General features: G+C 40.8%; 1 protein-coding gene across 2 annotated transcripts; it reads right to left on the reverse strand.

The window, feature by feature from the left end:
• Window positions 1–2,340: 2,340 nt before the first annotated feature.
• Window positions 2,341–37,229, reverse strand: LOC309556375 (lecithin retinol acyltransferase-like; the record flags this gene model as incomplete). 2 transcript variants are annotated; one of them, XM_082258836.1, is made up of 2 exons in its annotated part: window positions 2,341–3,072; window positions 36,686–37,229. In XM_082258836.1, 2 exons carry the CDS (start codon window positions 37,214–37,216, stop codon window positions 2,920–2,922), a joined length of 684 nt encoding a protein of 227 aa, XP_082114962.1. In that variant the 3' UTR covers window positions 2,341–2,919. The 2 variants fall into 2 exon arrangements, with proteins under 2 accessions (XP_082114962.1, XP_082114961.1); XM_082258835.1 differs by lacking the exon at window positions 36,686–37,229 and adding an exon at window positions 5,885–6,469.
• Between the last annotated feature and the right edge of the window lie 28,929 nt (window positions 37,230–66,158).

Below are 66,158 nucleotides of genomic sequence, written 5' to 3' on the forward strand. Positions count from 1 at the left end.
CCTTTACAACCACTTTATAAGGTCCAAATAAAGTAACACAAAACCTGGAGTTAGGCTTTACTAATAAAGTCAGCAGTGACAGCTCTGATATTTATACCCTTACAGGTTCTCTTTAATATCTCTACATTAAAAGTGCTATTAGCATGCCAGTCTGTTTTATCATCCATATCCATATTTCTTAGGAAAGTGAGCAGCAATGGAAATATGAAACAGTATATCTTTTTGACTGAGAGGCTTCTTTAAAAAGATTGCTAATTTCAACTGATTTATGAGCTAAATAACATCCTTTGCTGCAAATGCAATGTAGGGATTAGAAGTCTGATTTACTAAAACCCAAAATTCAGGCTGGGTCCATTTCATAGCATTTGTAGTGCCTGTAATGAAAATGTAACCCTTTTCTCAGCTGCAGTGTCATCACAGGCTGTGCTTTGTGCATAGCAAAGCATAGAGAAGATATGGAGGCAAATCATCAGAACTGGTGTCTGCTACAGCAGCCTGGATAATGTCAACAACTGGCTGGAAGTACAGCTCATGCTGTTCCATATGGGGAAACTGAGAGGAGGGTTTTTCCTAACTTTCAACATAACAGCCAAAGTGAGGCAATACAAAAATAATAAAATGGGTCATGCTTTGGTTGCCCTTTAAGACCTTTGTGATCTAAATGGGCAACCACACTCACACTATGTTGCTGTCACAATTACTTTTGTATTATAAAAAGGTACAGACTGCTACCTAATGTCAATGCAATTTAGCTAGGTTCTCATAGTTGCCATCCTTTAAAATGTGGACTGGTATACTGGGTAATTACAGCCCTTCCATTCTGGGTCCAAACACCTAGGACAGAACTAGCAAAGTAGTGGGACAGCTTGTCTTACTCTGGAAGCTATTTCTTTATGTGTATGGACCAAGAGTGATCTAGCTGTCTTTTTCCATCTATCTACCAGCAGCCTTAACAGGACTAAGTGGCTATGACATCTGTTCTTTCTGCATGTTGTGCTACACTAAGGGTCTATGTCAGTGGTCTCCAAATTGTGGCCCGTGGGCCGGACACAGCCCTTTGCTTATCTTTTTCTGGACCTTGGGGGACTGTTCCTCCCATTGATACAAGGCACTATTCCTCCCACTGACACCAACGATAAGGCATGAATCATTGGGACAAAAGTTTAGAGATCCCTGGTCTAATCATAAAAAATCCCATGGACCTATTGCATCGATAACACAGCTAAATTAAAAAAAAATAACACAGAACATGTATAAAGCACAGAGACGTGCTTTGCAAACGTGTGTCACACTTTGCTTGCTTAGAGAACTATGACATACAGCAGTCTCCACTCTGCGGCCTAAAAAATGATCAATGGCCTAAAAAATGTAGGTGCTGAGTAACCTTGCAGTTTATAGCTAGGGCATGTATTTATATAAATAAACCCTTTATTCTAACAATGGACGAAAGAAGCAGTGCTGCTCTAGGTAGGTTCACTAAGTTCAACACTCTGCACTCGTTCAGCGTATGTGCCAGCCTAGTTTGCACACCTGTGCAATGATAAAGGGAAGTCCAGATGGCCGCACAAAGTCCACTTTATTCATCTTGAATCAAACAACATAAAAACACCATGCAGTTCTCCAAAGGGTAATGATTTAACGCTGAGGTTCGTACGGAATGCGTGAACCTTTTTCCCCCACTGAAGTACTGTATGGTGCTTTTATGTTGCTTAATTCAAGATTAATAAAGTGGACTTTGTGTTTCAGTGCAGCCATCTGGACTTTTCTTTTATCACCTTTAGTTTAGCAAGTGGACTGGGGTAAGAGGGTTGCACCGCATGACTGTTGGCGTAATGGGAAAAAAGTATAAATTTATCCCTGTAGCCCAGCTTGTGTTGACTTTACATTTTGAATCAGTCTCAGTGCGGTAAAAACGAAACTTGAAAGAGTCACTAAAATAAACTCAGGCTAGGCTGAAAATTCGTTCTTTCGTAAACCAGTTTTCTAATCCTTACCCCACATTTGCAGTAGAGGATATAGGAATTTTTTATTACATTTATGATTGCTTCCAACATTTTTTGTACATTTTTTGCAAATGCTTTTTCAAACAACGTCACAATGCCTTTAAATCTTGTCCCAGTACTTGCTCCGGAAGAAAGAATGCATTAAACTGAATGAGCTAATGTTAATGGCCACAGTATGCAGAGTGACTTCCTTACTGATACACAGACCAGGTCTGACAAGTTCATAACACAAAGGCCAGTCATGCAGCAACACCTGGAGCCTGTGCATGTGAAATCTTAAAGTATTTTGTTGTTAATATAGAGCATGGGTTGACTCGGGCAGCTTAAAATGTGGCTAATCCTCTCCGCATCGTGCATTAGAAGTCTTGGAACTAACATTCAGAGTACTGAGAGCCCCAGAAATAAAGAGTTCTATTAATGATTTGCTAAAGGGAATACTGCTTTCTCCAAGTTAAGTGTATCCACCTACATGGCTTAGTTGGTTGAAGAGAAATGCCACTTTGTACTGAAGCCTGTGAAGCACATTGCTTTGTCGCTTTAATAAATAGACACTGAAATGCAGTAACACAATGTAGAAATGCAAGTCCAACAGATGGTGTTCAATTAGAATGCATTTGCTGAAGTTAAATGTTATTGAAGAAAACATTTTTTTTTTAGTACAGTAATTGCACACCCCACTACTGAACAATCAAAACACTAAGGTTAACAGATCTTCTTTTAGTAAGTCTTTATGATTGACATGACTTATTTAAATACATTATATCTGGTGTTATTGAATGTTCCCACTACTGGCGACTCTAGCGAGTACAACACCAATGCAATTCAAGCAGGTTGTCTGTTAGGTGTCATGCTGCGTTATTTCTATTGTCAGTAGCTTCATCCCTCCAGTTCATTTCTTTGCCACAATTTTCCATATTCAGCTTGCCATCCAGAGTGTAAACGTAAAAAGAAAACATGGAAGGGTAGTGGAAGATCCTATACCCATAGACAACGTTAATGCCAACCCTAAAGCAGCAGAAATCAGTACACTTCTCTGGTCTCGAATAATCTTCTTCACAATTTCACAGAACTGAAAAATAAAAGTGAAACATATGAATCAGCCAGCAGAAATGTCATGTTTGTATATGCAAAAAAAAAAAAAAAAACGATATTAAAAAAAAAAAAACTAAAATCAGATTAAACATTAAAGTGCCCATAGAAGATAAGGTGATGGCTGGGAAAATATAGAATGTCTAATTATTATCAAGAATGATGCATATATATACACAGTAGAATGGACCAATTGTGTGTTTTTAGAAAACCTTGGAGCTAGTACAATCTTGGGAAAACAATAGTAATTGGCAGTGAAGATACAACCTGAATAATCAATACTGCTTCTTATATTAAATGACCAGGTTTTAGAATGTCCATAGATATGGTTATACAGTTGTCTTCACATCTAATCATAATTGGCTATTGTCTAATTGCACCTAAGTTTAATTAATTTACATGTATTTTAAAACAGCTGTAATCATTAAAAAGCAATTTTATTTTTCAGGAAAAGACCAGAGCAGTAGCTTATGTTCTGTTTCTCACCTCAGTGAACCTAAGAAATATCAGTCATCATTAATAATTAAATCTGGCATGAATTATTACCTAATTATACTCATAGCAACAAACTCCAGCTTTCTGAAATGTAAAAATACTTTATGGAATTTATAATTTTATGCCAGTTTTCAAAGTGGTTGCCACATTTTGTTAGCAGCATATTAGCATTATATGTGCCACAATTTTATTGACCAAAATTTTACCCATACAAGCATTAGTGGAAACATACAAAATTGGGGTTGATTTACTAAAACTGGAAAGTGCAGAATCTAGTGCAGAAACCAATAAAGTTCCAGGTTTTTGGGGGTTTTTTAAGCTTAATTGAACAAGCTGAAGTTAGAAGCTGATTGGCTACCATGCACAGCTACAGCAGATTTTGCACTCTCCAGTTATAGAATCAACCCCTATGTGTAAAAAAAATGTGATGTTTAGTCTCAATATTATTGGACTACAACTCTCCAATAGAAATTAAAAATAAAACTCAGTACAGTAAACCCCCGCTCCATTGTGGTTCAGTTTTTGCGATCCCGGTATATTGCGTTTTTTTTTTTGTAATGTTATTTTACTATATAGATCATTAAAAATGAAATATTTTTGTGTTTTCCATAGCTCTTGCTATGTCTCTCAGTATCTTTTATGTGTTTAAATGAGCTTCAATTGTTTTAAAAGTGTGTTTAAAGACCTTAAAATGCTTTTACACGTACAGTGACAGTAAAAAAAAAACATGCCTACAGTGTATTTTAATAGGGTTTTTCTATTTCGCGGATTTTCACTTTTCGCGGCTGGGTCCAGAACGTAACCCCCGCAATGGAGGGGGGTTTACTGTAATTACGATACTTTTCTTTAATTCCTTATTTAAAGGCTTTTCATACAGAAAATTAGACAGCCATGCCAAAACATACAAAATACAGGGACATGTAAAAAAAAATATCCACAGGTACTTCAAAAGATAGATACATTGGGCAATGAAGGACATGAATCCTATCCATGGTAGGTTAAACATGCAAGAAGGCAAGGCACTGACATGATTCCACTCCAGTCCTAACTTTTAAGAAAGGGAGAAAAAAAATGGTAGTGGAAAAGAGGCAGAGCAAAAAAAGAGAAGAAGACCAAGAAAAGAAGGAGGTAAAGTGAAGCGTAGAAATTGTCCCTGCAATTCATTTGTTGTCAGGATAAGGACAAATAATACTTTTGGACCAGAGATCTAATCTTCGATTGCCCAAATTGTTTAATATTGGTAATTACAATACTTAATTAATGGCAACCTAGTGCAATGTACTATGTGTAAAACAAAATGAACCAGCTTTCCTAGATTTAATTAAAATAGATTTTTTCTGAATCTGTGTTTATCACATGGAGTCATCCAATTTAAATGATCACATTAATTGCTTGTGCTAAGTAGCAAGATTAAAATATTTACAAGATTAAATATAATTTTTTTTTTTTTTAGAAAATCTTTAACAACTAGCTATAGAATTAGATATACAGTAATTAAAAAAAAAATCTTCAGATACTTGTAATTATCATCTATATTCACACACAGTTTAATTATTAATTTCCCTAACCTCTGAACAGCTGAGAAGTGCTTACTTTCATCTGCCAGTATTACAACTGAAAACATAGACGTAATAAAAAGGAGTGGAGGAATGCATATGTAAAAATTTATTGCATGGATCAAGGAAGTAACACTTTCATAGACTTTTAAAAGACAGTCCAGACACAACTTCATGTCTCCTGTTACTACAGGAACTGTTTAATTAATAGGAGGGTTAAAGGTTATTAGCAATAAACCTGAATTGTTCCAGAGGAAGCTGTAATACCTTACCCATTTACAATAGGTCACTTTGTAGTCTGCACCTCCACACATTTTATGTGTAAATAAAGGGGAGTAATTGCTGTGTGTTACATTTATATTACTCAGCCACAGACAAAAAAAAAATCCCTACCAGAAACCAGACACAGTTAGGACAAATACATTTTAGTGCAGGCTTGCTGAGAATGACATTGAATTTCTGATAAGCTGTTGTCTTACTATTTATTAGGCTAAATATCTTGCTTGCTTGTAACTTCTGATTTTATAGGTGTGAAGTCACAGGTTAAATACCTACAGGTTGACCTATACTTGCCAATTACATTTAGAAAACCTATTATAACAAAATGTCATTCCTTCATCTTATCTTTTAGTATCTTATAACTATGTCTAGTATTTAGTATTGCTATAAACCTGGGTTCAACAGAACAAGAAAGTACTCCAGGCACAAGAACAGTTATAATAACTATGATGCGCAGTTTACCTTATCGGTCTGAAAGCTCACAGGCAATCCATATCTGCAATAGGTCACAAAGTGCTCGCAGTTATCCCACAGCAGGCTGTATGGCGTGGCCCCCAGTAACTTTTCAGCCCTTTGGGCCACTTCCTCATTACAGAGGGGTTTTGTCTTGAAGCTGCTGTCCATGTGATTAACTATTATGGTTCCACCATAGGCAAAGTCCTGCACAGTGTCCACCCTGATACTGGCCACCTTAGCCAGGACACCCAGGATCAGCCTTTTGTTAGTCACCACCTTGTCAATCAGACACTTGTCGCCTGAAAGGGCAGGAAGGATATCTGGCATCAGATGGGCAACCTTGTTATTCCCCAAATAAATCCCAAAGTGTACAAACAGCGTCCTGGGAACTTCTAATAAGTCTCCTCTCTTCAGTTCACAAACAGGAGAACATCTTCCTTTACTCTTCTTCTTAGCCAGGCTAAACTTCTTTAAGTTGGCAAAGATAAAGAATTTCTCAAAAAAGAGGACCATCAATCCTACCAGTAGAGACCTCATGATGATCACCTTGAGGATTCCAAGACAAGGCTTAACTGCAGTGATTTGCCTCATGCTAATGTGTGTTTTTTGTTAAACACGTGGGAGAGAATCATCAAAGTTTAAAGTCAGCAAGCATTGGCTGAACGTGATGTGGGAGTCCTCTGGGAGACCCTCTTCATTCCATTGTAATAGAACCTTTATATACAGGATAGAGCACTTAGTGCAGTTATTTAGCACTATTCAGTTTACAAGTTATTTCTAAAAATGATTCCACATTCTTAAACAAAAAAAAAAATATATATATATATTTATTTATTTATTTCAGGTACTTATATAGCGCTGTAAATTTTTAGCACTTTACATATACGTTGCACATTCACATCATATATATATTAATTGTGAGATGATATTGATGTGTTTAACTTCAAAATTAAGTTTTAGATTGAGAAGAGTCGCTTTTTACATTGCATATTCGTGGTAATTTACTTGATCCCCTTATGTGTGTGTTATCATAGCGAGGTAAAAGAAAGACAAAACATTAAAATATTTCATTAACTGGAATTACATAAAATGTTATGTTGAAAATTACTTTGTGCATCAGGTTAATATTACAATTGTGGAAATATCATGTAGGTAACAAACTGTATAAATGTATTTATTCGTTGCAAGTCATTTTTTTAGTTTCTTTTTATGAATTTATGTTTTCATGGACGTATTTACTAAATAAATTAAACAATTTAATGAATGTGACTAGTGAATTATTTCTACAGTGAATGCATGTCTAAAGATATTCAGAGTCGCAGGCAAAATATAATTATTTGTAGTCTGTTGAAGGTATAGTTTCATTTTCTTAGTTCTGTCCAGCTAGTCCATATCTACTACATGAATTGTGCACAGCTCCTATTGTTAGATAACATCTATCCTGAAAATCTGTCAAACCAGTTGTTTTTATGTTGGTATTTATATCGATTGCATTACACAGGGGTTGATTTAGTAAAACTAGAGAATGCAAAACCTGGTGCAGCTGTGCATGGTAGTCGATCAGTTTTTGACTTCAGCTTGTTCAATGAAGCTTTGATAGAAAAAAAAAAATGATTGGTTTCTTTGCAGACCTGCACCACATTTTGCACTCTCCAGTTTTAGTAAATCCACCCCAAAGTAGTATACTGCAATACTCATAGGCGTGCGCAGGGAGTGTGCCAGGTGTGCCTGGGCACACCCTAATCACTCTGTGCGGTGCAGACTCCCCCTACTGCCTGGGCTCCCCCCCCCCCTTGTGCCCCCCTCCACAGTGCTGCTGGCTTCCCTTCTCTTCTCTCCTCTCCCCTGTGGGGCATGTTTTAGAATGGAGAGCGGGAGAAAAGGCTAGTCAATATGTAATTTTTCGGCCCCTTCCTATTCTAAATGAACACTCTCACTCACTGTGTTCATTCACAAACTGAAGCATAGTAAACACAGTTTACTATGCTTCAGTGTGTTTGAGATTTGAGGTGCACACCCTAATGCAGCGCACACCTATGGCAAAACTTTTGACAAAACTTTTGACAATTAGTTCCTCCAGTACAGCTCAAGCTGTTCAATTTACTTTGGAGACACTATCCTAATATTACAGTAACACATTTTCATTTTAACTAGGAAAAGATTTGTTTCTAAATATCTATAGCCAGAAGCTTGGCTTGTGTATTGTGCAGTGTGAATGCTTGCTCGGAATACTGTGTTGTAATTGAATCTGAATATCAGTTGTACTGGAGATGGACTATTGTGTACTGTGTATGTTTTCTTTGTTGTATGCTTTTATTCTCAATAAATGTACTATGATTTAATATATATATATATATATATATATATATACATGCATATATATATATATATATATATACACATATATATATATATGTATGTATATATATATATATATATATATATATATATATATATATATAATATATATATATATATATACATATATATATATATATATATATTTCTTTTTTTTTTAGCCAGAAAATTATGACTATCCTGCTCTTGACTAGCATCTGATCTCAAAAGAAAGAGGAGCATATTTATAAATCATTAATGTGACATTGACCAAACACTTACATGTGATTTAGAAACATGCGCACCAAGAAAATTTGTCTGTGATTATTTGGCGAATGTCACATTCACTGCTTTATACATATGCCACTTAATTAATAGTCAAGGACAGGCACAGTTTTCTATGATTGCTGGTTGGTGCTTTGTTACATAGATTTAAATATTCAGCATTGTTTATTTCACCAGTAAATTGCTGAACTTTAAATGCTACCATAGAACTTTAGGAGGAGGATGTAAAATCAAAGTATTGCAGCAATGCAGCAATCTACCTATTTATACAGATATCGCTGAGTAATCGCCAGTGGAAAATCTATTTTTTTTCCCTGTAGTCATTCTATAGAAGCTATATATCCATTTTGATACTGTTCTGTGTCTGAATGCTACCAGGGTTTATTCAACAGGACATCACCCAGGCTAAATGTACCCAAATGTACCTAAATGTGCCCAGGCTGAATTACCTTCTTGGTAAATTTTCTTCAAACTTGGCTAAAACGTTGCTTATCTAGTCAATAAGTGAATGCTAGTGCAAGCATTCTTTTACAGAGGACAGAATGTTTTGTAGCAAACCTGTACTGTTAATAAAGATACTAATTTCTTATCTGGATGTGAAATTTTTTCCTAGAAAATCAAAATTGACCAAATGTACTGTTAAGCCCCATACACACGATAATATTAGCGGACGAATGTTTGTCCATTTTTTTTTTTTTTTTGCATGCTAGTCATGTATCGAAACCCAATAGGTTACTAATGCAATTACCAACTTCAGCAAGGAATTAGGTACTTTTGTTCTACACTCCGCACCTCACTATTGGTTAGTGAGGCCACCAAATATAGTAAGGGGCCAATAGCAAGGTAAAGGGAGGCAGATGTAGACAAAACCCTATTGCCTAGCTTAAGTCTATATACTGTATACCAAATAGAATGCCCTCCATTTTCAGGTACCTTCTTACTGGCACTAGACCTGAAATCTCTATACAGTCAGTATCTGCTGACACCATTCTACACCTGGACACATCGGAATCAAAACTGCCACATTTAGGGGCACATTAACACCAAATGTGTTACACTGTGTTGGGTAGCATTGCCCAATGTAATAATGTAGCCCCAGCACATAGACAAGGAAATTTACCTTAAGCGGAGCTCCAGCCCCCCCACAGAAAACGTAAAAGTCACATACTGCAGCTGCTGACTTCTAATATTAGGACACTTACCTGTCCTGGAATCCAGCAATGTTGGCACCCCAGATGATGTTTCCATTGGCTCTGGGGTGCTGCCGCCGCCAAAGACCTGTAAGGGATACCGACAGTGAAGCCTCGCGGCTTCACAGCCAATTCCCTACTGCGCATGCGTGCAGTGTATTGTGCTTTCTGAATGGCCCAGCAGCCGGGAAGGAGGACGGGGGCCAAAATTCTGATGGACCTCACCGTTGTGAAGTTCGATGGGAGTATGGACGGGTACCTTTTAAAAGTAGGTACCTGCCCCCCTCCCCCCTGAAAGGTGCCAAATGTGGCACCGGAGGGGGGGGTGGGGGCAGACAGATACATGGAGCTTCCACTTTTGGGTGGATCTCCGCTTTATGTTCTATTGTTTCAGTTCCTACCAATGTGCTGCATCGATGTGCACTGAAACAGCACTTTAAGCCTGGGTTCACACTACTGCGATGCAGGAACCAGCGTGATTCTAGTGCGGGTTCCCGCATCGAATCTCCTCCACAGACCGTTCACACTGCCCTTTAATAAAACCCCTAGATCGGTTCGCAGATCGCAGTGCGAACTGTGAATTTGGACAGGAATTGGAACGCATGGGTGTGAACACCCATGCGAGCTGAAACCAGTGCAGGGAAAAAAAGGTTCCTGCTCTTTTTTTCATCCAATGCGAGTTCAGCCATACAGCTGTATGGCTGAATTTGCATTGCACAGACATCGCATGTGATCTGCACAGCAAAGCAGTGCGAATCACATGCGATATCTGTGTTCGCAATAGTTTGAACCCAGGCTTACACAAGGAATTATGTTACGACATACCACATCGCATTGTACTGCAATGCACAAAGTTGAACAAAATGTAGTTTTAAAGTTTAACAAAAATTAAAAAAAAAAAACTATGTGATGCATTGTAACAAAGCATCCCATTGCCCCTTCATATCGCACAACAGTGAGCATGCTTCATAAAGAGCTTAATGGGCCCACTGGTGTGAATGGGCCCTAATGACTGTAAAATAAATACTGGGTTGTAACATTTGCACATAAAGTAAAATATGCTACTTATTCTAGTGATTTGCTACAAACTACTTTATAGGTAAACTTCGGAATATTTAAGTGCACTGGTCACACTATACTTTAATAGTTTGTCACTTATGAAGACACATGATGGCAACAGCTTATTGCAGACCTGAAAACTTTAGAGAATTTGCACAAAACCTGTTTAGTAACTTTACTCAGCAGAAAAGTTAGATCTGATTTTAAAAGAAGAGAAAACATTTAATGTATGCCTTGTATATTTCACTGATACAACTAGTTGTTCATTTCCAAGTATGTTTGTTGACTCTATAGTTAAATAGTTTGTCCCTTATGAAGACACATAATGACAACAGCCTATTGTAGACCTACAAACTGTATAGAACTTGCACAAAACCGGTTTAGTAACTTTACTCAGCAGAAAAGTTAGATCTGATTTTAAAAGAAGAGAAAACATTTCATTTACGCCTTGTATATTTCATTGATACGACTAGTTGTTCATTTCCAATTATGTTTGAAGATTACACATCTTTAAATCTGTCAAAAAAAGTAACCCATTAAAAATGTAGCAATCCATTTAAGTGCATTTGATACAGGCTAATCCATTATGTAAATGAATAAACCCCAGGAACAAAGCTCACAAAAGGGCAGCTCTGTCTTGTCAACAAAGCGCCTTATTCGGTAGCTAATAGCATCAGCATCCAAGCAAATGCACAACTAACCCACAGGGCTTCAACTTCCCAGACAGCTTACAAGTAATGATAGATGGGAAGACACATTCATCTTACCTGAAAAATGACTGAGCTATTGAGATTCGGAGAAAAGGAAAACTTGACCCTTTATCTAGCTGTATACAGACAGCTTTTCCTTTAGAGCCTGCCAGTGCACTGTCATCAGCCATTAGCCGGGCTTTTTTGTCCTAACTTAACAAGTCACCACAAAAGATTATCTTATAGCGCCTACTTGGCAAGAATCCATCCTCAGCCAATAAAAATGTAGAGTAGAAAATGCGTACACCTTTTACATGGACCTGTGCTTTGTGAAGTGACATATTTATGGCCCCATTTCCTGACGTTCCACCTCATTCCTTGCTGGCATCTGTCATCTCCATTGCTTTGCAAAGAAAACTTTCTGCCAGCAGATTTCCTTTCAATATTCCTATCATACAGATACAAATGCTACAATAATAAAACTAATTAGTTGTGTTTTAGATTTCTAATCCATCTGCCAAAACCCTTTATGACAACCCTGGAAGAGATTTTATGAACACATCAATGTGGGGTGTTTAGCCCCAGTGCATGAGAATCTGACATTTAGGTGTAGGTGGAAGGTACAGGCACACTGATCCGCTGGCAGCCTGTCAAACTCCAAGAGAGACTGACAGTTGCTGCACATGTACGGGGCTGGATGGTGCACCAAACAGTACTTACATTTAGTGCAGTATGTGCCCACCAACAAATGCTAGGAAGGCTACCCTGGGCACATACTGCAACAAACCCAAGTGTGGCATCTCTAGACCAGAATCACTAAGGTCACAGTGGTAAAAAATAAACACCATTGATTCCAACACGATTCAAAAGGCATGAGACCATTACTCATGGATCAGCTTCTGCTCTCATGCTGAATATGAGTCTGGGGCAAACCCACTTTGAAACATTCACAGTCCTGTAAAATGTTGAACTAATGCATCTGTTCCACCCGCTGTAACAACCAATTACCATTTTTTTTTTTTATTTTTTTTTTTTTAAGCCCGTGGTGTGTGAACACACTCAAAAGACTTACACCCGGTGCATAAAAAGTGCACATACGCAAACGTGAAGAACACAAAAACTGCACAGGGTGTGCGAAATGGTCTGGCCTCCGAAGAGGTTGGACCTTGACCTTGATCCCCCGGGGCGCAAGACTCCTGACAGGGACTGAGGTACTTCCAAATGGTCTACCTGGCCGAAACCAGGCAAACCCCGTTCTCTAGGGGGACTGCCAAAACAGCCCACCCCCCACCCCCCCTATGCACTTCCTGGCCTTTGAACTTTGGTCAGGTGGCTTGGAAGGGCCCCTATTAGGACCTTCTAAGCCAGGGTTCCAGAACCATTTTGTCAGTGTGTGGAGACTTGGAATGGATCAGTAGAACTGACAGAATGGTTTCAGGGAAAGATTGCTTCTATGTAATACAATGCTAAACAGTTAGTTATGCAGAGTTATACACAGTGCTGGTATTGAGTTAGCAGCATTAGGGAGAGGTGCCTACCAAGAAAGGAAATAGTACACTTTGGCTACAAGGCCTGCCTGAAAATTGTATAATCTACAACATATGTAGCATTATTGCTATAACTGCCTGCCTATTCAATTTCTACAACATATTAACAGTTTTCAAATAACTCCATGTAGTGATTCCTCTCAATCTTCGGGTACACAGATTAGGCCCAGTAGGCAAAATCTACTATTTCCTCCCTCGGCAGGCACCTCTCCCTAATGTTTCTCCTTATCTTTCCCTATCCCGCAGGGGCTCTGTCCCTATCTTACTCCCAAATGACACAGAATTACACTATTTATGGAATCCTCAGTCAATAGAGCTGCACAAATCTTGCGGGACTTCAGTATGTATAGGGTTTCCATCCTCCCCAAGATGGCTGCATGAAGCCCATAGCAGGAGACAATTATTTGTCTATGGGCTCCTGTCAGCTCAAAGAAATGACACGGTGCTGCCTTCAGGTTGGATGAAATACTGAGGCCTACACCTGCCTACAAGCGGGCTACACATTATTGCAAATTCCTAGTCTCCATTACCAGCTCCTGCCACCTATCCTGGCCTGTCACTGCCACCATTACTAGCTTCTGCCACCTCTGCTACTCTGTCACCTTTCTTGGCCTGTCACTGTCACCATTGGCAGCTCCAGCCACCTCTGCAGGCCTGCCAACATTTCCAGCTATTGTCACCTCTTCTGGCCTGCCTCTACCACCAATTTTAACTCCTGCCACCTCTTCTGGCCTGTCACTGTTACCAGCTCCTGGTGCCTCTGCTTGACTGAAACCATTATTATCACCTACGGCCTCTGCTGGCCTACCTCCATTAGCAGATTCTGTGCTCTCTGCTGGCCTGCCAACATTTCCACCTGGTTCCACCTCTCCCGCCTAATTCTGCCACCATTACCAGCTCCTGCTGTCTCTTCTGGCCTGTCACCATTACCAGCACTTGGCTCCCCGCCTGCCCTGCCACTATCACCATTACCAGCTTCTGTAACCACTGCTGGTCTGTAACCCTTCCTGGCATGCCTCTGCTACCAACACCAGCTCCTGTCACATCAGCTGGCCTGCTGCTGCCACCATTACCAGTTTATGCCACCTTTGCTGACCTGATGCCATTATATATCCTGCTGTCTCTGCTGGTGTCAGGGTATCAGGAAACCAGACCACACAGGGATGCAGGTAAAATAAAGCAGTTTATTGGAGCAAACAACAATAAACACACAGCAAGAGTGAGGAAGTCCAGAAGCAGGTAGTCATCCAAGCCAGGGTCAAGTCCAGAAGTGGGTAGCCTGGCAATGCGGGGTCATCTGCCAATGCGGGGTCGAGAACCCGGAGAGTCGTCAGCCAAGCCAGGTCATACACGGAGGAACACGGAGAGCAGAAGACTGCTAGCAGAGATGCACCTTGTAGCACAAATGCAAGGGCAAGGACTGCAAACCATCAGGTGATAGATATAGTCAGGTGTGCAGCATCATCACTGTGCAACACCCAGGCAGCAGGCAAGTGAGGATGTAATCAGAGTTTATAAGAGGCAGCAGTCTGCACATGTCCAAGATGGCTGCCAACTGGAGAGCAAGGTAAGACCTTGACAACTGGCCTACCACCATTACCAACTGCTGCCACCTCTGCTGGCTGACCACCAAAACCAGTTTCTGCAGTCTCTTCTGCCCTTTTCCAAATGTTCCAGCACTGTAAAAGTGTTCCACATAATGATTGGGCCTCCAAAATTTGAAATGGTGGCTGAAGGGTAATTAATGCTCTGTGTCTCCCTGTTTGCAGCCTATTCCACTACCCTGGCACTGAAAAAAATGTTTGCTTGTTTTTTTTTCCAAAGAAATTATACACTCTAAAGCTGAATACACACTATCCAACTTTTGTTGGTAGATTTCCTTCAGATTTACCTTTTCTATGTAGTGAAAGGGCCTGCCAGATTGCATACAAATTGAAAGTGTTTAGGTTTTATATGGTTTTGGTAAGTCTAAAGGAAAAAGTCTTCAGAAAATCTTATAGTGTGTATGGCCCATAAAACTGCCTTGTTGCACCTTTTTACATCGCTGTTTCATCTAGTTGTTTGGTACACTCCTGGAAATGTACAATATTATTTGGTATTATAACTCTAATTTGTATATCTAGGTAAAAACCTGCCTCATCTTCCTCTGAAATTGCGGCTTACTAAAGCTGATTTCATACAGTGCATTTACTCTACAATATTTCTTCCTGTTTTCTGTGAAATAATAATAATATATTCAAATAATACTATTTCTTGATAAAACCTGCCTTGTCTCTCTCTCTGAAATTGTGGACTGCTAAAGTTGAATCTACGCAACCAGGCCAGCTCAGATGTACCATTGAAAGAAATTGTTACTAGGCCCAAGGCCTCTGCATATATTGCGAAGGAGTATTTCCTCAACCAATGTCCGGGAAATCCCTGGGTCTAAGATGCTCTGAGGGGCGTACATTTCTGCAAATTCTCCCACTCTTACCATCCATCTCTGTGCCAGAGGTTGGTCAGTTCCAGTTCCAGTTCCAGTTCCAGTCTTTATTTATTCTGAGGTCATAGCAATTTCATTGAGGAACACCAAGCCCTAGATCTGAGGCTCATTGTGGAACCCATGTGCACACCTCCCTGGGTGTTGTCCACTGATTTTTCTTTACTTTCCAGTGGGCCCATACAATAACAAACTGTGCCCCTCGAGATGTCCTCCTGATTACTACCCTTACCTTCTTGCCACAGGTTACCTCCTCCATCACCCTTGGCCTCCCTTGGCTGCATCATCGCTGATCATAAACTGGTCCATTCTTGAAGTTCCCACTTGCAGGCTTCTCTGCCATTCTTAGTTACTTCTTCCTACTCCAATTTAAATTGTAATACTGACACCTTTTGCTCAGACCCTGCTGATTGTTCCTGTTGCCTATGCAAGTTTCTCTGATGTCTTCTCGTACTATGCTGCTGACACCCCGCCACCTCACCACTTTTTAGGCTGTGCCATTGATCAAATGCCCTGATCTACTCACTGTAGTACCTAACAACTCCCAGTTCTCAAGATGTTTGCCATATCTCAATATATTTCACATAATTTAAAAAAATACTTTATCTGGAAAACCACCTCCCCGACTCGAGTTGGCTTTTTCTTTGTTTAGAAAAAAGACGGAAACCTAAGACCTATTAAAGACTATTGGGGCCTACAATCTGGTCCATATAAAGATAGATGAGGAATGGAAACACACATTAAATATCTGGGATGAGCATTATGAATATTTTCATAATGCTCCTGCAGTCTTTCAACACCTAGATAATAAAGGCTTTGGACTCCCCTTCTATATGCATGTGGTGGTGTATCTTGACAATATTACAAGGCACAGAAATGCCATTTAAGAAGCAAGAAGTACTATTCCTCTGGTACATTTTCTCCAAGGATAGCCTCCAACTGAACCTTTGGCAAGGTGTAAGCCATTGCGAATTGTCAACATCCCACCAGTCTGAAGGCAACACAATGATTACTAGGGCCCACTAACTTTTAGGCCTCATGCACATGGACATAAAACATGCATTTCAAAACCTTGTTTGTTTACAGATCTGGATACAGGTGTATTATTTTCAATGTGGACATGGACACATGTGTAAACACGCACCATGTTAAGATCTGTAAGCATAAATTGAAAATTTTGATCTAAGTACGTGAGTTTTATTCTCCTACGAATGCAAATTCATATAAAAACACGTATAGATGTATAAATAGATGCAAAAAGTACATTATGGTATTGAAAAAAGCAGGAGGATATAGAACTACATTAAACACATTTAAAAACATTTATCTAAAGACAAGCATCTGATTGGTCATTTACGCAGAAACGTTTGTTCCAGAAAAACCCTGCCTATATGATCAGTAAAATTCTTACGGTGGTGTGCATGTAGCCCTATTGTCAGATTATCAGGGGTTTCTTCCTGAATACCAACATTATGCAAGTGACTTCTTCTATGTTAACACTTTGTCACCGCTCAAAAGTCAAACTGCTCTGCTATGCTACCAAAGTTATTAGTCCCAGCATTACAGCCCTAGCGCATGCAGCACCCTTAGCCAAGCTCCACTGCTGCTCCTCCGCTACATCCACAGCCTCTGCTGCACCTCCACTGCTCCCACAACCTCAGTTGCACTTCAATTGCTCCCACAGCCTCAACAGCTCCTATGGTCTCAGGCTATGCTGCACCTCTGCTGCATCCACAGGCTCCTCTGCATCTCAGCTGCACCCATAGCCTTTGATGCATCTCAACTGCATCCACAGTCTACACTGCATCCCTGCTGCACCCAGAGCCTTCACGGCACCCACAGCACCCGTCTGTTGCACCTGCCACCTCTGATGCATTCACAGTCTCAGCCTCCACTGGCACCATCTTTGCACCCATACAGTAGCAGAGCAAGAGGGCTAGCTGGGGTGGCAATTGCCACCCCAGACGAAGTCCTTGCCACCCCTGTTGCCACCCCGCTGAAAACATTACACCCTAATCACCCTCGTGCAGTGCCTCTGCCATGGCGCCACCGCTGTGTCTGCTGCTCTCTGCCCCTGGCCGCTCAGCTCCCGAACCCAATCCTCTCGGCGCCGCCCACTGTAGACTGGCGAGGAGCGGAGGAGGAGTCGGACGACAGGAGTCCAATCAGGACTCAGCATCAGCAACATCACCAATCGCCATCAATTATTCAGGCTCTGCAAAGAAGGTGGCGGGGGAGAGGCCAGAGAGCTGGTGTCTATCTGTGGTGCTGCAGGAAAAACCTTGCCTGGGGAGTTGGGACTGGTGAAAAAAAGGTAGGTAAGAGACTACTACTGTAGTACTGTCTGACTGTACTAGTGACTGACTGAGTAGTGAGAAGTCTGTAAAGGAAAGGGGATCTATCTTATGGGGAACCTGCCTTTGCCCAATGCCTGGCCTGCTGACTGTAAGGAGGGGATCTATATGGGGGACCTCTATATGGGGGACCAGGTCCCCCAAATAGATCCCCCTTACAGCAGGCCAGGGTGAGGTGAGGTCCCCCATATAGATCCCCCCTTACAGCAGGCCAGGGTGAGGTGAGGACCCCCATATAGATCCCCCTTACAGCAGGCCAGGGTGAGGTGAGGACCCCCATATAGATCCCCCTTACAGCAGGCCAGGGTGAGGTGAGGTCCCATATAGATCCCCCCTTACAGCAGGCCAGGGTGAGGTGAGGTCCCCCATTAAGATCCCCCCTTACAGCAGGCCAGGGTGAGGTGAGGTTCCATCCCCCATATAGATCTCCCCCTTACAGCAGGCCAGGGTGAGGTGAGGTCCCCCTCGCCTCCCCCTGGCCTGCTGCAAGGGGGATCTATATGGGGGACAGAACCTCACCTCACCCTTTGCTTGCTGTAAGGGGGATCTATAGGGATCTATATGGGGGACGGGACCACACCTTACCCTTGCCTACTGTACGGGCTGAGGTCTATATGGGGGACAGGACCTCACCTCACCCTGGTCTACTGTAAGGGAGGGATCTATATGGGGGACCTCACCTCACCCTGGCCTGCTGTAAGGGGGAGATCTATATGGGGGGACCTCACCCTGGCCTGCTGTAAGGGGGGATCTATATGGGGGACCTCACCTCACCCTGGCCTGCTGTAAAGGAGGATCTATGGGAGACCTGCTCTAAAGAGGATCTATGCCATAGATCCCCCTTTAAAGCAGGGTCCCCATAGATCCCCCTTTAGAGAAGGGTCCCCATAGATCCCCTTTATATCCCCTTTAATACCTTTCCACCCCTTTGCCACCCCTGTTTTAAAAGTCTAGCTCCGCCACTGCACCCATAGCCCCCACGTATCCACAGTCTGAACTTCTGTGCACCGTCACTGCACCTGCAGTCTCCGCTGTATCTACAGTCTGAACCTCTGCTGTGCCATCTCTGCACCTGCAGCCTCCAGCATCACATCTGCTTTCAGCTGCCCTGTGCCTTGTGCGTCTATTATGCTTCTATTATGCTCCAGTTCCTGGTTACCCTGCACTTACCCTGCTTTGCATCTACGAACACCTGTTAAGTTGCCTAGGTGAACCCAGCAACTATGCCTAAATCCTTGAGAGGTTGAACAGAGGAGCAGGGCCCACATCTTGGATTCTGACAAATTTTAATTTTTGATAAAACCTGCCTCATCTCTCTATTCAATTACAGACTAATATAACTACTTACATTTTTGCTTCAATTGTACAATATTACTGGCTTTGGTTTGTGAACTAAGAGACTCTCTTTTTATTTCTTGATAAAACTACACAAGTTCTCCTGGTAAAGTTATAAAAAGCAAGAACTATCTAAAGAAGGCTGAAGCACATACAAAAGACATTTACTGTGTATAGATATTCCTGTAGTAGAAATTATTGGAAACGGTTGAGGAGTCAAAGCAATATCTTCTGAAGTAGCCCTAAAGCTGAAGCTGAAGTGTTTTTAGCTTCTGGAGCAAGCTGGGGACCGATTATTAACTGCTGGAATCACTCCAGAGGAGGACCAGCATCTAATACAGGCAAGAATAACAATATATTGCTAATACAAGCTTGATGGAAATAAGGAGCACAGGAGACAAAAGATACTGGGAGCGGTACTGCAAAAGTTCTAATTTAGTGGATAAACTGAATCAGCACAAAAAAAGAAGAACACAGTTGCAGGAATACAGCCATTCATTTATCACTTCAAGCTCATGTGTCAAAGTGTAAAGATTAAAGCTCAGGTGTGTCTCTACATCATATAAACATGCAGGCCCGCCCTTGTACAATTATTATGCAATTGGATTAATTAGAACTTAGTCATTAAGATCATGTTCCAGTTCAGGTTATGTATTGCCAGTGCTTGTGGATAATTCCCCAAACCCTAGAATAAAACGAATAAACAAATACTATATATTAATTGTCCTTTACTGAAACATTATGTTGCAATATACATACCTAGGCATAATTTAAGTGCATACTTCGTAAAGAGTAAGGAACCAGTAGAACCTCTGTTAAGTTTTAATTCCTGTCTATGCCCTGTTTGATCTTCCTGTTTGCCTTGAAGGCCATTGCTGTTGAGACAGAATGTAATGGGAAATCCAAAATCGTAGAGTTGTCACAAAAACAGGAAGAGAGAAGAGAAAAATTCCCACCTCGTAATGTAGAGGTTTCACTTCACTTTTTGCTATGTCTCTGGGAAAGGATTTAAAGGGAAACCTCCCTAATGGGACACAGACAACAAAAAAGTAACTCACTTCATTTCTTGTCCAGTTTAATTAAAGGGTGCGATAAGGTATTGTCTGTACGCTCTCAAAATTCCTATTTGTGTGCGTTCATTTGATTCAGTCTATATTGCCTCACTGGTCTTACTTTAACTTGTGTAACCTCATCCCTTCTTTTCCATACCCCTTGCTTAAACCTAAAATGTTAAAGTGTTACTAAACCCACAACAGTAAAATCAGTGTGTATATGCAGTAAAGCATTCTTGTTATACACACTGTGTAACCTAAGGGGTTAGATCTCTGCATTGTGTAAAAAGACTGTTTGATCCCGTCTTCTCTGATCCTCACCTTATTCCAGTGTCTCCAACTCATTTCCGGATATTATAGAGGCCAGGGGACAGGCTGCACATGCTCAGTTTGGCGTGTATTACTAGAGCATTTTTTTTTCTTGGGAGAGTGCATTTGATCAGCACAGGGCCAATCAGCACTGTCCAAACAGAGGGTCAGGGGTCCTGAAGTCCTATAGGACAGTGAGAGCAGAATGAAAGCTCCTCCTACAGGTTTTAACCAGACACAGATAGAAGGCACATGACTGCTATATACTGCTGATGAGAAAAGGTATTTAGCAGGTTATATTTACTAAAATAATTAAATTTCCAGACCAAATATAGTGATTGCAGGGTCCTGGGTTTAGTAACACTTTAAATAAAGAATTATAAAAAGAATAACACATGACTTTCAATCCTCTCTCTACTCCTGTATCAAAAATTGAAAAGAAAAAAAAAATTGCTTTTACATAAACTTTCATAACAAAGAGCCAACAGCAAAGAGTATTGATAGATGATAAACAGTAAGGCTATTTTCTCTTCAATGATTTTATTAGGTTTTAAAAGAGTAACAAAAGAAATAGGGAGGAGCATCCCCTGTACAACATTAAGTTACAAACTATAGGAGCACAACAGCATTAACATTGTTCTGGCAGCCTAGGCTTTTTACTGTATAATATGAGCAATATAGACATCCATTTCATCCACACATTATTACTAGTATTAAAAGGGCCCTCCAGAGAAAAATAAATGTTTTAGTGGTCGTGGGACTGAGTCTTGCTTGTTCCTGATGTTGTTAGGAAAGGAGGTGAATGGAAGGGAGATCAGTTCTGGAGGGAGAAAAAAGTTAAAGTTTGGCAGGAGGGGATGATTGCTGGATATCATGGTACAACTAAACTAATTTTAATGGACAATTATCGGAATTTAAGGAGACAGGAAGGGAAGAGAGGCTGTCCACCCAACCAAACCAAACACTTTGAATTTAGCCATGGTACCTGTCAATTTGGTTGCAATTTTGTTATTTAGTAGAGTCCAAGATACTCTGAACCTGATGAAATAAGGTTTGATATAGCCATGTCTTGTCTATTACTTGTTACATGGCTGATGTTATTTTTCATTGAGGGTTTGTGTCCTCCTTTAGCTTTCTGGTGATAAGGGTTTCCCATGGGTCTTGAAAATGTCACGCTACATTTAAAAAATTCCTCAAAGCAAGGTCCATTATAATAAATCATAAAAAATATACATGGAAAAAGGAAAAGGAGAACATAGTAAAACACAAAAAAAAAAAAAAACAGAAATAAAACAAAGAGTTTAAGTGACCCAGTCTAATGAATATTTTTTCTTCACTGGCCTGAGTAAGTATCTAGTTAGGAAAAGCACTAACCAATGGCTGCTGGCACGAAAGAACACAGAACTGGTGCCAAAGGAGCACATTCGTCTACAGGGATGCAAGGTAAGACCAAGGGATCTAGGGGGGAAGAAAAAAGGCTATATATTCTCATATACACAAGCATTATTTGTAGCGAATTATTCTTTTATAATCATGATTCATATATGGATTACCCCAAACTTCCCTGCCAGAGTTATCTTCTGGATGTTATAATTGTTCTTTTTGTGATTGTTCATCTGCATGAGAGCCCATTCTTCCCATTGTATCCTTACTAATATGGTGTCTGTTTTTACTACTCACATTTAGCAAAAATAGTTACCACTTAAATGGCTACATCTGTACTCTACACCACTAGGTACACAATTTTTTTTTTTTGAGAAATTCAAAAGAATTTTAGTAATTGAAGTCATGAGTTAAGATTTTTATTCTACACACTGATGACTTGGTAAGGCAGCATTTAAAGGTAATGAACAGTGCTCTTAGTCTTTAAGGACCTTACAGTCCTCAGCAACTGAGAGCTACAATACATAGCACCCTATCCTAAAATGCTAGGGCTGAAAAAAAAGCAATACCCCCAAAAATAGGAAAAAATGTGTACCATGGCGAGGTTGAGATCGCTCTTATAAATAATATGATGTCATTTACTAATGTGCTAGTTCTTAAAAACCCACTGAGTTCAAGCTCACTAAACCCCACAAGATCATTTAAAAAATAAGGCAATAGGGTATAGCATCACCATGAGCCCCGACCCGGAATAACGACCGGGACCTGGAACTCGAGATTCTGGGTCACCTAATCGCTTTAACAGCCTCTAATTGGCTATCATAGAGGTCTCTGCTACCTGTTTTCTGTCTCTGTGAATGGAGGAGAGAGATACATCATATCTCTCCTTGCAGAGAAAAAAAGTGTGTGTAAAAAAAATAAATAAAGTAAGTGATAATAAAAAAATTAAAATAAAAAAACAAAAAATACCTAGATCAAGGTTTGAACTAGGTCATTGCCAGGGTTAGTGTTTTGGTCAAGGTCAATATTTTTTTTGAAAAAAGTTTTATTTTTTTTTTTAATTAGTATCAGTGTCAGTTAGTGTCAGTGTGTTTTAGGTGGGATAAAGAAAAGCAAAATGCGCACTATTGTTTTTGGGCTGTACACATATGTGATATGGCAGCAATCGTCAGGAGCAGGATCATTTAAATGTTTTCTTTGGTGGAAGGTTATGGTAATACCAAGAAAAATACAGCTACATTTAAAAAAATGTATATATTTTGGGCCAGATTTCCTTTAAAAAAAATAAATAAATAAATCAGGAGATATCCATTACCATTTACCATCAAATGAAAGCCCAATTTGTCCTGATTAAAACAAGGTATGATCCACCTGGATGCACAAAGTAGTTGTGATGATACAGTATGTACAGTTTTACTAACACATGACAAAGTTGCAAACTTGTGCTTAGGCATTTAGATTTGTTTTACCCTTAGGTGGGAAGGGGTTAATGTTGTGATTTTAGGAGGCTTAGATTTAGGGGGTTGCAGGGAGGGTTAATGTTAGGGATACTGAGATAGTTAGTGTTAGGGTTAGTGTTAGGATTACAGGACGTGTTAGTGCTAGAATTACTATTAGAATTTTAAGGATGTTTAGTAGGAGGAGGGGCCTTAGGGTTGGACATTGCTCTGTGCTCCGAGAGTCCTGTACCAATCAGACAGTACCAGTGCCAATATCCAGACACTGAAACCCACATCTGTATTTTTAGTGCTCATACACGAGTTAAGTGCACTGCTGTCTACAATGCAGTTTTATCACTGGGGTTTATTTATTAACCCTATTTCGGACACTTTTTGTTTACAAGTTAAAACCAGTATTTTTTCCTAGAAAACTACTTAGAACCCCCAAACATTATATATATATTTTTTAGCAAAGACTCTGGAGAATAAAATGTCAATATTTTTTGTGACGCGGTATTTGCACAGCGGTCTTTAAAACGCCATTTTTTTGGAAAAATTATGAAAAATCACATTTCACTGCATTTATAAAATGCTAAACAGTAAAGTTAGCCCATTTTTTTGTATATTGTGAAAGATGATGTCACGCCGAGTAAATAGATACCCAACAAGTTACGGTTTAATATTGCGCACACCGCGCCGGCTGGGTGCTCGGGTCTCCCGGTGGGACGGGAGGCCCAGGCAAAGTCACGGAAGGTGGCGGGAGGGGGGGGAATGTCCCCTCCCGCTCACCCGGGTATCAATCGAGCGGCTCCCTAGCCGCATCGGTCGTTACCGACGGAAAGCCGACCGTCGGCTCTGAAACCACAATACCGGGATGGTGCATCTAGCTAGAGGCATCATCCCGATATAACCCCGCAAAATCTGCCGACGTAGCCCTACGTCACTTTGCGGTAAGTGGTTAAAACTGGAGAGTGCAAAATCTGGTGCAGCTCTTCATAGTACCAATCAGTTTTTAGTTTTTTTTTTAGTTTTTTTTTTAAGCCTAATTGAGCAAGTTAAAGTTAGAAGCTGATAGGCTACCATGCACAGCTGCGCCAGATTTTGCCAATTTTAGCAAATCAACCCCATTGCTTGTCTTTTGCTTTTTTGCAGTGTGGATTGTCAAAATGCTTCATTGCTTAATCTAAAGTTTTGAAGTATTTATCATAATACAATTTCAGGTCTAGGTGTCAGGGAACACTTGAGATGAGTTGAATGAACTTAATTCAGTCAATGTAATTCCTGTGTGTAAGCATCCTTAACATACTCTAGAGCTAATCTTAGATCGTAAAAACGATTAACTAGATTAAGACATGGTTCACATCTTTGTGCGGACAAATATGGGCTAAATGTTCTATGGTGGACAGCTTTTGTAGTAGTTAGGTGCCAATGTCTTTATGATGAAAAAAAAAAAAAAAAACACAACCTGTTTATCTATGATCAATTTTCTTGTCCATATATCTGTGCTGACTTTTCATTAATTATATACATCAAAAAAGTTCACAGAAAGTACCAGTCTTTAGGCGTCCTTAGTCTGATGGTCAGCAACATTCAAACCAATTCCACTGAGCCTAGGTCATTCTGGGACTGTTACTGGACAGTGAAATAAGAGGCCGCACAGTGAAGAGAAGGGCTAAGCAAAATGGGCAAACTTCAGATCCGGACCTTCTCCTGTATGTCAACAAATCAGCTATGTTTGGCCAAGATTCCCATCAGCCAGTTTCTTTACAAACAGCAGCCAACAGTGATCAGTCAAAATACACCAAACTGTGAACAGGGTGGGTTCAACCCAAACCTGAAGCTCCGGGCTGCAGAAAAGACATTCATATGATTCCCCCATTAACACAGACAGTGCTGAGAGGGGAATCCTTTCTATTGAGCAATTGATTGCTCCCAGTGGGGGAGGGGGGGGGATTGCAGGGAAAGCCACCCCGCCAGGAGAAGTCAGTGATTATTGCTAGTGGCTATAGCAGCCGCTAGAAAGTTAGGTGCAAGTGAATTCAGAAGGCTGGTTATACCCAAGTTAATCAATCAATCAACTTCGTACATTTAACCTGCCCACACATGGTTCGAATCTTGGCCGGTTCCTTCTACACCACTTGAGATTCGAACCGTCTATGGCTGGCCTTTAAAAAAAAAACACTTTTACTGATGTTACATTGATTTCACAGTTGCATCACTTTTTGTCTTTTAAATCTGCCCAGACTTCAGCAGATAACTCCATTTAAAATACACTATATTACCAAAAGTATTGGGATGCCTGCCTTTACTCACACATATTTAATGGCATCCCAGTCTTAGTCCGCAGGGTTTAATATTGAGTTGGCAAAAAGAGCGAAGTGGGACTTTAAATGGAGCTAGTATGACGCAATATAGAACATTTATTGGTAAATTCATAAATATATACAAAATTGGAACAGATTAGTATGGTAATATTGGTACATAATAAAGATATAAAAGCCGATTAGTATAAAAGTCATTCTATATCATATAAAACACATGATACACAGTGACAAATAGTTGTGAATCTGTAAAAAATGTATATATATATATATATAAATGTATATATATATTTAGGCTCACACACATATATATATAAGCCTAAAACATATTCTAATTAACCAAACACTGAAGAAAAGGGAAAAAGGAAAAGAGAGGGAAAAGGGAATATCCCTCTACAGATCCTATTCCCAAAGGCTTACAAATCTGCTTGAGTATAGCATGTATTGCCAAAAAGACAGAGGAGTGGTAGGATATTCCCTTTTCCCCCTCTTTTCCTTTTCCTTTTCTTCAGTGTTTGGTTAATTAGAATATTTTTTAGGCTCATATATCTATATATTTATATATATATATATATATATATATATATATATATATATACATTTTTTACAGATACGCATTATGTACGATGCTCCTGCTCTTGCAGAAGTGGAACAGTCTCCATGAAACATGTCGAGCACTTTTGTTGCATTTTTGTTACACTTATGCATTTTTTTACATCTGGTTTACACAACTATTTGTCTCTGTGTATCATGTGTTTTATATGATGTAGAATGACTTTTATACTAATCGGCTTTTATATCTTCATTATGTACCAATATTACCATACTAATCTGTTCCAATTTTGTATATATTTATGAATTTACCAATAAATGTTCTATATTGCATGTTACTAGCCTTCCCACACGAGCCTCATTTAGAGTCCCACTTCGCTCTTTATGTTAATATATACAGGGATGGAAGTATTTGACTAATCCCGGCCTACGCTTCATATGAAGTCCCAAACCTCCGCCCCTTCTTTAATATTAAGTTTGCAGCTAAAACAGCTTCGACAACTTCTGGGAAGGTTGTCCACAAGGTTTCGGAGTATGTCTCAACCCGATAGAACACCTTTGGGATTAATCAGAGTGGAGACTGCGAGCCAGGCCTTTTTGTCCAACACCAGTGCCTGTCCTCACAAATGTGCTTCTGGAAGAATGGTCAAACATTCCCATAGACACACTCCCAAACCTTGTGGACAGCCTTCCCAGGAGAGTTGAAGCTGTTATAGCTGCAAAGGGTGCACCAACTCAATATTAAACCCTATGGACTAAGACTAGTGTGCCATTAAATATGTGCGCAGGCGTCCCAATACTTTTGGTAATATAGTGTATTTAATATCATTAGGAAGTAATGGGGACTGTCTGTGAATAAAACTGTCCTTATTTTATGTAGCTTTGCTAGTTAGACCCAGCACTGATCTTTTTCCAGCACTCAGCACAGTTTGAATGACTCTGGCGTAACTGTGTGACAGGTTGATCTTATATGGAACTAATATGAAGAAGGACATGTTGGGACTTTAATTGTACAGGTTAGAAAATCTAAAGGCAATTTATTTTGATTAAATAAAACATGATATAAATATGGTTGCTGCCACCGTTGACTTGCCTGTAAAGGTTTAAGATCCGTGGGTGTCATCCTTATCCTTCCTTTAATGCTATGTGAGTCACAGACCCAGAACAAGCATTTCAAAACATATGGCTGCCTAGGGCATCAACACAGGTAGATATGTCACCGAAAACGCCAGCCAGTGAACAATGTCCCTGTGCACATTACTGCACCCTCCTGAAACATTTGCCCACAACTTGTCAAACTTACTAATGCAATAAATGTAAGGTGAAAAGCTCACTTTTTTTTTTTTTTACAGAAAAATGTGAAGAAACATTGACTATAAAAAAGCTGTATAACTTTAGTGTATATTAATATTGATGAACAGAATTTCTCAGAATCATCACAATGTAGCATTACGAAGTCCACAAATAGCTCCAACTGAATGCACTGCGGTGGGTATATAAGGTAAATATCAGGCCTTATATACCCACCCTATGACAGTGTAGCATTTGCACTGCTTGGAGGGTAATATGGGGATTCAGGGCCCTTTCACACTTGTGCGACCTAAAAGTCGCGTGACTTTGCCGCCAATTTATGGCCGCAATTTTGACGAGACTTTGACTGTACTTGAAGCAATGCCTGTGTAGTCTTGAGGTCTATGGACCTCAAGTTGCATTAAAGTCAAACCAAAGTAGTGTAAAGATTACTTCGAAGTCGCACAGATAAGAACGGTACTCATTGGAAATCATGGGGTACGACTTGTGACACAATTGTGGAAATGGCCTTAAAGTGAAGTGACCCTGTGTCCACTATTCACATAAAATCACATGCAGGGGGGAAAAATCAGAACTTTTGCATATGATTGGATAAAGCAAACAGAATTACTTCAATTCACTTTAGTAAGCCAACCTCACAGTATGAAGGCTTTTACATTTAAATTGTGCGAAGATAAATATCCAGCCATTAAGTGTTAGGGAAATTGTTCAATGTTTACATTTCTGTTTCATTATGCATCCACCATTAGGGTATACAATTAATTACTGTGGATTGCCAGCCACAGCAAGGATCCTTTGTTCCCTAAAGAACACATTCAGTGAAGCACCCTCTGGTGTATAGAGAAAAGAAAAGTGCAGGTGTTTATCTGATGTGCACATACAAAATACTGACCATATTAAAAACATCAAAAGGAAACTATAGTTTGTGATCAGTACACATCTCCATCTTGAAAACATTATTTTTTTATTCACTTAGCCTTTTTAAAGTTTTCTGAGTCTAATAGATGCCACCCAACTTCCAAGTTGAATGACACTTAACCTCCTTCAAACCAGATGTGAGCACACAGGCAAATTGTGGGTCTTCCTCTTGTAGTCCTCTGGACTACAGATGGTAGAGCTATTAGCCAATCTGGCATTGCTGGCAGCATACATGTCAGCAGTTTGGAACATGATTGTCAGAGGGGTATCTAACAAAAGCACAATTTGCAGGGAGCAGGATAAAAAGGGGTTAGTTATTTTTATTTGTAGTGGGAATTGTAATTATTGGAAATTTTGCTTGTAAGAATTTTATTTTTATTTGTTTGTTATTATATATGCAAGGAATATAAAGGTAAAAAATATACATTTAAGGTATGGGAAGCACATAAATAATCCAGAGGTCTACAATCCCAGAGTAAACCCCTCACGTTCTTTCTCAGCAAACTGGCGTTCCCTTCAACTTTTTCAATTCCCTTTTAGTTTTCAAGTGTGGACTACGGTAGGTGTAAACCAGATTTCTAAGCTCATCATGATTATTAAAGTATAACTAAAGGCAAAACTTTTTTTTTTTTTTTCGTTTTGGATAGAGTAGAGAGGGATTAGGATTAAGGAGATTCACCCTCTTTATTTGTCCTGTTTATCATTATCATTGAAAGTAAGTGAAAATCCCAAGTTTTGGGATTCCCCAGAAAAGTAATAGAAGGGAAATCTTCCAATGGGGACACTAGTTCTGGTCAGGGATTGCCTCTCACTTTCTGTTTGGCTATGGGACCAAAAGTGAAGGAAAAACTCCGCAATTGGACACAGATAGCGAAAAAAAAAAAATGTAACCAGGGTTATAACACTACTTTACTCTATACAAAATGAAAAGAAAAAGTTTTGCCTATGGTTTTACTATAAGGTCAAATCTTTTGCCTCTATGCTACAGACATACCAACTATCAATTGCAGTGCTATTTCAATATCTCCAGATAAAACTGTAGCGCTACTCTCAAAGGAGTTGTAGAGCACCATATTAGGTTCCCAGGCGGTCTTTTACTCTTGAACCCATTTGAACAGTGGTGGCGTACTGACCCACACTCGCTGAGCAGGATATCACTCATATATACGCTGCTGTCATTATCAACAGCATCTCAGCTTCTGACATACACTCGACAGTGGGCAACAGACTTAAAGGAGTTGTAAAGTCAGGAAGGATTTTTATCTTGGTGCATGTCAAAACCAATAACAAAGACATTGGGCATCGATACTTAGTACCCACCAGAATCGCTTGCTTTGTACCTAGCAACTCAGCCCACTGTTCTCGGGGATGTAGATGACTGAAAACATTTTATCACACAAGGGGGTTGCACCCCATGGCTCAGCAATTCTGGACTAATGTTTTCTTGCATGGAAAAATTAAAATTGTTCTATAGCTGAAACTAAATAAAGGATCATGCAGACTATGGTGCATGAGAAAGCAGAGGCTAGGATGTCTGACACAATGCCAAAATATTCTGCTATTTGGTACCCCTGGTTCACACATTTTCTTTCTTCTGGAATTTAAGCAGGCTTGCTAGGCTTGGTTTGACCACAGCCCTTTTACCCACCCATGCCCCCCTATGTCCACCCTTGCCTCCTTCTTTTCTGCTTTCCTCACTTTTCTGAATCTCATTGAAGAGAGAGTTGTATCTTGTTCCTTTCTGTATTGATAATCCTATCAATATTTATCTAGACCAGGGATCTTCAAACTATGGCTCTCCAGTTGTTCAGGAACTACAATTCCCATCATGCCTAGTCATGTCTGTGAATGTCAGAGTTTTACAATGCCTCATGGGATGTGTAGTTCCGCAACAGCTGGAGGGCCGTAGTTTGAGGAGGCCTGATCTAGACTATTGTCTATCACAATAAAAAGAGAAGAACATTTTGCGCTATGGCTTAATATACACTGAACAAAATTATAAACGCATCACTTTTGTTTTTGTCCCCATTTTTCATGAAAACCAAAAGTGTTGCGTTTATAATTTTGTTCAGTGTAAATCCTAAAGTGGCTAGCATGATACTTCAGCACCAAGTATTACAAAAATGAAAAAACAAACAATGCAGCATTATTGGATTGTCCTTTCCTGACTCAATACCCAGTTGTGTCTGTATGCTAAGAAAAAAACACAACTATTGTTGTTGTCCCAAAGTTTAAGATGTTTGTAATGAAATGTTAAAAACTCAATAAAAAAAATTATTGAATTAAAAAAAGAAAGTTTACAAATGTTAAAAACAACCCACTGCAGGAAAGCCATCTAAACATAGTTCTCAAACACTCTAAACATAAAGATACATTTGTATAAAAGGAAAGAAACATTAGGGCTTATTCACATTTATGCATTGCATATAACACATGATAGCACACATGCTGCTGTGCACTGCAGTGCCATTCAATAGCTTTTAACTAATTCTGCAAGATTAAATTCTAGATGAAAGGAATCAAATGGGTTAAAAAAAATTAAGCTAATTATGGAGAAATGGATTGATTTTAAAAGGAATACTTTTCATTTATTTACCCTTTTTTAAAAAAATGATTTACATTTAAGGAGATAAGACTGATGAAGGCAAATGTGCCATTGGTGCGATTATTTGAATATTAGTTTTGGCATCCAGCTTATCAAAATGATTGTATCTCATAGTGGATCAATTTCAAAATACACTATACTACCAAAAGTATTGGGACGCCTGCCTTTACACGCACATGAACTTTAATGGCATCCCAGTCTAAAGGCCCGTACATACGATCAGATTATCGAACGATCTGTCGTCCATTTTTTGTGGCATGCTAGTCTGATGTGGAAAGTGAAGAGGTTATTTTCATACGAATTTTCCTGTATGACAGAATTCAACTTCAGAAGTGATGTCATGTGTTGGATTGCTTTGTATGTGTCCTTTCGTCTCTGAGCATGCCTAGTCTTGCTCTTAAGATTTTTTTCCGTCGAAAACTGTGCTAATGAGACGAAAATCAGACGTTGTGTTGACAGACGATAAAAATTTTATAGCCTGCACATCAGGATTTTTTCGGCCGAAAAGTCTGAGTCAGCTGTCGAAAGCACCATACTAACAATCTGAAAATCGGCAGATCGGTCGTCGGACGAAATTTCCCTTCAGATTTTCTTATCGTGTGTACGGGCCTTTAGTCTGTAAGGTTCAATATTGAGTTGGCCCACCCCTTGCAGCTATAACAGCTTCAATTCTTCTGGGAAGGCTGTCCACAAGGTTTAGGAGTGTGTCTATGGGAATGTTTGTTTGACCATTCTTCTAGAAGTGCATTTGTGATGTCAGGCACTGATATGGGCGAGAAAGCCTGGCTTGCAGTCTCCAATCTAATTCATCCCAAAGGTGATCTATCAGGTTGAGGCCAGGACTCTGTGGAGGCCAGTCAAGTTCCTCCGCTCCAAACTCACTCATTCATGTCTTTAGGGACCTTGCCTTGCTTTCTCACTAAATATGATTTGAATGCACTGTTTAGGTAGATCTTTACATTACATACACTACATAGCCAAGGTTTGTGGCCACCACTCCTTTTTATATGGACAAAAATATGTGGGCACCCCTGTGTTTCTAGTACAAGGTACAATTAATGCTAGAGCATACAAAGACAATTTTGCACTTCCAATCTTGTGGTAACAGTTTGGGGAAGGGTCTTTTTTTTCTTTTTTTACAGCAGGACTTTTTACTCTTCATATAAAGCCAGGTCCATAACAACATGGTTTACCAAGTTTGGTATAAAGAAACTTGAGTAGCATACACAGAGCCATGGACCTGAGCCCTACTGAAAACCTTTTGGATGAATTAGAACAGTAACCAATTTAACACTAGGCCGTTTCTGAAATTTTTTGTTTACCAACTTTAAATTAGTATTTTTTGCTAGAAAATTACTTAGAACCCCCAATATTATATATATATATATATATATATATATATATATATTAGCAGAGACCCTGGCGAATAAAATGGAGCTATTTGCAATATTTTTTGTCCCATCGTATTTGCGCAGCAGTGTTTCAAACGCAATAAAAAAACTTTTTTTTTTTGCATAATATGAAAGATGATGTTGCGCCAAGTAAATACATACATAACATGTCATGCTTTAAAATTGCGCACGCTCATGGAATGGCGACAAACTACGGTACTTAAAAATCTCCATTGGAGACTCTTTAAAAATTTTTTTACAGGTTTCCTGCTTAGAGTTACAGAGGAGGTCTAGTGCTAGAATTATTGCTCTCACTATAACGATCGCTGCGATATCTCACATGTGTGGTTTGAACAAGATTTACTTGTGTGGCCGCGACTTACCTATGCGTTCACTTCTGCGCGCACGCACGGAGGGACGGGGCGCTTTACAAAAAATTGTTCTTATTTATTTTACTTTTTATTTTTTTGCTGTCCCTTTGTTTATTTATTAATTTTTTTTATCACTTTTATTCCTATTACAAGGAAACATCCTTTGTATCGGCTGCAGAAAAGCTATGTATAACGATATTTACTTTTTCAAGGCTAGATAGATTAGTCTTAGAATGTGGCTGCCAGTGGATTTAGAGTTGGATTTAGGCTGAAATTCTACTTTAATTGTAAGCCAGGTCTCCTCATTCAACATTACAAAACTACCATAATTCTAATGCTCCAACAGTCCAGAAATATACAGTTTTTACTTTTTACCTTACAAATACATGCAAAGTCTTATAGAAGCAGCACTGTAGACTGTCTAAAGAATTTTCTGACAGTTTATTTTTTATTTTATAAAATACTTTTATTCTGTATTGCTAATTTATATTCTGAGTTCTGTGTCTTATCAGCTAGATTCTATTAATCTGAAATCATCTTAAAAGTTTCCAAAACTGCCAACAGGGTTGGACCTGATGTTAGAAAAGTGCTTCTTTGGACACCAATAGGACAGAAATGATTTACAAAAGTTGGGAACTAACAGTAAAGCTGGCTATATATCTGCTGCGCCCAGGTACAGGCGCAGTTTGGGCAGTCACTGACATAAATTACACCCACCCTGCAGCTGGTCACACTTTAAAAACATCTCCCTAAAATTACATTTTTAAAATGCATTGGCTAACTGGATCCACAGGTCACTTGCAAGTTCAAGATACAAGGTGGGCAGAGCAGAGTGATGTCATCAAGCATTAAGAGGTGCCATCTTGGATTTCGGTGGATATGTGCTACTAACTGTATTTTCCTATCCTTCTTTTTATTACTGACAACTTTGTAAGTGCAATCTCTACTTTTAAATAAACAAGCATTTACAGATTTTACACTATGGAATTCTCTTTTTGATTTTTTGGATTACCCGGGATTTGAGCACTCTTTAAGCTGGATGGGAACGAAATATGTGCATGTGGATATTTATTTGTCCATAAGGAGCTTTGAGGAGAACAGCTACACTTAAAGTATAACTAAAGGCAAAACTGGAGGGGGATTAAACCATTAGGTTTTATTGCTGTCCAAGCCCCTGTTAGAAAGATTCCCCCTCTTTATTTCTTCCTGTTTACCATTATTGAAAGTGGAAATAAAGAAAATCTCACATTTTGGGTTGTCCCCAGAAAAGCAATAGAGTGGAAATCTTCCAATGGGGACACTAGTTCTGGTGACCTGGGGATCCCCAAGGTAGTCCCTTGATTTGAAGGGATTTGCCCTAACTTCCTGTTTAGCTATAGGACAGGAAGTGAAGGGAAATCTCCAAAATGGGACACAGATCGGGCGAGGGTCATAACTTTCCCTTGCTCTATCCAAAATGAAAAAAAGTTTTCCTATAGTTCCACTTTAAGTGCATTTGAAATCTTATTTGTATGTAAAATCAGGTCTCCTGAGGTAGAAGTACATCTTGAAAGGCATGGTGGTGGTTGTGGTGCACTATTTCTGGATAAACATCTCACAGTGAAGACTGACCAGTTCCTGCCCACCCCCCAGTACAGTTACTGTGGGCGGACAGCACGGGCAGACTGGATCACGTACATTTATGTCATCCAGCCTGTTTCGGGGTCACTGGCTACAGCAGGATTTTGTGAACAGGTCTCAGCCAATGATTTACGGCTGAGACCTGTTGATCGGTGGTAGCACATACACACAGGGCTCTGTACACAGATCAGTGTTCTGGCTGTTTCATCTCCCGGCAAAAAAAAAAGCCAGATCTGTTAGTAAAAGCAGCACATATTATACACATTACACCTGTTAGTCACATAGTTAACCCCTTTAATTCCCCTAGATGTTAACCCCTTCCCAGTCAGTGTCATTAGTACAGTGTACAGTATTATCACTAATCACTGTATTAGTGTCACTATTGATGTCAGTGTCTGTCAATCAATCGGTTCAGGTCGGTTCGGTACGGTACACTAATTTGAGTGTTTCCATTATGAAAGTGGCCCATACAACCGAACCAAACCGCACCATTTCTGGTCCTGCTTCAGATGTAGGGCCATAGGAAATGGTATGGTACGGTTAGGGCGGAGCTAACAATAGATTCCACTGATTGGCGGACAGGAAAACATCAATGCTCACGTCAAATGAAAGAGCAAAACAAACACCTCATTTGGTGTAAACCCCGCATGGTCCCTGGTGGCCCGACTTGCAGTGGAAACACTCACCTGAATAGACCGGACCATTCTAACCCTTCCAAACTGTACCGACCCAAACCGTTCCGCTCAGTGGAAACGAGGCATTAGTGTACAGCAAGGGTCTGTTAGCACCAGATTGCCCGCCACACTATCACAGTCCAACTATAAGTCGCTGATCACCACCATTACTAGTTTGGCATTATAGCTGCATAAATTATAGTATCTATTCCATAGTTTGTAGACGCTATGGCTTTTTTTTTTTTAACAAAGACATGTAGCAGAATATATTTTGGTCTAAATTCATGAAGATTTTCTTATTGGATATGTTTTATAACAGAAAGTAGAACATTTCCTTTTTTTTCAAAATTGTAGGTATTTTTTGCTTATATAATAAAAACAAACAGTGGTAATCAAATACCACCCAAAAGAAACTATATACATTTTATTTGTGTACAGTGTTGCATGATCGCGCAATTGCCAGTTAAAATAGTGCAGTGCTGAATAAAATGCTCTGGTCGTTAAGGGGGCAAAGCCTTTCAGGAGGTCAAGTGGTTAACAAATTGGAACACAGAAACATTGGCTATCAAAGTGGACTATTTTTATTTAAGCACCCACAAAGGACACGGGGTTGCTCTTATTTGATCTATTATGCTAAATGTGTTCGTCAATAATGCAGGATATTTATGATAATAGATGTCAACATTTACACACAAATTTTGTTTCGACAATTAGTGCGCTTTTCTGTTTCTTTCTTTAAATCTGTATAGGTGTGATATGATAACACATTTTAGTGTGAGCGGCTCTTGTTTTATATTTTTTTTATGTATTTTATGTATTTTTATTTTTATTTTATTCACATTTGGTGAGTTTGTAGCGCTGGGTCATATTTTATTTATTTTTTCTCATATTTCTAGGTATTTTAAAATCACCCAATAAATGCAAGGCATATGTAGGCATATACATATATAAGACGTGTAGACACTTGAAACAGATACAGTATGCCTAATTTTTTCTAATACTCAAACCAAATGTTGTTTACTGTCTGTGGTGTTTAGTAATTTAGGATAAGGAGCAAATTGTGAATTCTGGAGGTTAATGGTACAGCTATGAACTAGTGATAAGCGTTTTTAAAGAAAAAAAAAAAATCTGCGACAATAAGATTTTATTTTATTTTTTTTATCATGTCTAATTTGTTTATTATGCTATGGTTTTTGTCACTGAAGCTTTTATTTGGTTAATAAATCATCAGTTTTAATGATGTGAAAAGGTAACTGAATGGCAGAGTGAAAAGTTATCAATTTTGGTATTGTGTAGAGGAAGCTAAATTGAAAAAGTGCAGTGAAGATTTTTTTTGGGGAAAACATTGACCAATACAAAGGCAAATCATAGATAAATAATGGCTAAAATACAACAAAATAAAACAGAAATGATGTGTTTCAAGGCTATACATTGCTATAAGGCTATAATGATTGTTATCCCCCCCATGCTCAGCAATTACATGTATATTAGGCTCTGCTTACACTGATCACACACACACAACAGGTGGTACATCTGCATGCAGCGATTTACTTGGTCTCTGAGCTTTTTGTTTTTAAACTATTTACCTTATCTGTCTGCAAGCTCACCGGGATGCCATATCTACAGTAGGTTACAAAGTGCTCACAGTTGTCCCACAGCAGGCTATAGGAGGTGGTCCCCACCAATTTCTCAGCCCTTTGGGCCACTTCTTCACCAGAAAGAGGTTTGTTGCTGATGCTCTGATCCATATGATTAATAATAATATCTCCACCATAAGCGAAGTCCTGCACGGTGTCCACTCTGACACTTGCCACTTTAGCTAGCACCCCTGCAATCAGCCTTTTGTTGGTCACCACCTTCTTGATAGAAGCTTTGTTTTGCGATAATACTGGAAGAATATCAGGTATCAAATGTGCAACATGGTTGTCTCCAAGGTAGATTCCGAAATGAACAAAAAGCGTTCTCGGAACTTCCAGAAGGTCACCCCTTGCGAACAAGGAAGTCTCATATTTGTTGCCATTTTTATCAGTTATTGAGGTACAATTGGATTTTAGCTTTATAAAAATGAATATCTTGTCTAAAAGAAATGACAAAATAGACAACATTGGATTTTTCATCTTCAGTAGCTCTTTGCTGGCTTACTTGTGGTTTTAATGAACTCACATTCTTAGCAAATCCTGTATTTCATCTTGGTATGTGGGTTGGGACCTGTGTCTTAAATTGCTAAGAAGGATTGGTTTAAATTGTAGGCAGCTCTCAAGACAAGTTTGACACTCACTCTGTACACTTAAAAAGGAAGAAAATTGTACTTGTGAAAACACTATTAGCATATCATTAACTCTTTAAACTAACAGGTCATAGAAACAGTATTCATCCTATATTTATTAGTCATCCACAAATGCTGCTAGACCAGTAGGTAAATACCAAAGCCCAACTTGCATCTTTCCAAAGAGTGAGTAGTAGCTGGCTCGTAGCCAAGAAACAGCAAAAATACCATTCATGTTGAGCTATAATAACACATCATAAAATGAATAATACTCATTTCAAATTCAAAGTGGTACAGACGACATCAGAAATTTTACTCCTAAAAGATAATTACACCAAGCCAGTTTCATTTCATGCCATCATTAAATGATTCACAATAAAAAAACGAAAACAAAATAAAATAAAAATGTAAGAGCAAAAAGATCGTATAAATGTTACCCAGCCTAAAATTTCTTTCAATAGTCAAGGAAAAAAAAAAAAAAGTTTTCTAATGCAAACTGAGTTTGTTGAATGAAAGCAGCACATTCATGAAAACACTGAGACAGATTCCTTAATGAATACGATCTGCTAAGATCCTTTTGTATTTTAGAAAATACAGATTAGTCTATTACATGAACAACATAACATTACCCCCAGGGATGACCGTTTACCTCCTTCTTTCTCTCCGTTTGCATTGATATAGTTGGAAAATAAAATGTTTTGCATTGCACTGGTTGTACTTTGGATGATACAATAAAGATGGTGTCAGGTGCCATTGCCTTATAATAAGCTATCACACAAAAGATCTGAGATATGATACTGTCTGTTTGATAACCCACACATTTAACCTTGTGTTCCTTTGGATCTCTACTTTTGTAACCTTTAAGTAAAATTAACTCAGATATAATGTAAATGTCTGCAGCGTCATCTTGTAAATTAAAAACACTGGCTGATACAAGGGACTTTTTCTAGCAAATGCGTTTTCACATGCTGGAAAATCTAGGGCATGAAATGACACAACAAAAGCCAAACATTTAGTACTGTTGCCCAGGAGTTTTAGAAAAATCAGAAAGACAGAACAACAAACGGCTGCCCCTATTCTTAAAAATGACATGAATCAGCCATGACAGCCTAGTGTTTACTCATACAGTGATTACATGGAGTGCTGCTAAACAATTTCAGAAGCATGCTAAAACAAGAATTAGGTGGACACTGGTCAGTTCAGTTATCTCCTAGTTTGTTTATTGTTTTGGAAATGGACATACTGGTTTTACCCTTTCGATGTGGTCATATTTATCACTTAACTTCAGACTGAGCACTGATTTACCCTATTTAACCACTTAAGGACCAAGCCTATTTCTGACACATGTAGTTAAAATCAGTATTTTTTGCCAGAAAATGACTTAGAATCCCCAAACATTATATGTATATATATTTTTTGAAACAAAGACTCTGGAGAATAAAATGGTGGTCGTTGCAATATTTTTTGTCACGCTGTATTTGTGCAGCGGTCTTTCAAACTCAATTTTTTAGGAAAAATAAATTTCACTGAATTGATAAAATAAAACAGTAAACTTAGCCCAATTGTTTGTATATTGTAAAAGATGATGTCACACTGACTAAATAGATACCTAACATGTTACGGTTCAAAACTGTGCACATTTGTGGAATGGTGAAAAACGATGGTACTTAAAAATGTCCATAGGCGACGCTTTAAAACATTTTTTAACAGTTACTAGTTTAGAGTTACAGAGGAGGTCTTTTTCTAGAATTATTGCTCTCACTCTGGCAATCGCGGTGATACCTCACGTGTGTGATTTGAACACCGTTTTCATTTGCGGGCGAGACTTACGTATGCATTTTATTACGTGCGCAAACTCACAGGGACGGGGGCATTTTACTTTTTTTTTTTCCTATTTGCTTTATTGAATTTTATATATTTTTTTTCAAATATTTTTTTATTTTTAACACTGTTTTAAAAAAAAAAAAAATCTGATCACTTTAAGAGCCCATTCACACTAGCACGACATGTAAGGCTACTTGTGTAGCCCCAGGTCGCTTGACATAACAAAAGCAATGTTAATCAATCAGTGCCGTCTTAATTGGCACTACTGAAGTCGCTCCGACTTCAGAAAAGGGTCCTGTACTACTTTGAGGCGACCTGTGATCCGACTGTCCCATATACTTCAATGGTAGTCGCCTCCTTATCTTAATTGAAGCGACTTGTTATCAGACTTTCCAGGAAGAAGAAAGAGATTAGCCAGGCATTCCCCACAGACAAAGTCGCCTGTCTCTTCAAAGTAGTGCACAAGTCTCTTCCAAGTCTCTTCCAAGTCTCTTCCAAGTCTCTTCCAAGTCTCTACAAGTCTCTTCCAAGTCTCTTCCAAGTCTCTTTCAAGTCTCTAAACAAGTCTCTTCCAAGTCTCTTCAAGTCACAGGGCGACTTTCTGGTCGTGGTAGTGTGAACCGTCTCTTACTGCTGTCACAAGGAATGTAAACATCCCTTGTGACAATAATAGGCAGTGACAGGTACTCTTTATAGAGGAATTGGGGGTCCAAAAGACCCCAGACACCTCCACTGCACTTCAAAGTATTTAAAATGCCAAAATTGGCATTTTTTAATAATGACATTTTTTTTAAATCTGCGCCATTGGCAGCAGAGTAAACCGGAAGTGATGTTGTCACGTCGCTTCCGGGTTACATGATCTGAGACTAAATTGAAGCCAAATCTGGTTTTGTTCAGAACTCCAACCAGTTGGTGGATGTGCAGACCCGGGCAGAGCCACGGAAGGCGGCGGGTAGGGGGGAATGCTGGGATAATGGCCGAGCGGCCACTGAGCCGCTTCGGCTATTATCCCCTGAAAGCCGACCGCCGGCTCTAAAAAAGGGTATCGGGGTGATGCCTGCAGCTGCAGGCATCACCCCGGTACAACCACTTCTGCAAGCCGATGTACAGGTACGTTGGTCTTGTGGGAAGTGCAACACATCTGTGGCTTTCAGATCATAAAAAGTATCCTTACAGCTGTCAAGCAGCACTTGAAAAGTATTGTGTTCCACTATGTGATTTAATAAAGCAGCTTAAATCTCTACAATGGTTATATTACCAATATATTTTCAGGGCCGATGGAAAGGAAACATGAGGTTTCAAGGCATGCCTTCGAGAGACAGTTTATTTGTAAAGTAAATTTGGTTCTAATTGTTTCATAGCAAAAAATGCCTTTTTGGGATACGTGCCATACCTCTACTACTCATCTATCAATCATTTCATGGGCCAGCTGTCTACATAACTGAGTCACCTGCTAATGCCTAATGACAACTGGGCCTGAAATCTTCATTCTACTGTTTCTTCTATAAATGACTTGTTATTTCAAACTACTATTTCAAACCACTGTGATAACCCACCTAATTGGAGAGAGAAACAAAGTCAAATAAACTTCTTTAAAGTTTTATATGATCTTCCTTTGCTGGGATGTACTTGCTGTTTATTTTTTTAAACTACTTATATACGCTATCTCAAATAAGTGAGTACACCTTTCACATTTTTGTAAATATTTATTATATCATTTTATGTGACAACACTGAAGAAATGACACTTTGCTACAATGTAAAGTAGTGAGTGTACAGCTTGTATAACAGTGTAAATTTGCTGTCCCCTCAAAATAACTCAACACACAGCCATTAGAGTCGGTTCACACTAAGGCGACACGACTCTGCACGACTTCGGGGGGAGACTTGTGCATTACCATGCACCATGACTTCGGAGCGACTTGCATAATGAAAGTCTATGCAAGTCGCTCCGAGGTCCCCCGAAGTAGTACAGGACCCTTTTTCTAAGTCGGAGCGACTTGTGTCACTCCTATTAGAACGGCACCTGTAGCGGTCAATGGACCGCGAGGGAGCGCGACTTGTCAGGCTGACAAGTCGCCTGACAAGTCGCGGCAGTGTGGACCGGCTCTAAATGTCTAAACTGCTGACAACAAAAGTGAATACACCCCTAAGTCCAAATTGGGCTCAAAGTGTCAATATTTTGTGTGGACACTGCCTTAACCCTCTTGGGGCTGGAGTTCACCTGACCTTCACAGTTTGCCACTGGAGTCCTCTTCCACTCCTCCATGACGATATCACAGGCCTGGTGAATGTTGGAGACCTTGCTCTCATCCACCTTCCATTTGAGGATGCCCCACAGATGCTCAATAGAGTTTAGGTGTAGATACATGCTTAGCCAGTCCATCACCTTTACCTTCAGCTTCTTTGAGGTGTGTTTGGGGTCATTATCATTTTAGAATACTGCCCTGCAAGCCCAGTCTCCGAAGAAAGGGGATCATGCTCTGCTTCAGTATGTCACAGTACATGTTGGCAAAATGGTTCCCTCAATGAACTGTAGCTCCCCAGTGCCAGCAGCACTAATGCAGCCCCAGACCATGACACTCCCACCACCATGCTTGACCGTCGGCAAGACACATTTGTCTTTGTACTCCTCACCTGGTGGCCACCACACATGCTTGACACCATCTGAACCAAATAAGTTTATCTTGGTCTCATCAGACCACAGGACATGGTTCTAATAATCCATGTCTTTAGTCTTCTTGTTTTCAGCAAACTGTTTGTGGGCTTTCTTGTGCATCATCTTTAGAAGAGGCTTCCATCTGGGTTGACAGCCATGTAGACCAATTTGATGCAGTGTGCGGCATATGGTCTGAGCACTGACAGGCTCACCCCCCCCCCCCACCCCCACCCCCACCCCTTCAACCTCTGCAGCAATGCTGGCAGCACTAACACGTCTATTTCCCAAAGACAACCTCTGAATATGACGCTGAGCAGGTGCACTCAAGTTCTTTGGTCGACCATGGCGAGGCCTTTTCTGAGTGGAACCTGTCCTGTTAAACCACTGTATGGTCTTGGCCACTGTGCTGCAGCTCAGTTTAAGGGTCTTCTGAATCTTCTTATAGCCTAGGCCATCTTTATGTGGAGCAACAATTATTTTTTTCGAATCCTCAGAGAGTTCTTTGCCATGAGGTGCCATATTGAACTTCCAGTGACCAGTATGAGAGAGTGGAAGCAATAACACCAAATTTAGCACACCTGCTCCCCATTTACACCTGAGACCTTGTAACACTAATGAGTCACATGATATCGGGGAGGGAAAATGGCTAATTTGGCCCAAATTGGACATTTTGACTTAGGGGTGTACTCACTTTCGTTGCCAGCAGTTTAGACATTAATGGCTGTGTGTTGAGTTATTTTGAGGGGACAGCAAATTTACACTGTTATGCAAGCTATACACTCACTAATTTACATTGTAGCAAAGTGTAATTTCTTCAGTGTTGTCACATGAAAAGATATAATAAAATATTTACAAAAATGTGAGGGATGTACTCACTTCTGTGAGATACTGTATTTGCTGCAGTTTGTCACTAGCATTAACACAGCTTTCTTTTTCTGAGACCTCCTGTAACAGTTTTATTACCTTTTCATCCTTCCAGAAGAACCTGCTAAATACAGGACTGCCTCTGTGTGCAGTACCATGCATCCTAAACAGTGTATGTCCTATTGCTGATCATGCGCTGTTCTACCTTTGTGTGCAATACTGCACATCTTCCCTACAAGTCTGGACATTGCTGCACTTGAACTGTTCATAGTACAACACACCCTACTCTGAATGCATGGATGGTATGCTGGATATTATATGTGTATATTGCAGCCCCACAATCCCTGTAGAGTGCCAGGAACAGAGAGAAGAATGAGAAGCAATTTACTATACATTGTTGCTCTGTGTAGGATCTGTCTGATGACTGAACCAATTTCACAATCTGCACCTTGTGCCATGTGTGGAGTGACCAATAGAGTGCTTAGTAGCTCCTGTATATAGAAGGTGCTGGTAAACAGTACCAGCTCATTCCTGCACAACACATTTTGGAGGAGCTAGGTTCATCAGGACCCTCTCATGAACAATGTGACATCTAACACGTACATGCATCCCTTTAACAATTCATAGTAGGCAATATTCTCACAGAGAACTAAACATGGTACTGGCGTCATCAACTTTTTTTTATACATAATGATCCATGAATTCTCAATAAGTTTTACTATTGTCTTGATGAACCAATGATAATCTGTTGCAATCCTTGTCTGTAAACAATTTTACTATGCAGCTTTTATTCTGGAAATATGTAAAGTGATTCTAAAGACTAAACATATTTTACCCCATATTTTGTAAACCCCATTCATGAAATCTGACCTGGGCACATACAGTGGGTACGGAAAGTATTCAGACCCCCTTAAATGTTTCACTCTTTGTTATATTGCAGCCATTTGCTAAAATCATTTAAGTTCATTCTTCTTCCTCATGAATGTACACATAGCACCCCATACTGACAGAAAAACACAGAATTGTTGACATTGTTGCAGATTTATTAAAAAAGAAAAACTGAAATATCACATGGTCCTAAGTATTCAGACCCTTTGCTCAGTATTTAGTAGAAGCCCCCTTTTGATCTAATACAGCCAGGAGTCTTTTTGGGAAAGATGCAACAAGTCTTTCACACCTGGATATGGGGATCCTCTGCCATTCCTCCTTGCAGATCCTCTCCAGTTCTGTCAGGTTGGATGGTAAACGTTGGTGGACAGCCATTTTTAGGTCTCTCCAGAGATGCTCAATTGGGTTTAAGTCAGGGCTCTGGCTGGGCCATTCAAGAACAGTCACGGAGTTGTTGTGAAGCCACTCCTTCGTTATTTTAGCTGTGTGCTTAGGGTCATTGTCTTGTTGGAAGGTAAACCTTCCGCCCAGTCTGAGGTCCAGAGCACTCTGGAGAATGTTTTTGTCCAGGATATCCCTGTACTTGGCCGCATTCATCTTTCCCTCGATTGCAACCAGTCGTCCTGTCCCTGCAGCTGAAAAACACCCCCACAGCATGATGCTGCCACCACCATGCTTCACTGTTGGGACTGTATTGGACAGGTGATGAGCAGTGCCTGGTTTTCTCCACACATACCGCTTAGAATTAAGGCCAAAAAGTTCTATTTTGGTCTCATCAGAGCAGAGAATCTTATTTCTCACCATCTTGAAGTCCTTCAGGTGTTTTTTAGCAAACTCCATGCGGGCTTTCATGTGTCTTACACTGAGGAGAGGCTTCCGTGGGGCCACTCTGCCATAAAGCCCCGACTGGTGGAGGGCTGCAGTGATGGTTGATTTTCTACAACTTTCTTCCATCTCCTGACTGCATCTCTGGAGCTCAGCCACAATGATCTTTGGGTTCTTCTTTACCTCTCTCACCAAGGCTCTTCTCTCCCGATAGCTCAGTTTGGCCGGACGGCCAGCTCTAGGAAGGGTTCTGGTCGTCCCAAACGTCTTCCATTTGAGGATTATGGAGGCCACTGTGCTCTTAGGAACCTTAAGTGCAGCAGAAATCTTTTTGTAACCTTGGCCAGATCTGTGCCTTGCCACAATTCTGTCTCTGAGCTCTTCAGGCAGTTCCTTTGACCTCATGATTCTCATTTGCTCTGATATGCATTGTGATCTGGAAGGTCTTATATAGACAGGTGTGTGGCTTTCCTAATCAAGTCCAATCAGTATAATCAAACACAGCTGGACTCAAATGAAGGTGTAGAACCATCTCAAGGATGATCAGAAGAAATGGAAAGCACCTGAGTTAAATATATGAGTGTCACAGCAAAGGGTCTGAATACTTAGGACCATGTGATATTTCAGTTTTTCTTTTTTAATAAATCTGCAACAATGTCAACAATTCTGTGTTTTTCTGTCAGTATGGGGTGCTATGTGTACATTCACGAGGAAGAAGAATGAACCTAAATGATTTTAGCAAATGGCTGCAATATAACAAAGAGTGAAAAATTTAAGGGGGTCTGAATACTTTCCGTACCCACTGTACACTACCGTTCAAAAGTTTGGGGTCACTTAGAAATGTCCTTTTTTTTTAAGAAAAGCACAGTTTTTTTCAATGAAGATAACTTAAAATTAATTAGAAATACAGTCTAGACATTGTTAATGTGGTAAATGACTATTCTAGCTGGAAACGGCTGATTTTTAATGGAATATCTACATAGGTGTACACAGGCCCATTTCCAGCAACCATCACTCCTGTGTTCTAATGGTACATTGTGTTAGCTAATCATGTTAAAAGGCTAATTGAGGATTACAAAACCCTTATGCAATTATGTTAGCACAGCTGAAAACTGTTGTGCAGATTAGAGAAGCTATAAAACTGGCCTTCCTTTGAGCTAGTTGAGTATCTGGAGCATCAGCATTTGTGGGTTCGATTATACTCTGAAAATGGCCAGAAAAAAAGAACGTTCTTCTGAAACTTGACAGTCTATTCTTGTTCTGAGAAATGAAGGCTATTCCATGCGAGAAATTGCCAAGACACTGAAGATATCCTACAATGTTGTGTACTACTCCCTTCAGAGAACAGCACAAACTGTCTCTAACCAGAATAGAAAGATAAGTAGGAAGCCCCAGTGCATAACTAAGCAAGAGGAAAAGTACATTAGAGTCTCTAGTTTGAGAAACAGACGCCTCACAGGTACTCAACTGACAGCTTCATTAAATGGTGCCCGCAAAACGCCAGTCTTAATATCCACAGTGAAGAGGCGACTGCAGGATGCTGGCCTTCTAGGCAGAGTGGCAAAGAAAAAGCCATATCTGAGACTGACCAATAAAAGGAAAAGATTAAGATGGGCAAAAGCACACAGACATTGGACAGAGGAAGACTGGAAAAAGTGTTATGGACAGACAAATCTAAGTTTGAGGTGTTTGGATCACACAGAAGAACATTTGTGAGATGCAGAACAAAAGAACAGATGCTGGAGGAGTGCCTAAAGCCATCTGTCAAGCATGGTGGAGATAATGTGTCTGGGGGTGCTTTGGTGCTGGTAAAGTGGGAGATTTGTACAAGGTAAAAGGGATTTTGAATAAGGAAGGCTATCACTGCATTTTGCAACGCCATGCCATACCCTGTGGACAGCGCTTGATTGGAGCCAATTTCCTCCTACAACCGAACAATGACCCAAAGCACACCTCCAAATTATGCAAGAACTATTTAGGGAAAAAGCAGTCAGCTGGTATTCTGTCTGTAATTGAGTGGCCAGCGCAGTCACCAGATCTCAACCCTATTGAGCTGTTGTGGGAGCAGCTTGACAGTATGGTAAGTAAGAAGCGCCCATCAAGCCAATCCAACTTGTGGGAGGTGCTTCAGGAAGCGTGGGGTGAAATTTCTTCAGCTTACCTCAACAAATTGACAGTTAGAATGCCAAAGGTCTGCAATGCTGTAATTGCTGCAAATGGAGAATTCTTTGATAAAAGCAAAGTTTGAAGGACAAAATTATTATTTCAAATAAATATCATTATTTCTAACCTTGTCAATGTCTTGATTATATTTTGTATTCATTTTGCAACTCATTTGATGAATAAAAGTGTGAGTTTTCATGGAAAACATGAAATTGTCTGGGTGACTCCAAACTTTTAAATGGTAGTGTATATCTGTAGCGTTTACATATCTCTCGCCAAAGCTCTGAGTGCCATATCTAGCTAGAAATGGGGTATGGCTTGGCTGCTGACGGAGATGGCCGTCTGATCTCGGAGCTCCGTTCCTCTCAGCTACAATCCAGCGGCATCCAGCATGCTCATTAAGCTCAGGGATACATGAGGCCTGCTCAGCACCTCGCCCAAGATGGCTCCGGGGCGCCGCACTGCGGACTCACAGCAGTCACCCCCTGTTATATTCTCCATGTTGTGAGAGACACAGGACTCTGGTCTGGAACAACGGTTGTTTATTCAGGACTCTCTGTACAGCATTACAGGACAGCTCTGCATATCAATACATCTCTACATGTGTCTAAAGATGGCCACTCTGCCTTTTGACCCTTGTCATCACTCCTGGGTGGAGCCAGCCTTAAAGTGACAGTACATGTGAAACCCTTCAGGTATAACACCTTCCATCCATACCTAAAAAAAAAACAAAAAAAAACAAAAAAAAAAACAACAAAACAAGAACAGGCATAAAACAGTAACTCATAATTGTCCAATACAGTCCTCCAACTCAGGAGATTTACATGGCTTCTTCCACGTCTGGATGTGAGAACAACTTCCAGGGATGCTACGGGGAGAAAATAGCAGCGGATCACTTTCGGCGGGCCCGTCGAAAGTCTCGTAACCGGTCTTGCATTTGAAACCGGTCAGGAGGGTGACAGTGTCGTTGAGGACGGGCACCCAGCGACTCGGGGCCGGAGGAAGCAGGGCTGGCCGGAATGGACACCGGCGGGGCCAAGAGGGGATCCCCTAGCTCAGAGGGTGAGCAGACCTCTGGACCAGGGCTGGAGGGCTCTGTTGGAGCTGAGTTCAAAAGTTCAGAGTCCTTCCAAGCATCAGTCTCAATGCCTCCTGATCCGGTAGGAGCAGATCCTTGAGACACTGGAGGTGCAGCCGATGTCAGGGACTCGGGCAGCTGAGAACTAGGACGCAATTGGTCCGCATGCCTTCTGCAAATGGAACCATCTTCCAGGCAGACCCTATACATTTTGGGTCCCAAAGTCTCTGCGACGATAGCAGGAAGCCAACGAGTGTTGGAAGCGCCATAGGATCGGGCCCATACCTTTTGCTAGGCTGTAAACCGGGGAATCTCGTCGTGTTCGACCCTCTTGTCTTGGGACTGCCGTACATGTTCCTGGACCGTTTGAGGGTGGAGCATATCCAAAACAGTCCATGGCTGCCGACCCAAAAGAAGTTCAGCTGGAGTTTTCCCAGTGGTTGCATGTGGTGTGGTTCTGTAAGCAGAAAGGAAGGAGTCCAGCTGCTGGGGTGACAGGGACTGTTGTTTACTTGTAGCCACAGTAGCTTTGAAATAGCGTTTGAAGGTCTGTACAAACCTTTCTGCTTGACCATTTGTAGCCGGGTGGTAAGGTGCGGTCAACTTGTGTTTGATGTTGTGGGCAGTCAGGAAACCCTGAAACTCCTGGCTTGTGAATTGTGCACCGTTGTCTGTGACAATTTCTCTGGGGTATCCAAACGTAGCAGCGAGATGTGACAGTATGGAAATCGTCGCCTTAGTCGTTGGCTGGGTAACAGGAATGATCTCAGGCCACTTTGAATGGGCATCAATAATGATCAAAAAGGTGTGTCCTCTGATCGGGCCTGCAAAGTCCAAGTGTAGGCGAAACCAGGGAACCGTGGGCCAAGTCCAGGGCTGGACGCACCCTCGAGGAGGGTCTCTTGCAGTTTGTGCACATCCAGCACACGCATTCACATATGTTGTGATATCGGAGTCGAGGTTCGGCCACCACACATAGCCTCGGGCCTTTTGTTTCATACGTGTGCCTCCAGGATGACCAGTATGTAGCAAGTCCAGAATGTGTCTCCGGAGGGTCTGTGGAACGATCACTCGGTCTCCCCATAAAACACAGTTGCCAGACACAGTTTATTCCAGACGCCTACAGAAGTAAGGTTCATAATCCTGTGTGACAGTTGCAGGCAAACCGTACCGTACCCAGGAGAGTATTGTCTTAAGGAAGGTATCCTTGGCTGTATGGGCTGCTACTTCCCCGGAAGACAGAAAGGACAGGCTGGTGTAACGACAACTCTTGACGGGTGGAGAAGAGTCTGTTAATGTCCTTGTCAGACGGGACATGGCGTCTGCATTAGCATTGGCATCATGGCTGCGATACTGGATTTTGTAGCTATATGTTCCCAAGAATAGGGCATAGCGTTGAAGACGGGCCGCAGTCGTCTGGGAGATGCCTTTGTCAGGGCTAAAGATCTGAAGGAGTGGTTTATGATCAGTCAGTATGGTGAATTCCCTACCATACAGGTAAAGATGAAACTTCTTAATTGCCCATATGAGCGCCAGAGCCTCTTTGTCAATGTGAGAGTAATTGCTTTCTGCTTTTGTCAAGGACCTGGAGGCGAATGCCACTGGTTTCTCTGACCCATCTGGCAAAACGTGAGATAGTACAGCCCCTAGACCATAGGGTGAGGCATCACAAGCCAAGGTGAGAGGCCTTTGGAGGTCATAGTGCACGAGCATGCGTGACGCCAACAGCTTTCGCTTAGAAACTTCAAAAGCACGTTGGCATGCAGCCGACCAGTTCCATCTGGAGTGTTTCTCCAAAAGCTTGTTTAATGGAAACAAAGTGTGTGCTAGATCCTGCAGGAATTTGTGGTAATAGTTTAGCAAGCCCAGGTATGATCGCAGCTGCTGGACGTTGGTCGGGGCTGGAGCTTTTACTAAAGCATCAACTTTGGCTTCCGTGGTGTGTATACCCTCTGCATCCACAAGGTGGCCACAAAACTCCAATTTAGGTACCATGAATTGGCATTTCGCCAAGTTCACTTTTAGACCCTGCTCTTGCAGTCTCGCCAACACAAGCTCCACGTTATGCTTGTGTTCCTGGTCCGTTAGGCCCGTGATGAGCATGTCATCTAACAGGCACTGTGTGAAAGGAATGTCTGCCAAAATCTCATCCATTTTGCGTTGCCAAATGGGTGGGGCGGAGGCTACCCCAAACACCATCCGATTGTATTCATACAGTCCCTTGTGAGTGTTGATTGTTAGAAACTTGCGGGACGAAGGGTGGACCTCAAACTGTAAATAAGCTTGCCTGAGATCAAGCTTGGTGAACTTTTGACCTCCTGCAAGAGAGGCAAAAATGTCATCTACTCTGGGTAGGGGATACTGGTCTATCTCCAGTTGAGAATTTAGTGCCATGCGGAAATCGCCACAAATGCGTAAGTCCCCATTCGCTTTCTTTACTGGTACAACTGGTGATGCCCACTCGCTGTGCTCTACCTTTGAGATGACACCTTGTTCCTCCAGCCGGCTTAGTTCAGCTTCCACACCTGCTCGGAGTGCGAAAGGTACCGTCCGAGCTTTGAAGAACCTAGGCTGGGCATTGGGTTTCAGCCTGAGTCTCACACAGTCATGCTTTATTTTTCCCAAATGGTTATCAAAGACTTGTGGGAATCGCTGTTTCAGGGACTTCACCCATCCCTCTTCATCCCCTGATGGGATGGTCACGGTGTTGCAGGGGTTAATGGCGATGTCTGGCATGCCAAAGTGAGCAATCCAGTCTCTCCCAAAAAGAGGGGGTCCCCCATGTTCTAGGATATACAATGGCATTCTTTTCGACTGACCCTTGTAGGATACCTGTACTTTCACGTACCCCATTGGGTGGAGTATCTGCTTTGAATATGTCTGCAGTTTGATTGGTGTTGGACGGACAGTTGTTCGGATCAGAAGTTTTCTCCATTGTTTCTGGGTGATAACTGAAACTGCTGCTCCTGTGTCTACATCCTCTTGAGTTTCTTTCCTTCCACGGTTACCTCTACAGTCATTGCTGAGGGTGCTGAATGCATATGATGTATGTCCAATCTGTGGAGCACTTCCTCATCCTCTGATTCCGATGACGATGTATATCTTCCCACCATATATGCCTTTGTCCTGGTGTTCAGAGGTTGTTTATTTCGCACCTTCTTACTACGGCAGACTCGTTTCAGATGGCCTGCCTTACCACAATTATGACAGAGCTGATCCTTAAACCGGCAGACTTTGTGATCATGGTCTGTATTCCCACAATGGTAGCAAGCTGACGTCCGGGCTGGTGAGGTTCTATATTTACAGTTAGCTGCAGTTTGCTTGACTGCTGTTCTGAAAACTTCTTTTTTAACCTCTCCCCTTCTGCTCTGGGGGTTCAATGCCTCTGTATCTTTCACAGCCATTTCCATCACTGAAGCTATCTCAATTGCCTTTGTAAGGGTAAGGTCTTTCTCTGTTAACAGTCTCTTTTGGCTAGACTCACTATTCAGTCCCATGACAAACTTATCCCTCAGTGCAGTCGGTAAGTACTCCCCAAAAGAACAGGTTGAGGCTAGTCTGCGAAGGGCGAGCACATAAGCCTTAATATCTTCACCTGGCTGCTGCTGCCGCTGATAAAACCTGAATCTTTCTGCAATCTCTAGTGGTTTAGGCTGGAAGTGATTCCCTAACAGTGTCAGGAGCTCTGCCAAAGTCTTAGTTGCTGGTTTTTCAGGGAAAAGGAGATCCCTAAGAGTGTCATATGTCCTAGCACCAACCAGTGTCAGAAATACTGCTACTTGCCTGACGCCTGGGATGGCATTTGCACAGAAATATTGTTCTAGTCTATCAATCCAGGAAATACACGTTGTCTGTTCTCCATCAAATTCACTTAATATCCCGATCAATGACATTTTCCTGCTGGGCTCTGTGGGTGTTTGTATTCCTGACAATCCAGAGTTTTTTTCTTCCTTTCCTTTCTCACACGGATAGTAACCTTGTAAATCCCATCCTCGTCGCCACTGTTATATTCTCCGTGTTGTGAGAGACACAGGACTCTGGTCTGGAACAACGGTTGTTTATTCAGGACTCTCTGTACAGCATTACAGGACAGCTCTGCATATCAATACATCTCTACATGTGTCTAAAGATGGCCACTCTGCCCCTTGACCCTTGTCATCACTCCTGGGTGGAGCCAGCCTTAAAGTGACAGTACATGTGAAACCCTTCAGGTATAACACCCCCTCCGGCTCCCATGCCTGGAGAAGACCATCCCTCTGATATGGAAGGGACAGAGTGGAGTCACAACAACGCTGAGCCCTCACCAATAGAGGTAAGCGCTCGGCGAACTCCCCTGCACACTCACCTTCTAAACCTCCCTAGATGAAGAAGCAACATGGGGCTGAGACTTGTAGTCCCACGGACTCTGCCACCCGGATCTCCTCACTAGTTGAGTTTATCACCACAGACAACCCAGCCTCTGAACACTCCCTGAAAGCAATGTTCCTCTCACTTCAAGCTGACATGCAAAAAGAAGTATGCTTTTCTATTACACAGTTGCATGACAGGATGGATAGCTTGGAAGGCCGCACAGATCATATAGAGCACCATCTCTCAGCCGCTGCTGTGGCCCATAACAGTGTAATGGACATACAGGATGAACACTCAGAAGCAATAAGACAAATAAGCCTCAAAAGAGGACCGCTCCAGGCGAAACAATATCAAAGTCAGGGGGGTGCCTGAAGAGATCACACTCGCAGAAATTACCCCCTACCTACAGCAAATGTTTTGCAAAATACTCCCTTCACTCACTGCGCAAGAACTGCTCATTTACAGAGCACATAGGATTCATAAGCCACAGCACTTACCTGACTCGGTCCCCAGAGACATCCTGGCTTGTGTTCATTTCTATCACACAAAAGAGAACATCATGAGAGCCGCCCGCTCTATGCCAACCCTGCCTGAACCGTTCACTAAAATCTCGCTTTACAATGATATTTCAGCAGCCACCTCACAAGCCCGCAAGGCCTTCGCCCCAGTCACCTCGGTCCTGATCGAACACAGGATAACCTACAAATGGGGATACCCCACTAAGCTTCTGGTCACTTACCAATGCCAGCAAATATCAATCCTAACGCCCAAGGATGGGCTCAAACCGCTTCACAACTCTGGCATACTCCCCAACTCCCCACTAAAAACCCCTGTGAGCAGACCCTCTTCTAAGATTACCAATATGTGGGCTAGAAGAGACAAAACCTGAATTGACTGGACCATTACCTTTATTAGTTACCCTACTAGGTTTACTACCAGCGCTCGCTGGACTACTTCTTTTTTCTTTTTATGGAAATGAAAAGAGGAACCACTCCACGTTTGTTTACCTCACCCAGCCCTACCGCCAAAGTATAGAGCTTTTTCTTTTCTTTTTTTTTGTTTTAGTTTCATAACTACTTTACAAATTGGTTGTAAACTAGTAGTTCTTAAGCTTATATAACCTCTACAGGACACCAGTCTGCCCTGTAGACGTCAAACCCATACTTATTGATTTACTGTGTTTTTTTTAGTGATCTTAGAGATTTGTGCACTACCTACTTGTTTATCTTTACAGTCTCAGATCTTGGTGCCTCCTTGACACTCTCACCTACCCTTGCCATGACACTCAAAATCACCTCGCTTAACGTTAAGGGCCTCAATAGCCCATTTAAAAGATCCCTACTTTGGCGAGACGCAAATGCCCAAAACGCTGACATCCTGTGTATACAGGAAACACACCTCTCCTCAACAAATCCCCCGCATTATATAAAAACAAAAAAAATCAGCGCTTAGGATAAAAACTAAGAGCCAGACTTGGCTGCAGCCCACTTCAAAAATACAGCCCTATAAAAGGATGTATCAAATATATATGTAAAAGAGGAAGTGATTGGCGCTGCCAGATATAGGGTGTGGAACAAATAAATAAAATAAATAAAGTGTGTTATCTAGTAGTGATGAATCTCTGTTGTGATGTGTAAAATTAGCCTTTATGGAACAAGTGGTAGTGAAATTCAGGATAAAAGATATATAAATATATAAAAATGAAAGACTGTATATAAAATCTTATTTGTGGCATATATACTACCGATATACATACAATATACCCGTATACATATGCCGTTATAGAACAAATGCAACCAAAGTGCAGAAAGTGCTAAGTGCAGCAGGTGTGGTCACCCAAAGTAAATCCATAAGTTGGTAAATAAAAAATAAATATGTGTCCGTAGTTGTATGTAAATTTAGTGCCGACTTCAAAATAATCTAAAATTACAAATTAAATACATTAATGTGGCAATTAGTGCCTAGTGCAATATTGTGCAATATATGGTAATAAATAAATAGTATATAAAGTGAACAGATGCACGTAAAGGTCCGAAATATCAGTACTGCCTACAGGGTATCAAAATGTGTACAAAAATAAATAGTTATATATATAACCCGCATATAAATAAATATAAATAAATATATGCAAATCCAGTAATAAATATATGCAAATCCAGCAATCGGTAAAACGTGCAATCACAGGTTAGTGCAGAAAGTGTCCAAAAACTCTTATAGTAGTGCAAAGTCCATAAAGAAATATTAGAACAGAAAGGGGTAATGGTCTGGTTCCCACCAAAGCACTCCTCCATCCCAAAATATATATCAACAAAAAGAGAATTGGCCCGCGGGACTTTGTATGAGGTACGTGCTCAGTGGCTGGAAATGATTATCATGCACAGTATATGAATAAAATAACAATTGATTTTATTGCATAAAATGACAACATTTGCTCAATGGCACATAATATAGCTCAATGGCTCAAAATATATATGACATATAACATAAATGATATAGTATGATGTATTTTCACTTTAGAGTAAACAACTTGGTGTAACCTCTTGCTTTGAAAGTAACAAAAATGATGTAATAAGATGACATCGCAGTAGAATATATATTGTGATCTGACGCGTTTCGGGAGCAGTCTCCCTTCTTCAGAGATCAATATATTCGATGTGTCTCTATAAGAAAACCATGTTGTTACAGGGTGCAGTAAAGATAAAATAAAATGAAAAAGGTTCAAATAAATTAATAAGAGCTAAGGGAGTACTGTATACTCACAGATCAAAAAAGCTCAAATGGCAAAAGTGGATTCCTACATGGCAGCGGTGCGTCACGTCTAGCCCGGGAGCTGAAGGGTCCCAGAGTGCCGGCAAACAGAGAGGGGGTCCCATGGCAGGCAAGTGTATGTGTATGAAAGAGAGCCTTCCAAACCTGTTGTATAATAAATATCAAAGTAGTAGTGAAAATGTGGCATATATGCTCACAATGGTATTAAACTGGTATAATTTGTACCAGGTGGGAAGGGCTGGTGTAACAAGAACATGGGTTTTCCAAAACGGTGTGAGAGAAGTAAGAAGAGAAAGAAAGGAAAGATGGGAAGGGGGGGGGAAGGGGGAAAAAAGGGGGGAAGGGGAGGGGGGGAGGGGGAAGGGGGAAAAAGAGGAAAAAAGGGGAAGGGGAAGGGGGGGAAGGGAAAGAAAGGAGGTAGAAAAAGAAAAGGAGGGAAAGCCCAAAAGCCAAGAGATGATGGAGAAGATAGAGATGCAGTGTGTGGTAGAAAATGATGTGAAATGTGATAAGGGAAAATAAGTGAAGTGTTAACCTGGGGGATAATAGTGTAAGGAGAGGATGAGGGCGTGAAGAGAAAAGTGGAAATATCCCAGTGACTAACCTGACAGGTTACTCCGTGGCCGGCAGCAAAAGAGGGACCCTAACGTCATGCACGGGTGAAGGCAGATCAAACAGAGCCGAGGCGTCTGTGATCTCATGAGGGAGAGGCACGCTGGAAGCGGACCTCCCCGTCCCGCAGATATGACGGCACGCAGTGGCGCAAGTACGTCAGTGGAAGCACTAACGCACAGCGCTAAAGGTGCGGCATGACGCCGATGTAACAGATGGACCCGCTCATCCCAATCAAGGGGGAGGGGTGGGGACAGCAAGGGGGGGCGGACCCTCCCTATAACGTACATCGCAGCTCCCGGGAGAAGACAAAGACACCAACTGGCACAAAGGGCCACTCTGTCATAAAAATAACATGGATTGGCTGTAAAAAGGATACTATGTTAACCAGATGATGCACACTGTAACAACAGGAAAAAATATTGATAATAATAACAATGAATAAAAAACGAGCAAAAAAAGAGGGGGGGGGGGCCACCAAGATAGCATTGCCAGCCGGGAGGGAAACCAGATCATTGATGGGCACAGTGGGTGTCTTCCACCCTAAATATGAGAACAGAAAGGGGTAATGGTCTGGTTCCCACCAAAGCACTCCTCCATCCCAAAATATATATCAACAAAAAGAGAATTGGCCCGCGGGACTTTGTATGAGGTACGTGCTCAGTGGCTGGAAATGATTATCATGCACAGTATATGAATAAAATAACAATTGATTTTATTGCATAAAATGACAACATTTGCTCAATGGCACATAATATAGCTCAATGGCTCAAAATATATATGACATATAACATAAATGATATAGTATGATGTATTTTCACTTTAGAGTAAACAACTTGGTGTAACCTCTTGCTTTGAAAGTAACAAAAATGATGTAATAAGATGACATCGCAGTAGAACATATATTGTGATCTGACGCGTTTCGGGAGCAGTCCCCCATTTTGTCCGATTCCTTTTCTATCACCAATGGCACCCGTCAGGAGTGCCCACTTTCACCCCTAATATTTGCCTTGGTGATAGAACCCCTTGCACAGGCAATACGATCAAACCCTCAAATTTCCGGAATACTTGTAGGAGAGGTAAATCATAAAATAGGCCTCTATGCGGACGATGTCCTTATCGCCCTAACTGACCCAATACAATCGCTTCCCGCCTTATGTCATGAACTCGCAAAATTTAGCGCTGTCGCTACGTATAAACTGAACCACTCCAAATCTGCTATGATAGAGATTTCACTATCCCCTACCCTCAATTCAGAGGTCTCTAAATTGTCTCCCTTCTCCTGGGCTCCAAACTCCACCATGACTTACTTGGGTATACTAACCATGCAACTCTGCTTCAAAAACTCCATCCAATGTGCTGTGCCATGATGACCGTTACAGCATCCTGGGCCGGCTGAATAACCCTAGCCAAAATGTTTCTACTTCCACATGTCCTTTTTTTTTTCTTCCGGACCCTGCCATTGCCACTTCTCACAGATGACCTATCCAAAATCCAGCATATACTTAACAACTTTACCTGGGCATCCCAAAAACCTCGACTGAAAGCAGTTACTTTGAGCATCCCCACGGCCTACTCGGGCCTGGGAGCCCCCAATGTCAAGGCATACTATAAAGCAACTATTTTAGATCAGGCACGGCATGGTGGAATTCACAATCACAGGTCCCATGGGTCCAAATTTAATCTACAGCAGCAAACGGTGCCTTAGACCTGCTACTTGCGAGTGTGTGGATGACCACGCACACCCCTCGTCTCTTTCTACCCACGTTGACTGCTACTGTCAAGACACGGAAATCTGTTTGCCAACAGACACAGGGGATACATACTGAGGCTCTCCCCCTGCTCCCCTTACATCTCACCCTTTTGCTCTCCAAAGTGTTGGAGAACTGTACTGCAACTGGATACATCTTCCACATATGGTGGGAATGTCCAATAATCCGCCCCTACTGGAACAGGGTTTCGTCCCTCATCTCTAATGTGACTAAAATTGCTCAATGCCTTACCCCAAAAATGGCTCTCTTTGGTCTCAGCCCTCTTCCATCGACCGAAAAATGCCCCCCAAATACCCACCATATTCTGATCTCGGCACGCCTAGTATTAGCTAGGGCATGGAAAAACCCCTCTTGGCCGATCATCGAGGCGTTAATTAATTCTATTAATGACCATTGCAACATGGAATATCTCTTCTCCAAAACACACCTCACAGAAGATAGATTCCGGGAGCATTGGTCATTATGACTATCATTATACTAACTTACTCTGAATCACCCGGATTTACTCATAATTGCAATTTAACTTTGGACCAGAGAGGGCCACGGTGGCATCCATATCAATATCACACCTTATTGCCTATCTACGCACGTTCACCTGATATCTGTTACGGGCACAATCTCTCTTTGATCTCTTCTGTTACTTATTGCTGATTTTTTTCCCTGCTGATCCTCATTACCTTCCCCCAGGTGGGCAGCGCCTCCACACCCTCAGGGGTTGGAGGTTGACCCCCTTCTCTACCGGAGAGTTGTTACTTTTCAGTAGGAATATCAGTTGTGTTAAAGCTCTTAACCTGCATATTGATTGCCTCATGCTATGTAACTTCACTGCATCAGTTGGCTGATTGCCACATGTTCACTCATGTAGATTGCACTGTTTGTTTCTTTGTTGACTCTATGTACGAGTGCATAAAAACCAATAGAATGTTTAAAATTAAAAAAAAAAAAAAACAGCTAGAAATTTGTGTAGGGGAGGGAACCTAGAGATAGATAAGCAGAGAGCTTGTCTATTCAGACTGCAGCCCTGCAAGTTTCTTCGTTCCTCTGCCTATGTGTTGGGGGGGGGGGTGTGCCTTTCCTCCAATCAGCTCACACACAGTGTAAGCCCACACTCCACACCCACTGCTGAATGAGGAAGAAAGATTTGTAACGTAATGTGCACTTCCTAAAGAATGTAGAAATGGAAAGACTGCAGATATACATGTAAAACTTACGTAGGGAGATTTGTTTCTTCTCTGTGTATCATCTGAGACTATTCACTTCACTGGGTATAGGAGAGGGCTAACAATCACTTTAATGCATTCCCTTGCATCAAGGTAAAAAATGTTTAGGTATTAGTATTGCCCCAATCATCCTCACCTTATAATTACACTCACTCGATCGAGCGATCTGCCCGTCTGTAGCGGCTCTCCTACTCTCACAGGCTTTGCTGAAGCATCAAATTCATTGGTTCCCGTTGTTGTCAGTCAAATGCTTTGACAAGAGAACTTCAATGTGTATGGATGCAGGCAGCGGGGCTCAGAATCATGCATGCACGTGTGCCACAATAGAAAGCGGCTTCCTATAGCGGCACAAAGAGAAGAGAAGGCACCAGGAGTGCTGACGGGGTACCCCAGAATTCTTTTGCATAGAGCAGATATGTATATCATGTTTGTTATTTTAATAAAAAATCATTATTTAAAACTTTAAATGCAAACTTTTTACACTGTGTATTTGTATACTTTTACTTTCAGCCACAGAGTGGCAAAATATCTGACCAGATCACCTATATACCATCAAAAAAATTGTAATTTATCACTACTTATTTTGGTTAAACATGTGGCTAGTAGAGTGGATGACCAGTCTATATTCTTCAAAAGTACACCTTTCTATGGTTGTCAACTCTATTGAGGAGACGCCCTCACACTAACCAGGGCAGTAAGGGTGAGGAGAGTCACTCTAATGGTCATACAGACCACAATAAAAATACACATTTTCCTTACTTTACCCAAGACTAGTAAAACAAATATCTGGAGTTCTACTTTCATATTGCAGACGTGGAGTTTTATAAAATTGCCATGGACTTCAAAGTGGTTAAAGTACAAGTTCCTTTTTAAAATAATTTCTACCTATACCATATTTGTTATATGTTCTTGTTATTTTCTCATTTATATTTAATAACCTTTGTTTCTTCTATATAATAATCTTCCCTTTGCTTTGTCCTTCAGGCCCAGCCATTGTTGAAATGTTACTGGCTACCCTGGGTGTTCTGTAAGTTCATGAATGTAAAGTAATATGTATTTGATTAAAAAAAAATGTATGTCTTGCCAATTCTGTTTTTTGATGGGTTTTTGGTGACCTGGGACTTCATTAGTGAAATTCTCCCACACATTACATTCTGATGAAAATGTTTTTATTAGACAAGAAGAGAGGAGAGAATCTGAAACTGGCATACAGTGGGGTTTATTTACTAAAACCGGAGAGTGCAAAATCTGGTGCAGCCGTGCATGGTAGCCAATCAGCTTCTAAGTTTAGCTTGTTCAGTGAAGCTTTGACAAAAGAAAAAACTGGAAGCTGATTGGTTTCACAGCTTCACCAGATTCTGCACTCTCCAGCGTTAGTAAACCAACCCCAGTGAGCTAACAGGGGTTCTAGCATTCCCTTTCACATTATGTACAGTGACTGGAATTTTTCTATATCTGATCAACAAACAAATGTTTTTTTTGTACCCTGTTCACACCACAATGCTGGTGTAATGTACAGCGTACAAAACCACAGACATACTGCATGTTTCAGCAGCTGAAAAATGTGTGTAATACTAAGTATTGCTCCCAGCGCATATCCTTGAGCGCTTCCTACACGGAGCTTCCTGGTGTGATGTGGTATGCGTTCCACGTACCACAGCGAAAACGAGGCTACGTGTGGCTCAACTTGACGCGTTTCGTCATCAAAGAGTGACGTCTTCGGAAGTTATTTATTAATTTATATTTTCACATTGGATGCTATTTAGTTGATGGTATATATATGGTATATATATGGTATATATATGATATATATATATATATATATATATATATATATATATATATTTATACTTTTTGCACCTGACTGCAAAGTCATACTAAGCACAGAAATTGCACTGTATAAGGGTAATACACACAAAGAACACACGGATAAGTGCACAGCGAATAAACAATATCACGGGTACTAGAGATACCATATTGTTTATTTATTCCACACATTTGATTTAACACAAAATAACTATCTATACTTTCCAAGGATATGCGCTGTGGGTAATATATTTCTTAATATTTTATATTACAATTATTTTTAATTCTTATCCTCAGGGTTGTCCACAGCAGCAATCCCAAAGTCAAATCTGACTACACATAAACACTTTATATTTGGTATCACACTTTTTGCATATCATTACTTATTATCACCCTGCTCAAGGATATGCGCTGGGAGTAATACTTAGTATTACACACATTTTTCAGCTTTCACCCTTAGGGGTCATCCACAGCAGCAATCCCATTGCAACATTCATAATAATAATTGGCACGAGTGTTTTATCACATTTACATGTTTCAGCAGCACATCAGATGGCATTGCAAGTCACCGCAGTGCAGACATTTGGAATGGAGCAGAACTTTGCAGACTCTCAAATAAGTAAAAAAACAAAACAATCAGTAAACACTTAGTTTAAGTGCATTAAAGCGGAGTTCCAGTCATTTTTGTATTTATAAAAAGTCATCAGCTACAAAAAGTGTAGCTGCTGACTTTTAATAAACAGCCACTCACCTGTCCCAGTATCCAGCGGTGCACTCACCCCAGCTTTTTTCTCCCTGTGTCCTCCCTCGGCGCCGTCAACATCTTTACTATGGGCACCCGGCTGTGACAGCTTGCAGCTTCACAGTTGGGTGCCCACTGCGCATGCGCCACCGGCGCTGAGCTCTGTGACTGGTCCTGACGTCTTCTGGGACCTGTCATGTGCACCAAAAGACTTTGGGATGGAGAACTTCCGCTTTCGATGGCCTAGGGCAATTTTGACAGGTACTTGCTCCCCTCCCCTCCTCCCCATAAGCTCAGTTTCACAAACAGGAGCTGGGGAGGAGGCCTTAAAGCGGAACTTCCTCTTTTGGGTAGAGCTCTGCTTTACCAGACGTCATTTTTGCCAGACGATGCAATGGACTGTCTCTTTTAGGTTCAGGTAGCCATCCAACTGTTGGCACATTCCAGGTCCATCCTCCTCCAGTGCCATGTCCGTCTTCCTTCAGTGCTGTGTAGAAGCTGAAGTCTCCTTGGATACATCTTTTTTACCCCATAGAGGGTGGAGGAATGAGATGGGGGAATATTGTATGCAGCACACTTTTTGAAAGACCTACTTTAATCTACTCTGCTTTTGGGTGTCTTTATACCCCATGATCTAAAAAGTAAAACCCATCAGACACAAGCATGTACAGTGTCCTAAAATGCATACATTTCTTTATAGTTCAGAATGCCTATGAGCCAAATAAATAAACAATATCATACAAATCAGCTATACTTTGAAACACGTTTTAAGTGTTAACTTTATTTAGAACATAGGTTCAAGAGACATGGCTGATATCAGGGTTAAGAGTATGTAGTGTAATCGACAAAGGAGATAGCAAAATTAAATTACAACTCATTATACAATCATATAAATTAAGATAAGAGGAAAGACTTAAGCTCGTTGTCTACCTTTGTGTGTTGCAATATTAACTTCAGCCTAACAGCTGCAAAAAATTAAATACATAGCCCTATTGTAATGTCCACAGCAGTAGCCACTGATCAAAATGTGTATTGACAACTATCAGTTATGTAATGTTAGTCCACTTACTTTAAAATTATTTAGGGATAACTGCACCGAAAAGTGTTACTTTACCTTTCCATATTTATCAGTAAATGAAACCACATTCTTGATTCTTATACCCCAATATGATAGTGTAATGATAGAGAGAGATCCAATATGAAAGTGGCATGCCTGGTAGGAAGTAGCAAAAAACACAAAATGAAGGCAAATCTGTTGAAATAGCCAAGGTCTGAACTCATTCCACAAATGTCCGCCCAAAACTGAAATAACAGCTTTGGCAGAGTTTGCCTTTAATACTTATTAAACAAAACACTTCGTAACAATACACCCTGTGTTACAGTTTGACATTCAAGATGCTTTTGTACAGCTTTATCAAGTGTATATGCATCTTAAAGAAAAAGAAAAACTGGGTATGTAGATTGAAATGGTGCAGAGGAAACAGCATGGGCTTTGATACATTTCATTTTCTTTTCTTTTGAAGTGGTTTGCTACATACAGGCCAATTTTTCAGACTATCTCTGCTGCAAGGCATTTCTTCCTTGCATGATGATATGTCTAGAAAGAGTGGACAGAGACTGCCTTTGTTGGTCCAAATAGATAATAGGATGCAATATACAGTACTGGTGATACGTATAACGTGTAGATTCATTTACAAATGCCTTTTTCAATGACCTTGTGTGTTTGCAAAAGAATCCCATGGTTCAAGCAGACGAAAAATCGCTTCAATGTGAATGAGGGCTTCATGACATTCACTGAACATGATGCATTGTTTGAATGTAGTAGCACGAGATACACACCGTTGCACATACTAATATGTATTTCCCAATTAGCAGATGACCAATTTCTCCATTCCTTTTTGCTAGGTAAACTAGGTAAGACCATGCAGGAGATACACTGATTAGTCGCTAGGGGAGAAACACTGAATATTCACTGTTCAGGCATTTTTTAAGACTTAAAAATGAACTTCTACATGCTTTTTTTTTTATAAGTAAATGATACTAAAAAAGATACCACAAGAAGCCATCACTTTGCTACTTTCCCTGACTTAATTGCTAAGCTCTGTCAATTGCAATTTTACTGTCCAATAAAGCTGTCTCAGTGACCAGTAAGGGTACTCTTAATGAACAGGGGGATGGTGATTAGTGGAGAATAGCCATGAAGTCAGTCCTCTGTAACAAAGAGAAATGATATAAGAAAGTGGTACAAAAGGAGGCCATTCTAAACTAATAACAATAACTGCAGGGATCTTGTAGTATCAGCTACTAGATAAAAATGTCAAAGCTTAAAGTGTTACTAAACCCACAACAGTAGAATCTGTCTGTATATTCAGTAAAGCATGCTTGTTATACTCACTGTGGAACCTAAGGGGTTAATCCTTTGCATTGTGTTTAAAGGCTGTTTGATGATGTCTCTCTGATTCAACTCTTTTTTCTCTGTCTCCAAAAAATAACCTGATATTTACAGAGCCAGGTACGGGCTTCACATGCTCAGTTTGGTGTGTATTGCTAGAGAGTTTTTTTTTTCTTGGGAGAGTGCATGTGATCAGCACAGGGCCAATAAGCACAGTCCAAACAGAGTGTCAGGGGAGAATGAAAACTCCTCCTACAAGCTTTACTAGGAACTGATACAAGTCACAAGGTTGCTATACACTGCTGATGAGAAAAGGTTTTTATTAGGGATGGGCTCTGTGTTTGAGTCAAACGCAAGTTCAACTCGAACATCAGCTGTTCGTGTGTTCCCTAAACACACAAACAAATGGGACGTCCCATAATGCACTGCGCTGTTGCTCATGATTGGCCAAAGCATGCACCTGACCTGTATGCTTTGGTCCTGTCAGTAGGGATGATCGAACGGTTCGGGTCGACCATCAGTTCGACCCGTACATTGGGTGTTCGAAATTCGGCCGAATTCCAAACTTTTTGCGGTAAAAGTTCGGAATTCGGTCACCCGAACTGTCCAAAAAAGCCCGTGATTGGCCCAGAAACGTCAGTAAAAGCCAAAGAGGGGACAGGAGTCTGCTAGGAACGTGATTGGAGTGACTACGGGGACCAGAGGCCAATCAGGAGTGAATACGCCCCCCAGTATATAACATAGCCTCGCCTAACCTCTAGCACTGTAATACAGAGGCTTTGGAAGAGAGTGGAAGCATTTGTGTTTCTCCTGCTGTGTTAAACTATGTTGCTGCATAGCCGATTGCTTGTAAAGCTCCATATCAGCAGAAGAGCAGTCAGCTTACAGAAAGATTGTCAGCGTAGTTAGAAATACAGCGATTGTGCTGTTTGAGTTTGAAAAAAAAAATACATTTAAAGGGACAGTGTCAGTTAGAAATTATCTACTGCTGTATGTAGTTGTTCTTTTAGTGTGAGGAAAGGGATATGCAGTGTAATTAGGGTACTATATACCACTATAGTTAGATTCAATAATCTAGTTTTTGTAGGGATAATTTTAAGTGTCAGGGTTCCGTCTAGTGAGCGCGTTGCACTGCTGATGTATCTACAGCAGGTATACGTGCTTGCTAGTCAGCTATTGTGCAAAATACATTTCAGCGATACACACATCTGCTGTATTTAGTGACAACTTTGGGTCGCATAGCAGTGTGCGTCTTGCAGGTGAATTTCGCCGCGCAGAGTTGCCAAAGCCTCAGTGACAACTATACATAAATTAAAATTCATAAAAAAAAACAGATTATTTTTCTTAGAATTTCAGTAGAGCAGGGATGGTGTTACCCTCCTTTCATAAAGTGCAAATAAATAAAGTGCATAAATTGCATAAATAATCCAAAACATCCAACTAAGCAAGAACAGAGTCCTTCAAAAGTCTTTGTTTATGTAGTGCCAGAGCAATACACAGTGCCTTTAATGCAGGGTCATTGGTGTCAGTTATAGGAACCACCGTACAATGTCACCACCACCAGCTCTGGCACTACATAAACAAAGACTTTTGAAGGACTCTGTTCTTGCTTAGTTGGATGTTTTGGATTATTTATGCAATTTATTTATTTGCACTTTATGAAAGGAGGGTAACACTATCCCTGTGCTACTGAAATTCTAAGAAAAATAATCTGTTTTTTTTTTTTGTGATGAATTTTAATTTATGTATAGTTGTCACTGAGGCTTTATCAGTTGTGCAATGTGAAAATCACCTGCAATGCTGCTATGCGACCCAAAGTTGTCGCTAAATAAAGCAGATATGTGTGACGCAGAGTAGCAAAGCCTTTTGCAGTGGACTTAAAGCCTCAGTGACAAGTTAACGCCTGTTCTAGTTGTAAGCGTTAAGTCCACTGCAAAAGGCGTCACACACATCTGCTTTATTAGGAGCAAAAGAAAGGCGCGGTTAAGCAAAAAAGTAATTTCTGAAGGTTTGGCATGCTATAATTCTGGTTCTGGACATGCTACAGAGCTGAAACTTCACAGGTACACTTTTTAGACCCAACAGACACTAAATCCAAAGAAATCTCTTTTTTTTTTTCAATAATTTTTTCCAATAATTGGCTCTCTATCAAAAACGACAATTTTTAAGAACTTTTTTTTTGCCTGATTCATAGTCCCTGGTGCATGACCCAGAACCCTAGGCACTTTTTAGGGGCATTTATTAGGTTTTAGGGCTTCAAAATTGTGTTTTTTGATTCCCGAAGTTCGGGTCCCATTGATTTCAATGGGGTTTCGTGAATCCGAAGTAAACTTTCGGGAAATTCGGGTGTTCTGGTCGAACCAAACTTTTCAAAAGTTCGATCATCCCTACCTGTCAGAGCCATGATTAGCCAAAGGCAGAGTGCCTTTAGCCAAACATGGCTCAGGGGGTAAGTCCATGCCCCACACTATATAAGGCTGCTGCTTACATGGCAGTCGTGCATAGTGTATGACAATAGAGATTTGGGCGGCACAGTGGTGTAGTGGTTAGCACTTTCACCTAGCAGCAAGTGGGTCGATGGTTCGAATCCCAACCATGACACTGCCTGCCTGGAGTTTGCATGTTCTCCCTGTGCCTGCATGGGTTTCCTCCGGATACCCCGGTTTCCTACCACACTCCAAAGACATGCTGGTAGGTTAATTGGATCCTGTATAAAAAAATTGGCCCTACTGTGTATGTATGTGAGTTAGGGACCTTAGATTGTAAGCTCCTTGAGGGCAGCGACTGATGTGAATGTACAATGTATATGTAAAGTACCTGAAAAAATAAT

The sequence above is a fragment of the Pelophylax lessonae genome (genome assembly GCF_965119305.1).
Source record: "Pelophylax lessonae genome assembly, chromosome: 1".
NCBI classification, from domain to species: domain Eukaryota; kingdom Metazoa; phylum Chordata; class Amphibia; order Anura; family Ranidae; genus Pelophylax; species Pelophylax lessonae.